The sequence below is a fragment of the Myotis myotis genome, unplaced genomic scaffold, assembly GCF_014108235.1.
Source record: "Myotis myotis isolate mMyoMyo1 unplaced genomic scaffold, mMyoMyo1.p scaffold_m19_p_7, whole genome shotgun sequence".
Lineage (NCBI taxonomy): Eukaryota > Metazoa > Chordata > Mammalia > Chiroptera > Vespertilionidae > Myotis > Myotis myotis.
In genome coordinates this window covers 68481429-68553517 of record NW_023416379.1, presented here as the reverse complement: position 1 = coordinate 68553517, position 72089 = coordinate 68481429, and positions in this window count along the sequence as shown.

Sequence of the window (72089 nt, the reverse complement as noted above, 5' to 3'; positions counted from 1 at the left end):
CTTAGCTTTTTAGATTTAACTAGCAATGTGTGTATTCTTAAATGCAATTCTCTTTCATGAAGAAGAAGTTTAAAAAACACCTAGATATAAAATCTAGGCTAAAATCACTTTGAAGTCATTGCTTTATTTGGGGATAAATACTCTAAACTAATAAACCTCAATTTTAATCTTAGGATAGCAAAGAAGATTTCACAAATAAGCCCTCAGCATGATCCAATTTGATTCATAGAATGGGTGAGAATATGGAAGTTTAAAGGTTTACATGGAAATTGCTTTGGGATAACTTTTGTGAATTCACTAAATTGAGATTCTACTAACTGACTTTTTGGAGTAAATCTGCAATAACAGAATTAAAAACTAACTAACCCCACTAATAGAAACAATGCAAGTATTCAAATCAAAAGTTTAGAAAAGAAAATAATTTAAATATTAAAGTGAAATTTTCTTCTTATAAAAGTTAAGCATGAATTCTTATTTTACAACCATTAATATAGCATTACCGTTGATTCTTAGAAACAAAAGAGGACTTGAAACAAAGGACATCATAGCCATGTTCTTAAGGTAAAACAATCAATAGAAAAGATGTTTTGAGAAAGACAACTAAAGGACAAAATAAAAACTGAATGTAAACTATGTTACCACAAAAGAGAGATTTGTAGGAAATTTAAAAAAAATAGGTCTACAGCCCAGCCAGTGTGACTCAGTGACTAAATGTTGACTTATGATTGAGGAGGTCACAGTTCAATTCCAGGTCAGGGCACATGCCCTGGTTGCAGGCTCAATCCCCAGTGTGGGGCATGCAGGAGGCAGCTGATCAGTAATTCTCTTTCATCATTGATGTTTCAATCTCTCTCTCCCTCTTCCTTCCTCTCTGAAGTCAATAAAAATATATGTACAAATAAATGAGGTCTACAAATATAATAGATAAAAGAAGAAATTTCCTCTTCTTTGTAGATATAAGGGCATATCTCACTCAATTATGTGTAATAATAAAAGATACAGAAGTAGATGAAAAGTAAAAGTTATGCACATGGCATTAAATGGTAGTAAGATATGAAGAATACACAGATTAATAAGTAGAGAGCATAGGTTGTAGAGACATTTTAGTAGAGACAGCAGGAAAGCGAGAGAGGTCTTACAGATATCTAGCAAGCAGCATTTCTAGGCAGAAGAAACAATCTGTGTAAATGCTTTGATATAGCAGACTGAATGGCAGGTAGAAAGAATAGCAAGAAGGCATGTGAGGCTGGTATAAAGTTGGCAAGGAAGACAGGAAATGAGAAAGTCAGTGAGGAAACCAAGAATCATTATTTGGGACTTGAGCAATGATAAGCGTTTTGGATTTTGAATTTAACTCCAAATTTTTATCTACCAGCTTTAAAAAGATCACTATGTCTACCTGCTTTAGTCAATTCCAACTTTTATAACAAAATAAGATAGACTGGGTGGTTTAAACAACAAAGATTTATTTCTCACATTTCTGGAGGTTGAAAGTCTAGGTGACAGGGCCAGCACGATGGGGTTCTCGATTAGGGCTCTCTGGTTACAGACGGCCATCTTCTTCCATGGTAGAGAGAGAGAGAGAGACCTCATCTCTTCCTCTTTTTATATTGACATTGACCTATCAGGAGGGCCCCACCCTATTACTTCATCTAAACCTGATTATCTCCCAAATGCCATCACAATGGGGATTAAGGCTTCAATATGTGGATTTTGGAGGGACACAACATTTTGTTCAGAACACTCCTATAAAAAGAGAATAAACTCATGAGAGTATGAGAAGGGGATCAGTCTCAATGGCAAGGAAACTAGTTAGGAATTATTCTACTTTATAAAATGGTTCAGGCCACCATTGTATTGGTAGACACAGAACGAATTGGCCAGTTTTTGAGACCTATTTGGAATGTCCAGCTGACAGTCTTTACTAAATAATTATATGTGGGGTATGAAAAAAAATAACATCAAGAAATACATAATTATCTTCTCTAGGCTTTAATTTCCTCAAGCACACAATGCATAATTTATTAACTATAATATAGTGCTATTGTGGAAATTTAGTATTGATGTATAAAAGCAATTAATATAATTGTTATATTTATATGACATCAATATATATCATGTAAAATAATCATATTACTAGAGGCCCAGTGCACGACATTCGTGCACTTGTGGGGGGTGAGAGGGCTGGGATCTCTCAGCCCGGCCTGCACCCTCTCTCAGTCCAGGAGCCCTCAGGGATGTCAGAATGCCGGCCCAGGGGAGAACAAGCCTAAGCCATCAGTGAGGCATCCTTAGTGCCGCCACAGAGGCAGGAGAGGCTCCCGCCACCACCGCTGCACTCGCCAGCCTGAGTCCAGCTCAGGGCTTCTGGCTGAGCAGCACTCCCCCTGTGGGAGTACACTGACCACCACTGGGCAGTTACTGCATTGAGCGTCTGCCCCCTGGTGCTCAGTATGCATCATAGTGACCAGTCTTTCTGTTGTTCAGTCGATTTGCATATTACCCTTTTATTATATAGGATTATATTATAGATAATAAGTAGCAGATTAATGTGAGCACTGGCACAAAACTCTAAAACTCCTCCCGCAATAAGCAATCTTAAGTTGCAGAACTTGGTCTTTCTATATCCACATGGAAATTTTCTATCCCAAATGTTTTGTCCATGCTCTACAGGCAGTTCTCTAATAACTATCTTCTATATTAGGTGGGAGCAGTTTTAATTCATACATGTTAACTTATTTTAAAAGTTGTCTAGATTTGTTTCCTCTCTTCCCATGACTTGGGCTGTTTACAAGCCACTAACTTAATGACTGTGCACATATTCATCTTACAGAATCTTTTATTCTTATAGGGAGGGATGTGGTCAAAGGCACAGTTTCAAATAGAACAGGTTGGTGGTATGAAGACTCCCAAGAGTCAGGTCTCATTATTCCCTCATGGGCAGACAGCTAACTCACTCTGGAACCAAAGGGGAGTTGCTGAGAGGTTTGTTCATTGGAGGGACACTCAAATAACAACAGCATTGTATGGTATTTAGAAACATGTGTGTATGTTTTTCCAACTTTTGTAATTATTTGAAAAAAATCGAAAAAACTGTAAAATATTAAATTTGTAAAAACTATTAAATATTGAACTTGAATGTTTATAAAATAATTTCTAAAGATACAGTTGAACTTGCTTTCATGACTAATCTATATTGATATCTCTACCCATATTTTTACATTAATGAGTATTTCTTTTTTTAAAAACATTGTTTTATGCTTGACATGTCTACATGCAATTCCTAATTATGTTTTATTTTCCAAGGAGAATTTCTTATTCTTGATAGAAACCATAAATGAGGACATTTAAAAGTGAGGAAATAGTCTGAAAATAGTCTATTTGGCAGTCTCTATAGGTAAGGATGTGCATCAGAATTATACACATAAATGTATGTGAACATGTGAAACTTATAATTAGAGAAAAGATGATAACATTTCAAAATGTGATGAAAATAAATCAAAGTAATAGATTTTATATATGCAATTTCCTTCATAGATAAAGGGTTAATTGTTCAAATGTTGGTGTGTGTTTTTTTTCAATTAAATTTTTATTCACTCATTTGAATAGCTGCCACTTAAAAATATTTTTTACACTTGCTCTTCTTAAAGTAAATGTTACTTAAAAAAATGGAATTGGTTTCCATCAAGAACTGGAAAATAACAGGCCAGGAGGATAACTTATATTTAGTTTCAATAAAAATTGATTCATAATTATGTAATAGCATATTGTGCTTGAAAGCACCTTTCATCTTTGAAATTTCAAAAGCCACAAGGAGTAGTACAGTGATATAGAACATCCACTGGAGCTAAATCTTTAAAGAAATCAATGTTCTTATGATTAAATACTTTAACAAGAACTCTACAAAAAACGTTTTCTTTCTGTGGTTCATAAACCTCAAAACTTCTTCTTTTAATATAATATGGCTTATTCACAGGAGGCTAATAAATCACTATTATTTTTTTCCTTAAAAATATTTCTTAAATTGAAGTTCTTATTTCTCTACAAAATAGCCATGATTAAAAACAAATAAGACAAATCACAGATATCTACTACAGGATAAAATAATAATTTTATTAAACTAAAGATTAAATGACGTATTATTAGTTATTGGTAACCTGAATGATAACTCTATGTTTGTATATGTGTTAGTATAATAGCTTAAAACCCAGATTTTTTTAGAACCTACAATGGCAAATAGAACAGAAAAAAATTCTAATGGAACTCTTCAAATATATTCATAAAGCCTGTAAATTATCATATTTGTAAATTTTTACAGATCAATGAAAACTTATTTTCTTCCCATTTCTAACTAATCATTTTAGATTAATAACTAGAGGCCTGATTTATGAAATTCATGCAAGGGGCTCAGCTCTCGCAGCCCCACGCAGCCCCGGCTTCGTCCAGAAGGTCGTCCAGAAGGTCATCTGGAAGGTCATTTGACTGCTCATTCAGATGTTTGGTATAATTAGCATATTAGCTCTTTATTATATAGGATGATTAAGAAAGATAGTTTGGCCTTAGCTTGTTTGGCTCAATGGATAGAGCATTGACCTGCAGACTACAGGGTCCCAGGTTTGATTCTGGTCAAGGGCACATGCCCAGGTTTTGGGGCATGTAGGAGGCAGCCAACCAATGATTATCTCTCACCATTGATGTTTCTATCTCTGTCTCTCCCTCTCCCTTCCTCTCTGAAATAAATAAAAATATATTTTTAAAAAAATAAAGACAGTTTTACACCTTACACATAATCTTTATTCTGGGCTTATACAGTTTGTATCTGGTGTTGGGAACCAATTGCTTAGCTTAATTACTTAATCACACATCCACACTAGCTTTAATAAGCCTTTTATTATTCAACATATTCGGTTGGCTATGATGGAATTGAATCCAGCCTTCCTAACTGACAGAACATAGTAAGATACTGAACTAATTCTTAACTAGGACACAAAAGTTACTTTTCAATTTATGTCTTACATTTTTACAATTGAATGTGGCAAAGATGATGGTTTAGGCATTTTTGTTGTTGTTGTTTGTTTGCTTTTAATTCTGCTTTTCACCAGTTTCGGAAACTATTGCTAGAAAAACACATTTTGTGTATATGAGAGCCCTATAGCCATATAAGAATCTTCTCTGCCTTGAGATGTTTTATTCTACAGGATAGCTGTTGTGGCTTCCAGCTATTCAATCATCAGTATATTTATAACAAATAGATATTTCTAAGTATACAAGCCCTACAGCTTTTAGGTAAAGATGTATATAAATACTGGGTAAGTGAAAGATTTATTTAAAGGAAATAGTGCTAGCCCCTATAGCTATGATTTTAAAAGAATCAACTTCACCACAGCATCAGTGAGACGTGTGTTCAGGATGTTTAGCCCAGAGTCACTCTTTTTGTTTCTTCTGCTAATTCTGATGAAGTTAACACCTCAATATAAATTTACATAGGAGTATAAATGATAAACTTTTAACCGACCAAAAATCTACCATAAAATAAAATATTCTATAATTCTTTGTCCAAAACAAATTGTGATAGTTAAGTGATAGTTATAAGCAAAATCAAGCTGCAGCACAGAAATCAGACCTAACTCAATCTTCTTAAGGTTGAGATCAAATTATTCCAAATTATTGGTTATTTGATTGATTTTTCTCAATAAGCTGAGTGTAAATTATTTATTATATAAGTGTAAATTAAGCAATACGTTATTATATTAATTCTCTAATTTACAATTTACACTTTGATTAATATTTATGTTTTATTGCCTTTCAGGCAACTACTTCTTTGTCTTCTTACTTTATTTATTACAGATGATTTTTGCTTTTTTTGTATGGGTAGAAATCTATATTTCACTGAAGGTTTAATAATATGTATTCATTGAGAAGCTAGTATAAGCACTAGAGAATAATCTAGCTTACTCTCTCTTTCTCTTCCTCACTCTCTCATAGTTAAATTATATAGATATAAATATATACATACAAAACATGCCTGTCTATAAATATCATTTCTCCCCTCCCTCGCTCTCTCACAGATATATCAGATAGGTATAAATATCTAATCTAATAAAAGAGAAACATGCAAATAGGCTGCACCATCGCTACGCCCAAGCCACGCCCATCAGCCAATCAGAGTGACTATATGCAAATTAACCCAACCATGATGGCGGCCGGTAGCCACGGAGCTGGAGCAAGCAGGGGACTTGGTTGCCCTGGCGATGGAGGAAGCCAAGCTTCCCTCCTGCCCTGGCTGGCTGTGGCCTCTGCTCAAGGCAACAAAGTTTCAATTATAGAAAATAAATCCCAGATGCCTGCTTCTAGCCAGCCTCCACTGGGAGCTTGGGTGGCTGGGGGCCGTGGCCAGCTTGCAAACAGCTATCAGCCCCTCACCCAGGATTGCCAGGCACCCCAGCAGGACTCCTCCACCCTGAAGGGGCTGTGGCCAGCCTAAAAACGGCCCTCAGCCCCTTACCAAGGCTGGCCAGGCACCCCAGTGGGGACCCTCACCCTGAAGGGGCTGTGGCCAACCTGCAAACAGCCATCAGCCCCTCACCCAGGCTGGCCAGGCACCCCAACAGGACCCCCACCCTAATCAGGGACACCCTCAGGGCAAATCAGCCAGCTCCCACCCATGCACCAGGCCTCTATCCTATATAATAAAAGGGTAATATTCAAATTGACCCTAACTGCAGAAAGACTGGGAATGACTGGTCACTATGACACTCACTGACCACCAGGGGGCATACACTCAATGCAGGAGCTGCCCCCTGGTGTTCAGTGCGCTCCCACAAGGGGAGTTCTGCTCAGCCACAAGCCAGGTTGACGGCTGCCAGTACAGCGGTGGTGGTGGGAGCCTCTCCCGCCTCCTCAGCAGCACTAAGGATGTCTGACTGCAGCTTAGGCCTGCTCCCCGCTGGCAAGTGGACATCCCTTGAGGGCTCCCGGGCTGCCATAGGGATGTCTGACTGCCAGCTTAGGCCCAATCCCCCAGGAAGTGGGCCTAAGCCAGCAGGTGGTCATCCCCCAAGGGGTCCCAGACTGCGAGAGGGCACAGGCCGGACTGAGCGACCCCCCCCGAAGTGCACAAATTTTTGTGCACCGGGCCTCTAGTGTAGCAATAAAAATATATCTGTCTCTGTATATCATCTCACCCTCCCTCTATCTCTCTCATATATATATTTCTATATATACATTTTATACATAAATATTTATGTATATATTTATATTTAGTTCCTTTTTACCATTTAAAATGTAGTGAAAAAAAAAAAAAAAAGCATGAAGCAATGCTCAGTGGATAGAGCGTTGACCTGCAGACCAAAGCGTCCCAGGTTCGGTTCCGGTCAAGGGTACATGCCCAGGTTGCAGGCTCAATCCCCAGTAGGGAGCATGCAGAAGGCAGCCAATAAATGATTCTCTCTCATCATTGATGTTTCTATCTCTCTCTCCCTCTTCCTTCCTCTCTGAAATTAATAAAAATATATTTTAGAAAAAGCATGATGATCAAAATGATAATTAATGAACCCATTTTCCTTAATAATATATTTTTACTCTTGAGGAATTGCCAATTTCAATTTTATTTTTAACTTGCCTATTTAGAAAGTAATAATAACATCTAAAATGGATTGAATATGCTAAAAATCCTAAGTTTTGTTCTTTCTAACATGACTATGAAATAGAGAGATCCAGACCAACAGACAAACAACCATTTATGCAGTTTAGCTAAGCATATTAGAATATAAAATCTGAAAAACCTGAACACTGCCTTAATAGTTGCATTCTAATTTCTTAAATATTAAGTAGGTCAGATGGAAAAGGACAAGAACCACATTATTTCACTTATATGTGGGATATAGATTAGAAATCAACAAATAAACAAACAAACAAAAACCTCTTAAAGGTACAAACAACATTGTGGTGGTTACCAGAGAGCAGGAGGATTGAGGGAAGGTGAAGAGGGTAAAGGAGGTCAAATATATGATGACAGAAGGAGATCTTGGGTGGTTGGAACACACAGAAGTTGCTTTAAGTTTCAGAATATAATGATTTCCTTAATCATTTTATTATATACCACTTACTAACCCTACCAAATTCAGATATTAAAGTTAAAGAATCACTCTATCCTCAACTATCCTGAAGTCATTAAAGACCCCAAAAAATTCAACAAGTGCCTTTGGTCACAAGCAACATATAATAAACACACATTATACAGCATGGATACCTGCCATTATGCCCCATGAAGCTATTATTAGTCAATAGTTCCTAGAGTACATATCTGCTGTTCACCCCAGTGGCAATTTCAAATTGCACACTCTGAGTAGGTACAAGAAGCTACTCAGCTTTGTGGCAGTATAATGTTTACTGAATTGTGGCAAGGAGTGAAAGGAGGTCATTTGGTGAAGACTTAGTTTAGGTTTTATGCCTAAAAGGTTAAATACATCAATTTCAAATATTGTTCAACCACATATAACACACAACCTATAATACAAGTATTTTTTGTTGTTGTTTTACTGTGTCAATCTTTGATTTTTAATTGCGTTTCTTTTCCTTTCCATGGAATTAATAACATCTACCAAACTTGGGGATACTGATTTTGGACACTTGCCTCTTGCTTGGTTAAATCTTGTACAGAATGCAGAGGAATTATTTCCCAATAAATACTAAGAAAGAAAACATGCATAAGTCAAATATTTCTTGGCATATTTGTATGGTTGTTTCTTTGTCTTTACAATGGCATAAACATTTTAAAATTATAACTTTGAATATTATAATTAATAATTACCAAAAACAAAGTACAATGGGATGCATAGAAAAATACTTAAATGAATCTTAAAGATTGATAATGATTTCACATTTTGACCCTCCAGAATATTAACAGTGGTGCTATTGGACATTTATTTAACCTCTACATGTCCAAGTTTTAATAATTAAAAAGGTCAATAATAGTGCCGAAACCGGTTTGGCTCAGTGGATAGAGTGTCAGCCTGCGGACTGGAGGGTCCCAGGTTCGATTCCAGTCAAGGGCATGTACCTGGGTTGCGGGCATATCCTCAGTGGGAGATGTGCAGGAGGCAGCTGATCGATGTTTCTCTCTCATCGATGTTTCTAACTCTCTATCTCTCTCCCTTCCTCTCTGTAAGAAATCAATAAAATATATTTTAAAAAAAAGGTCAATAATAGGAAAGAATAGTTTTAAGTAAAAAAAGAGAGAGAAAAATATAAAATATTTTAGAATAAGGATTGATAAATACTAATTTCTGACTAAAAAATGCCTAATCATATTAATAGTCACATGTTCTTATCAAAATATATTAAGGTTTATGTTCTAGGTTATAATGAATGAATGAGATAGACTAATGGCAAAGTCTATAGGCTGGAGGGATATATTACAAACATTAAACAGAGGAAACTTACAATAGTAAACTAGGAAACTTACAATAGTAAAAAATGCTATTCAGAAAATGCCTCTATGCAATACAAATTAAACTAAAATCAATGTAATTTATGTAGGGTGGTAAAGAAAGTTTTTTCCTAAAATATGTCATAATAATAATGTATTAATATTGATAACATTTATGATAATGACAATTTTAAATAATTGACAAGTATTAAAAGTTTCTTAGTATTTTTCTTAGGAATTTAGTTATTCAATTTATTCTTTTTTAAAATATATTTTTTATTGATGTCAGAGAGGAAGGGAGGTGGAGGGTTAGGAACATCAATGATGAGAGAGAATCATTGATTGGCTGCCTTCTCACAACCCCCCCTGCATATCAAGCCTGCAACCTGGGCTTGTGACCTGCTGGGAATCAAACAATGCATATGTCGAGGCTCAACCACTGAGACTTGCCAGTTGGGCTATTCCATTTATTCTTAATGAAAGCCCAATGAAGAAGTTCATTCATTTTTTATTGAAACTTTATGTAACTTGCTTGAGATGACAGAAATATTAATTGCCAGATTTGGATATTTGAATGTGGACTCGATATTGAAAAAATATAAATCACAGCAAATTCAAAATATTTTAAAAAACACTATGACTTAAAAGAAATTTAAAAATTCCAATGATTCCACAGACACAAAAAATGAGCATAAACCAAAGATCTAACTCAGTGCTGGATACTTAGGTATCATATGAGTAAATTTTATGATGTATTTCTATCCATACTCCACTTACCGATTCACTTTTATTCTCTCTGTCTCCTACTTTTTTTTCTATCATTTTCATAGTACTCTTCACAATTGTTCACCACACACAAGTGGGAAACAGTTTTGGGTTTTATTTCTCTTTTTTATCTTATAGTAAAAATTTTATATTATCAAGTCAATATGTGTATTGAAACCAAAGACAGGTGGAAATGTCTGTGTGTTCTAAGAAAGGATTTAAAAAGATTATTACAGGTGTTGCTCTTAAGGAAAGGGAAGCTAGGAGGTAAGTGTGGAGAAAGACAACTCAATTATCTACAGCATCATCTAGAAATTAATGCCACAATCACAGAGAATTTGACTTAATTGGGAAACAGCATCATGCTTTAAATTCAAGATAGAACAAGAAAATGAGTACCAGGTCAGTGTTTAGCAGAGCATGAGAGGTTAAAATTAAAGGACTGTAGATTTGATACTGGGACGTGAGAAAGTTTCTATGAAATCTTTTTTACATGGTGCCTGGTGCCTGAAAGAAAGTAGGAGAATAATATTTATGAAAGCCACACTAGCCTGAAAAAAATTATCCATTGAACTATGAATTGTGATGTTTGTGTAAACAATATTTTCAATAAATTACAATAGAACTTAAATTTTCATAGTAAACCGTTTTTCCTTATCTTTATTGTTAGCAATTTTCTAAACCATTCTTGTATTGAAACCCTTTCATTTTCCCTGCTGATATTTGCTATCTTAGTGTTTCCTATGGAAGGGAGTTTTTAGGGGTAAAATAGGAAGGTTTAGGAATTTTTAGGAATTATGAGGTGCATGGGGAGAACCACAGGGCTGCAGAGCTGGGAGTTGCAGAAGGTTTACATTCACAGAATAAGGGAGCTGCCAGAAGGCATACATTCATGGAATAAGGAGGCTGGGAGCTGCCAAAAGGTATACATTTACAGAATAAAGGGAAAGGAAGCCACTCATTAAGATAAGGAAGAGGAAGGAAGCCACTCATTTAGAGAAGGAAGAGGAAGGCCAAAGGGAAAAAAAAGGGGGGGAGAAGAAGAGGGGAACCCCAATGTGGGCACTGAGCCCTGAAGCTGATATAGTGACCAATCAGAGGGGATATCAGGACACAAAGAACTTCAGCCTTTATAAACCTTAAGAAAGAGGGATTTGGTGGATCGCTCCCCCTCCCAATGTGGGAGTCTGTGCTTGTTTCCCAATAAATTTCCATCTTTTCCTATACCACCTTTTGTCTGTGGCTTCATTCTTCAAATCTACCTGGACAAGAACCCAGGAAGCCACCTTTTCATCCTGCCCAGGGGAACACCACACGATCCAGTTTAATTTCCGCGTTTCACTATATATTGTTTTGTGAATATGTGATTAGCAGACAACTTTTTCTTACAGTTTTTTAAATCTTTCTCTGTTGACTAAAAAGCAAATGTTACTGCCATCTTGGATATATGTCTGAAACTTTTGCTACCTAGCACAACCAAAGCTAGCATGAGCAAATATCACAAAGTATACCAATGTACCGCATACGCAATTTTCAGCCTCTTTTGTGCTCACTGATTACATATTTGTAATAGAGACAGTGCTTTCTAATTTACATGTAAAGCTTTTAAACTTCATTATTCTTGTTCTTAACATCATGTGATATTTTAAAATCAGAATTTTTTGAAGTTGCATCTCTTTTATTATTATTATTATTACCAGTAGTCATTTGGTAACTCAAACAATTACCCCACTCTAAATTGCTCTTATATACATCCTAGATAACTCAGGGATTTTAGGAAAAGCAGAATTGCAAAAGATGACATACTGTAAACTCTTGATGAAATAAATCAGATAATTAATGTTATATGTTTCCCCTCCCACATACTACACTACAGTTGAGGTGACAGCTGTTAAGTGTAAGTTTCAAATACAAACTCTACACATCTGATGAAGCTAGAGATGTAAACAGTTATGATAGCAAACTGATATGTTCTTATAAAAGCTAGAATTCACAATCTCTTATCCTCTATTTACTCAAAGGATGCTTTACAATGTTGTTAGCCCCATCAACTGAAGTTGATTTAAGCGTCATGATTTTTTTTTGGAGGTATGGCTTCCATAATAATTGGTGCAAGAGAGACCCCTAGCAGCATCTGCACATGCTGCTTAAATCAATGCTGCTGGCTTTATTCCCAACTAACAAGTGTATCTACATTGATTAATCCTTTTTGTCAACAAGAAAGGAAATTATTACAATAAGGGCACTCACCCTGACTTTTCCAAATATTCATAAAATGATGTAATGTTTGCAAAAATATAGGAGTGGTGCTTTACTCATTCACCCAGCCTTGCCTACCCAACCCAAATGGATGGACTCATTAGGTGGCAATGAAACACAATGTGGATGTTAGTTACAATGAAAGAATGCTTGGCAGGAACCACAATCCTGAAACCAAGATCCTTGACCATGTGCCCACTCCTGCTACAGATTTGTAAAAGAGATATGCAAAACAAAAGGTATCTAGGCCAAAATTTTCCCTATTTTGGGGAATAATACATGATATTCCAATTTTGTCAGTAAGCCCTGAGTAGCCACTGAATGACCTTGCAGCAATGGGTTGAGTGGTCTCTGGGTGTCCTGAATCTGGACTCTTTAGAAAGGTAAGTAATCCCAAGGTAAAATAAATCAAGGAGAATGAAAGCAATATTATACACAGTGAAATCACTCAAATCTATATCCTAAACCAGGGGTCCTCAAACTACGGCCTGTGGGCCACATGCAAATACAAATATTGTATTTGTTCCCGTTTTGTTTTTTTACTTCAAAATAAGATATGTGCAGTCTGCATAGGAATTTGTTCATAGTTGTTGTTTTTAAACTATAGTCCAGCCCTCCAATGGTCTGAGGGACAGTGAACTGGCCCCCTGTTTAAAAAGTTTGAGGACCCCTGCTAGTAAACCTTCCATAGGATAAGGTTTCTTCCAAAATGTGAAGGGCAGCCTAGAAACTTCTTAAAAATTGAATTTATTGGGGTAACATTGGTTTATCAAACCATATATATTTTAAGTATACAACTCAATAAAACATCATCTGCACATTGCCTCATGCACCCATCACCCAAAGCAAAGTCTCTTTCCATCCCCATTGTTCTTATCATACTGTCAAAGTAGATGCTGACCTATATTTCCAACAAAGGATGGAAGAATAAATATTATACTCTTTCTAGAAGCCAAAATTTCCTCACGTTTTATTCTTTCTTTTAAATCCACTAGACTTAAAATTCAGACTGTTTTCCACCAGGAATATAGCTATATATGTGAAGGAAGGAGCTCAACACAGTCCAGTGTCAGAAAGATCTAAACCTTCCCCAGTTGTCTTTTCCTTATCCTCATTAAGGTCAATGCATCCCACCTAGAACTATGGTATATACATTTTAGCCAAAGGGGCTTCAGAAATGGAACATGAGAGCACAGAAATTAAGTTTGCTTTAAAAACATAAGTTATAGCCCTGCTGATTTGGTTCAGTGGATAGAACGTCGGCCTACAGACTGTAGCGTCCCAGGTTCTATTCCCAGTCAGGGCACATGCCTGGATTGTAGGCTCAATCCCCAGTGTTGGGCATGCAGGAGGCAGCTGATCAATGATTCTCTCTCAACAATGATGTTTCTATCTCTCTCTCCTCTCCCTTCCTCTCTGAAATTAATAAAAATATATTTAAAAAAAAAAGAATATGTCTACTAACTGCCAGATGCCCACCAGGATTTGGGCCATCCAATGGGAATAACAATTCTTTTCATTAAGCATGTCACTTATGATGACATCCATCCGTAGACCTTTTGATATATTTTGACCAGGTCATTTACTCCTTTTCCTCCAGAATTCAGTGATTTGAACCTATTTACATATATTAATGGAGACATTTGTTTTCACCTATAATTTTCTATGGCCAAGTTCACATTTTCCAAGTGATCCATTTTCATAGATAGTTCATTAAATGGGGACTTCAAATAAACTGCTACTAAGGTTCCAAAAATATTTATTTTCTTATCCTTTGAATCATCATTGACATGGTCAGATTTGTATTTAAATCGATCAGTGTACTTACAAATCTTCTGATATACTATGTTCCTGAGGCAGAGAATTTAGTGTTTGATATTACCATGTTTCAGTTAAAATTTAATGCTATTCCTGCCCAATTGTCTAGATGTTCTTCCATGCTCTACATATTCCAGGTAGCCGGGAAGTTGAATAGAAGTCACCCTTCAGTAAATTAGGTTTTCAATTGGATTGTGGACATAATCATATATCACATATCATGGTACAAATTGCATAGACACTGACTTTTTGAGCACAAAGTTATATAGAGTACATAAGACTAGGGAGCTCTAGCTTCATCCCATATAGTTTTATCTATATGTCAGTACATTAAATTAATTATGGCATTAACTTAGTGTGTCTCTCTGGTCATCATTAGATCAGCTGGCTCACTTTTCAGAAGCATCTGATTACAGAAGCTTGCAGCTACTTTGTGAGCAGTCCTCAACCCAAGTAGTCTGTCTCATTCAATGGTATCTAAAATCAGCAACATTTTTCTGATCATTAAAACAAAAAATCCATGCCAGCACTGATTCAACAGGTGTCTGCTGGCATTTAGTTCTGAGTTGTTTAGTAAAAAGCACTCCACATTCAATAGTCACATGAATTTGGTCTTGGCTATCTATACAGTTTGGATAATCATGGCCTGATTTGCTTTAATTTATATGTGAAGATAAATCAGGTAGCAAAAGAACACTTTTAAATGATAGAAAAATCATCTTTAATATTTATCTTTTACTATTCTCTCTCTCTCCCCTCTCTCTCTCCCCACCCCCCTCTCTCTCCTTTCTCTCTCTCCTTCTCTCCCCCAAAACTTAGGCTTGCTCTATCATACTTACCACTAGCTACATGTGGCTATTGAGCACTAGAAATGTGGCTACTCCAAATAGAGATACACTGTGAGTATAAGATACACTCTGATTTTCAAAACCTTAGTATAAAAAGTTAATATAAAATAATTTATTAATGATTTTATGTTGATTAATGGTGAAATAATATTTTAAATATATTGTGTTTAATAAAACCTATGATCAAAATTAATTTCATTTGTGTGTTTTTTTTTCTTAAATGTGGCTCCTAGAGAATTTGAAATTATAACTATGACTTGAATGTGTGGCTTATAGCTTATTTCTGTTGGACAGGACTGACTCAGATTGTACCGGAGCTGCTATCAATAGCAAATGAATGTAAATTTTGCCATGTTTTCTTAGCCCGTGTTAACTCTCAATCTAACTTCTTAGCTTGTTCATTCTGGTGACATCTATTTGCTCCATATTCTATTGGCTAGGCATATTACCAATAATTTGCTTCACATATGTCAGCAGTCTATATGAAAAATAAGTAGCAACAATCACGTGTTTTATTCTCACATCTATTTTTTTTCCACCCTTCCTTTTTTCTTATGTTTTGATTCATTGGCCTGAAGGGAATTCCATTAGACTGAGTGGAGATATATATATATATATATATATATATATATATATATATATATATATATATATATATATATTTTTTTTTTTTTTTTCAGATTCACCACTCAGAGTTGTTATCCAGTATCAAGCTTTATTCATGAGGCACAGGAAAAGCAGACAGAGGTCAAAGACTTCACATATGGCACATTGGACATGTGTCCTCTGACCCAGAATAGTAGAAGAGATCTCTGATGTACTTAATTAATCGTCTCCTACAGCAATGAGTATTTAGTTGATGAATTATTGGCACTTTATATACTCCACAGCATATTCTGCAACATTCTCCCAAGCACCACATATCATAAATCTATATATGCTAAGTGTGTTTACTATACACATGAGTATGTCTCCTAAACCAGAGACATAGTGTGAGGAGCATTCCATAAGTAAGGACTATCCTCCTAACAGATATCATTAGTCCACTGACCCAGAGGTGTTATTTCCATGTTTAGAAAGAGATTGCACTGTGTCATCACCTCCTGTTCTTTCTCTGAGGATAATTTCTCTGGTAATTAGGGAAGAAAGGATCATGGGCCAAGTTTTTCCTCTACTATAATTAGTTATAAATGTTTAATGCAAAATATTATTTATGAGCTATGATGAAAATTATAACAGGAAAAGGGAAAAGATTATTTGTTTCAGGTTTGTCAGCCATTGGTGTCCATAGTCCAGCATATAACAAGTCATACTTATCTTAGACTTAATTTCTGTTAAGGTTGCTAATAGCTGTTAAAATCCAATAATTAAAAAAAATTGACCCCCTATTCAAACCACTTTCTATGAGATTGCAATCTGAATCACAATTGCAGAGTCGCACAATTTTGAATATATTTGCTAAGACTAGTTTTATTATTTTCCTCTTTCTTAATTTCCATGCACACATATGTATAATGCATATATGTCTGCAATAAACATACATATATATTGGAGACATTAAAGTATGTATATACAGGATATGTAATATATTATATATGCATATACTTTTAATTTCCTTTTTTATTATCTACCTTGCCCCTCATGTCTGCAGCCCTGGAATAAACTGAACATGAAATTTGCCTTGGGACTATCGCCAATTTTGGAGGTTGTTTACATTCATAACAATAAACTCTCCATGGTAACTTCATGTCTCTAAATTTTCTCTACTCCCAATTATCTGCTATTGTTTCAGTATTTCTCTATCTCCAGCAATGTCCCAATATCCCTATGTTGAAATTTATTCTCTGGGATTTGGTGTTCCTTAGACCTTTAAATCCTACTTCCATGGAGACTTGTTCCATGTCCCCACAGTTGACTAAGTCTTGTAATCAGGCTTAAAAGATTTGAAAGAAGTTATTAATCTTACTGATATTTCTCAGTTTGTACTCTCAGGTTCCCATTATATCCCCATACAAGTGATGCTCCCCAAATTATGTATCACCTTCTGAGTGGCAATTACTATTCCAGTGACCAGAGAGACTTTCCTCTTTCTGACCTCATTTAGCAATACCAATATTAGACTAACTTAATTTATTATTTATTTACCTCGGCAGCAAGATTCTATCTTCTTCTTACTCCCCCTTCCTCATAATAACAGGTGTTTTTCTTTCATTTTTGAAAATGATGTAAGCCCTTTCATGATCCCCAAGGCTCAAAAGGCCAAAGAGAAGATGACACCACATAGTGTGGAGTTGGACATGAAGAGCTGGAGTTAAGAGAGGAGCGGCAAGTCAGAGGAAAGGTATCACCCATGTGAAAACACGCGGGGCGGGGGGGAGGGGAGAAAAAGCATTGGATCATCTGCCTAACCAAATAACTAAAATGCTGCATGATAATTACTAGTAAGTGGATGTAGAACTGGTGGGTGGAGGATAAATGCTGGCAAATAGGATTGAGAGTTCTGATTATTGCACAAGACTGGATATTTTAATCTCCTAATTGGGAATGTTTTGTAACTTCACAGTTTCATAAGAGTAAGCGGGCAAGTAGAGAACCCCTGAGACCTGCCCACATTTTATCTGAAGAAAAGATGTTTACAATTAAGGATATTTTTAAATGGGAAATGGAAGACAAAATTTGATTTCATTAAGGTTGCATCAAGAGTAGCTTGTTCAACAAGCTAGTTTCAATGCTAAGGGTACAGATATATTAATTTTCTTAAAAAGATCTTATCTACACTAATAAAAAACAAAGATGCTAATTGACCATACCTTTGCTATGCCCATCAGCCAATCAAAGAGAATGCAAATTAACCCAACAAAGATAGCCATTAAATTTGCATATTGCAGGCAGGGCCAGCAGCGCCCGACGCTGCCTGCGGGATCAGGCCTGCCATGGGCTACCCGGGGAGGTGGGGCAGGCACCGTGGGATAGGACCTGCCATCTGCCACCTGAGGAGCGGGCCTAACCCAGCAGGTGGTTATCTCCTGAGGGGTCCCAAACTGTGAGAGGGTACAGGTCGGGCTGAGGGAGATCCCCCCGCCCCCGCCAGTGCACAAATTTTTGGGCACCGTGCCTCTAGTTAATATATAAATACCATAAAGGTAAACACACTGTATATCAATCATCAATATACTGGTTTAAACATTGCCCTAATAATAACCAAAATTTTTTGGAAGGCATTAAAGGTATATGTAACTAGAAGATCACTTCCCACTTCCTGCCCATTGAAAACACATTACATATAATTGGATGTAGGTCAATATATTTACCAAGGATAATTTTTAGTTTAGTGTTAATTAATCCATTGTATAGAAGAAAGTAAAGCATAATGTGAATGAACTGTTTACTATAATACTTCAAGAGTAATAGGCATAAACTCAAGAAAACCAAATTTCAGGCCATAATCCTAATGAGTAGATAAAGATGTATCAGCATGATCCAGGAACCTCTGGGCATCCAGCAAATTGGCCATATGCTAATTTGTCTGTCAGAGCCATTTCCAGAAACTAAAATGTAGCTCAACTGGGAAATACTTGTGCTGTGCCCCACAAGCCTGGTGTATTTGTACTTTCTAGACATCTGGAGACAGCGAATCAGACCCAACAGGAACTCCTATAACTCCCAGTAAATAATAAGTCCCATTTTTTAAATTACAGATTATTAAGCAGGAAGCTCATCTCTAGGGCCTCTTTTCTTCCTTCATGCTATTCATTTTCACAAATCCCACAGAAATGTTAAGAATATACCAAACACATTAATTTTTATTAACAATTGATATTTACACAGAAACTCCAGCTATATGCTTTGTAAAACACATCTGTGCTTGATTGTTCCAAAAACAATTTTACCTAGGGCATAAGTAGTCATGGTTTTTCACTTGAGCCGAGATACTTCCATTTATATAATGCTTATTGCATAATTTTTAACAAAAAAAAAAAGATGTAAGAAAGAAAAAAAACTTCCATTGACATTATGTTGCCACAGTAAAAATATGCAAACACAACTATAAAAGACACATATCAGTGTCAATAGCAAAGTCTAACAAAACAGTGGTGTATGTAACTCAGAGGATGGTGTGGAGTATAGGAAAAGCTTTTTTATGGAAGACTTTAGGTTAGACCTCAAAAAAATGAAGAATTTTACAGAGAAACAAAGAATGAGGAAAAGAGACACTCCAGACAGAGTGAGCATCACTGTTCGCTATCAAAAGACAACACTTCTCTTATGTACCTTGGAGGACAGATACGCTGATGCAGTGGGAGCCTATAGATCTCCTGGCTTGGATCCTGTTCTTTTTTTATACAACTTCCAGCTTTCTGGGCATCTGGAGGTTTCTAGGCTGGGAGCTATCAAAGGTTGAAAAGAAATTAAGCTCAGTCCCCTGGAGTTCAATTAGCGTCCCCAAGGGTGTCCTTGCAAGAGTCTGGAAAAGTCTCAACATTGAGATTCAATCTTGAGGAGCAGCACTGGGCCTAGAGGACTGCACCCCAGAGTCATCTGTCAATCAGTAACCATCTCCCAGTAGCTAACTGCAGAGGAAGAAAGGAATAGGATGTCCATAGGGGCCACCTTCTGAAATTTCATTATTGATAAGCATCTAATTCTTTGCTGGTAGTAAGGAGAAAAGACTGTCAGACCACAGAGAAAACCCGAGCTGAGAGTCCCTGAATACTCTGGTAAACTTTGTTAGCCATATGTGTCCTATACAAAAAGAGTTACTATTGAGTTCTCTAATTTCATTTTTAAAATATATTTTTACTGATTTCAGAGAGGAAGAGAGAGGGAGAGAGAGAGATAGAAACATCAATGATGAGAGAGAATCATTGATTGGCTACCTCCTGCAAGCCCCCCACTGGGGATCGGGCCCACAATGAGGGCATGTGCCCTGACCAGGAACTGAACCATGACCTGCTTCATAGGTCCATGCTCAACTACGGAACTACCACAGCCTGGCTCTAACTTCATTTTTTATATTCTTTTCTCAGATTATATCTCCTTAGCTTCATTGCACATATGTCTTATAGAATCATCACTTCTTTTGTTTATTTTATTTAAGAAGAAAATAGATTTAGAAATTTTATTTTCCAGAATATATATTTCAATTGACAGTTTTTCTTTCTATTTCTGCTGTTTTTAAAGTTTTTACTTTTTTAAATTATTTTCATGAAAATCAGGAAAAAAGAACAAATGTAAAACTGCTTGTTTTCTTTTCAGAATTAATTTCAATGTACAAAATCTCACCTTGGCTCTATTTTATATAAGAAATATAATAATCTTAGCAAAATAGTAATGCTTAAAATAGGACAGTCTCATTTTATTTCTGTAAATATTATAATATACACTAATAGAAATAAAATTGAGTATTTTATGGTGCTGCTTTTATCTTTGCCATTAAAAAAAAAAGTAAATTTTACTTCTTATACAGTGAAGTGTGGTGTCCTGTGTTCTTTTGTCCTTCTTCTTTTATTCTCTCAAGATTCTCATAAGTAATATTAATTTTTAGCATGGTTTTGTTTGATCACTTGGATGTGATTATAGGATTGCTTAAGATTTTATCTAAAAATTTATTCTTTATCTTAAAACAATGGAATGTAATTTTTTTAAAAAAAGATTTTAGAGTCAGTTCAAATGACTATATGATTGAAATACTGATGAAATTAATATTTTAATTTTCAATATAATCTCTTTTAAAGTCATTTTTTCCCGTTATTGTAATTGTGAAATCAAATGTATCTTTAGCTCTAAGGAAAAATACTTTTCTTCAACAATATAAGTATCTGTTGCCACACACTCAATTTCCTTCCAAGGGCCTAAGATTTAAAATAAGTAAGGTGAATTTAACTTACCTAGGACAAAACAATTTTTCTATAGGGCTAATGTTACATACTACATCAGGTAGAAATTTCACTCAGTTGCTATTCATAGACACCTGAAACAGTGCTTTCAACTGTATTATTATAGGGGTTAATTATTTCTCATACAAAGAAACCCAAAAGTAGACAGTCAGGCTCTTTAAGCTTTGCTATGTTTGTGGTCTGATCCTCATTCTTATTATCTCAAAAAGTCTGTGAGTATTGGATATATCTTCATTTCAAGCTAGATAAAGGAGAAGAGTAAAGCTTTTTTTTTTTTTTAAAGTGTGTGTAAGATGAAAGGTTTCTCTCTATTTTTTTAATTAAATCTAATAGGGTGACATTTATTAATCTTATCACACAGGCTTCGGGTGTGGGTTTTTATGTTACAAGGTTTGTATATTGCACTGTGTGCCCATAGGTTGTTTCTGACTCTTGATCTTCAACAGGCTACAATTATGATTCTGGACAGGTCATGTAACTCCCCCAAGCCTCAGGTTCTTATCTATAAAATGATAGAATATACTTAGATAATCTTTTCTCTTTTTTTCATAATCTTTATTATTCTTTCCAGCTCCAAAAGTCAGTGACATTAATGCTCATGACTGTGTTCCAATAAAATTTTTTTACAAAAATAGGCAAAGGACTGGATTCTGTTCATAGGCCATAGTTGGCTGATCTTTGATCTAGAGCAGTCTCTGTTGGATAGCTGGCACATTTCCCCCTCCACTGTTTAACAGATACTCAGAAAGGATTGAATATGGTAAAATTAAAACTTGCCAATACATTTGAAGTGAGATGAGAAATAATTTTCAAGTTTAGAGGACTTATATACTCATCTGCTCTGAGTTGAGATTTTAAATGTTGAATTATGAATATTTTTTCACCTTGACTCATCATATAAGACAAATAAAATTATAAGTAAAGTATAACTCATGGGAATTTGATATATACATCCTTGTGAAAGGATTTCCTCACCTACTTAACAGATCAGTTACCTCACGTATCTTTCTTTCTTTTTAATATATTTTTATTGATTTCAGAGAGGAAGGGAGAGGAGAGATTGATAGAAACATCAATGATGAGAAAGAATCATTGATCAGTTGCTTCTTGCATGCTTCCTACTGGGGAATGAGTCTGCAACCCTGGCATGTGCCCTTGACTAGAATCAAACCCAGGACCCTTCAATCCATAGGCTGAGGCTCCAAAACTGGCTAGGGCCTTCCTTTCTAACTTCTTTCTTTGAGAATATTTAAGTTCTACTTTCATAACAAATTAATTTTACAAACAATGTTATCAATTATCAACTATAATCATCACTAGAGGCCCGGTGTACAAAAATTTGTGCACTCGGGGGGAGGGGGGGATCCCTCAGCTCGGCCTGTGCCCTCTCGCAGTCTGGGACCCATCGGGAGATAACGATCTGCTGGCTTAGGCCTGCTCCCCGGTGGCAGAGGGCAGGCCCAATCCCGAGGTGCAGCCCCTGGTCGGGCTCAGAGCAGGGCTGATTGGGGAGTTGGGGAGCTGCCCCCTGTGATGCACAGAGCAGGGCGGATCAGGAGGTTGCGATGCCACCCTTAGTCACGCTCAGGGTAGGGCCGATTGGGGGGTTGGGGCACCGCCCCCTATCACACTCAAGGCAGGGGCGATGGGGAGGTTGTGGTGCCACCCCCTGTGACAAACAGAGCAGGGCCAATCAGGGGGTTGGGGCGCTGCCTCCTGTCACTCACAGAGCAGGGCCAATCAGGGTGTTAGAGAGCTCCCCCCTGGTCAGGCTCAGAGCAGGGCTGATTGGGGAGTTGGGGAGCCGCCCCCTGCAATGCCACCCTTAGTCACGCTCAAGGTAGGGACGATTGGGGGGTTGGGGCACCACCCCGTCACACTCAAGGCAGGGTCGCTGGGAGGATGCGGCGCCACCCCCTGTCACGCACAGAGCAGGGCCAATCAGGGGGTTGGGGCGTTGCCCCTTGTCACGCACAGAGCAGGGCCCATCAGGGGGGTTGGGGCTCCGTACCCTGTCACACACAGAGCTGCAGGGCGATACGGGGGATGGGGAGCTCCCCCCTATCAGGCACAGAGCAGTTTTAATCAGGGGGTTGGGGCACCTTCCCCTGTCACGAACAGAGCAGGGCAGATAGGATGGTTGAGGCCCCGCCCCCTGTCACACACAGAGCCGCAGGGCGATCAGGGGGTTTGGATGCTGCTCCCTGTCACACTGATCCCAGTGCTGAGAGGCCTATTACCCTTTTACTATATAGGATAGAGGCCTGGTGCATGGGTGGGGGCCGGCTTGTTTGCCCTGAAGGGTGTCCTGGATCAGGGTGGGGTCCCCACTGGGGTGCCTGGCCAGCCTGGATGAGGGGATGATGGCTGTTTGCAGCTGGTCACACACCCTTCAGGGTGGGGGTCCCACTGGGATGCCTGGCCAGTCTGGGTGAGGGACTGAGGGCTGTTTTCAGGCTGGCGGGTGACTGAAGCTCCCAACCGCTCCTTTTCTTCTATTTTATTTTTTATTCTGGCCCAGCTTTAGCCCTGAGGCTTGGCTCCAGCTCTTAGGCCTTGGCTGCTGAAAGCAGGTATCTGGTTTGTTTGGGTTCTATAATCGAAACACTGTTTCAACTCCAGCTCTGAGATCCTGGCTGGCTGAAAGCAGGTTTCTGGGGTTTTGTTTAGCTTCTATATCTGTAACAATGTTTCAAACTGCAAGCTCAGAGGCCGGCAGCGGCAGACAGGGAACGTTGGCTTCCTCTATCACTGAAGCAAGCAAGCCTCATGTTCGCTTCAAGCTGCCTGGCTTCCGGCCGCCATCTTGGCTGGCAGTTAATTTGCATATCACCCTGATTAGCCAATGGGAAGGGTAGCGGAGGTATGGCTAATTACCATGTTTCTCTTTTATTAGATAGGATGTTTTACAATGAATGGTTTATTATGATTAATACCTAACTGCTTAAGATTAATTAAGTATTGATAAGTATGTCATTGTCCATCTATATTTATCTCTTCCATGAGTAGCAGCAGTCCATTTCCTTAAGGATATTCTGGTACAGCGCATAGTATATGTAACTGTACTAGTGAATTCTTTTAAAGTTTAAGTGACAATTAACATTTTTTCTTTAAATCGAATTAAAATTATTTTTTATTTAACTCTACAAATCATCTAAAATAGATGAACTCCATTCAGAGAATATTGTTGTTTTTGAAAAATATTTGAGAAACATATTAAAAATAATGATACTCAAGTTTTAGTATATAAACAACTGTTACCCTAAAGAGGAGTCAGTTAAGTAAGTAAGAGGCTTAAGAGTCTCTTAGCAAAGGCGCATCCTGTATAATAAATAGATAATATGAAAATGGTCATCACACCCTCACACCATTATGACCTTAACAGCTCAGACACTCAACACTGGGGAGAGAGGAATGGGGACCAGCCAGGCACAAATGAGCTCACGATAGAGGAATGGGGATCAGCCAGGCTGCAGCCCCAGAGAGGGACACGTCAGCCTCCCCGCAGCCCACCCATGACCCCTGTGGCTGCAGCTGGCCCGGGCGAAGCTGGCCCGGGTCCTGGGTGCCTGCGGCTGGCCAGAGTGAGGGAAGCCCAGGTCCTGGGTGCCTGCAACCGGCCAGAGGAGAGATTCCTGGGTCCCGGGTGCAGGGCGAGGCAGAGGCGGTTTGGGGTGATCAAGCCAGCAGGGGAGCAGTTAGGGGCAATCAGGCTGGTAGGGGAGTAGTTAGGGGCAATCAGGCCAGTAGGGGAGCAGTTAGGGGTCATCAGGCAGCAGCCAGAGATGGTTAGGGACCATCAGGCAGGCATAGGTGGTTAGGGGCAATCAGGCAGGCAGGAAGGTGAGCAGTTAGGAGCCAGCAGTCCCGGATTGCGAGAGGCAATCGGACACTCCCTGAGGTGGTCCCAGATTGGAGTGGGTGCTGGTCAGGCTGAAGGGACACCCCCCCCACTCCATGCACAAATTTCGTGCACTGAGTCTCTAGTCTGAAGACAAACTTTGCTTGGAGAGACAGTGACCCCTTCTTGTTGGTGTAGCTACTGATTCCAAGGTTCACACAGGTGCAGTTGATAGCACACAGAGACATTGATAGATGGTGATAAGTTAGAACCAAATAGCTTTATGGAGAGAGAGAGTGGGGGCAGTAGGACCATTCAGGTGGGTGAAAACTAAAATTAGAATGTTTAAATGGAAAACAGAATGTAAAATAGAAGAAGGTGACAGAGTTGATGTGAGAGCTGTGATGAAATTTAGGACAGAGAGCAGAAAGGCTATAGCCTAAAAGGGAAAGCACTGACATTGCTTATGAAAGGGGAAATCAATTACAGCCTTAATGACATGCCAACAAATTAGCAAATGTAATTAATAAACAGTATATCCAACTGTTAGTTATAATGGACCTGGACATGGAAGATTCTAAAGTAGCTTTCAGAAACTCTCTGCTCTGGCATAGGAATTGTTTTGTCAGTAGAAGAATAAAAAGTGTGTTTACATTATAAATAAATGTGACATTTATAAAAATGCTTATATTAAAAACAGAGAGAAGTACTGGAGCTTCCATTGTAAAGTTTGTGCATTTGAAATTTATCACATTGAACAGAAAATCTCTGCAAGTGAAGTTTTTCAAATAAATGCGCTGAAATATTGGTTTCGTTATTCTTCGGTGATATGTGTACACTCCAGTAAAACCCGTTTACCAGTTTAATACCTTTTTTATGATAGCATAACTGTATGCACCTTTGATTTATAAAAGAAAAGCTCAAGTTCTGAACTTCTAGAATAAGCTTTCTTCACAAGGAAAAGTGCCTAAAGTGAAAGAAATAAAAAACTTGTATTAATATAATATGAAAATTAGAACTTGAAACACATCGAAGTATAACCTTCTCACTTTCAGAATATTTTATAAGTTCTAATTTTCATATCTTTTTTTGTATGTGAATGACTCATCATTCTTCCTGCGCCCATCCCATACTGTTTGCATGTTTCTTCTGCTTTGTTGATATACTGAATTGGTATTTATAGTTAGACTTCTGGTCTTGCTGATGACATTCAAAGGCTAATAACACTCAAAGTGACACTGAATGTTATGGGATGTACAGATGACACATATCTTAATTTTCTTGATTCTAGTCTAGGCAACTCTTGATTCAGAAAATTAACATACTATTATCCATACACATAAGTACTTGGATACAAGTAACTTTTAGTTATTTGTCCAAAGTCAATGACAAACACAGATCTCTAGTTTTTATTCCTAAACTAGAGGCCTGGGGCACAAATTCATGCACTAGTGGGGTCCCTCAGCCTGGCCTGCAGGATCAGGCCAAAACTGGCTCACTGACATCCCCCAAGGGCCTCTGAATTGCGAGAGGGTGCAGGCCAGGCCGAGGAACCCCACTGGTGCATGACTGGGGCCAGGGAGAGATGTGGGAGGTTGGCCAGCTGGGGAGGGACTGTGGGAGGGCTCTAGGGCATATCCAGCCATCTCACTCAGTCCTGATCAGCCAGACCCCAGCAGCAAGCTAAGCTACTGGTCAGAGCATCTGGTGGTCAGTGCACGTTATAGCGACTGATCAACCAGTTTATGTCTGCCCCCTGGCGGTCAGTGCACAGCATAGCAAGCGGTTGTGCAGCCTTAGCATATCATTAGCATATTATGCTTTTATTGGTTGAACAGCCGACCAGTCAACCAGACACTTGGCATATTAGGCTTTTATTATATAGAATGTCTCATTTTTCAGTAATATTGAGTTCAATATGTGAAAATAAAATAAGTAAAAATATCTTTAGTTCTACAGTCATTTTAAAAAAATTTTATTGTTGAAAGTATCTTGTCCCCTCCCCCGCCATTGACCCCTTCTAGCCCCTGCTCACTCACAACCCCAGGCTTGCACCACCCTATTGTATGTGTCCATGGGTTATGCATATATGCATACAAGTTCTTTGGTTGATCACTTCCTACCCTCCCCAGCCTTCCTTCTGAGATTCTGCATTATGTTCTGTGCTTCTATGTCTATGGATCTATTTTGTTCACCAGTTAATTTTGTTCATTGGATTCCACATATGAATGAGATCATGGGATACTCGTTTTTCACTGGCTGGCTTATTTCACTTAGTATACTACTCTCCAGTTCTACAGTCTTTCCCCTTGATGAAATGGAACCTCCCTAGGTACTCTGAACCCATGAATATTGAAATAGGAACTTTTCTGTGGCCTTTCAAATGTGATGAGTGTGTTCCAGGATCAAGAAGGGATTTGGTAAGACTAGACTGCAGGATCCCCCTCACTTCCATGTTCTGAACACATTCTTTACACCTTCCATACCTCGTGGGCCATGTGTACTCCTCACCCAGTACTTACTTTACATTCAAGCATTGAACAATAATTGGTTGAATCACATCCACATGTTCCAACATACTTCTATTACATGGAGAGGGAATTGTGAAACAGGTTTTTATTCTGCCATAATTTAAAATAGACCGGTAGGTATTATAGCACTCAAGGCGTCACTTAATTTTTAAACATCATCATTAATATTCAAAATAGTTAAAATGCTAAGTTAAAATAGTAACACACATACATGCCATTTTCAATCATTAAATAGTGTTTTCTGACTGCCGTTTTAATAGAGCTCTTGCAAATCCACAAGACTTCTGGAATTACAGGAGAAAAATAGTATGAGAGCATTTCTGTAATTTTCCTAAAGCAGGGACTTATATTTTCCAGGAGGGTACCATCCCTGAAGTTTTACATAACTCAGAATTTGCCAATTTCTTAATCATACTGTTATATAATGGCAAAGCTGTGTTTATGCCAGGCACTGTACTGACATTTGCCACAGTTTAACTTATGTAAAGCTTATAAAATCTTACATAGTAGCCAAACTATTATCACAGATTGCAGACAAGAAACTGAGATGACAAGTTAAAGAACCTGTCCAGGTTCCAGTTTATAAGTGATAATGTCAGGAATGAAACTCAAGTCTGGTTGACCCAAGTTCCAAGTTTTGCTCCTATAATGCAACTTATAAGATGTTATATAATTATTTAAATTTATTCTTTTGAATATCCTTTTAGAGTGGCCATTCAAGCCAAATTTCTTCTCACACTGTATAACTCAACTCTGAATTATCAATTTAGGGGCAAGTCTAGTATATCAGGGGTGAAAACACATTGATTAATTATCTATCTAATATATATTCACTCACTGCTTATTAATATACTTTTTTTAAGGATGGCAATGTGTCTACCTAAAAAAAACTGTAAAAAACATTTTCCAGTATTCCTTATGCTTCTCTGTGGTAAAATGAAACAATTCTAAACAATGGGGTGTAAGCAGAAGTACTTGGATGGAATCTGGAGTGGCTTTTTAAAGTGGGGTGAGGATAAAGGGGGTCCTAATATATGTTGATGGGAAGACATTTGACTTTGGGTGGTGGGCACACAGTGCAATATACAGATTTTGTAAACCCAGAAATCAGTTGCATTTTTATAAACCAATAATGAACTATCAGAAAGGGAAACTAAGAAAACAATCCCATTTACAATTGCACAAAGATATAAAATAAAGTACATAGGAATAAATTTAACCAAGGATGTAAAATACATAAACTCAGAAAATTATAAGTTACTGAAGAAATAAATTGAAGAAGATACAAATAAGTGGGAGTATATACTGTACTCATGGATTGGAAGAATTAACATCAGTAAGTGTTCATTTTACTCAAAGCAATCTATAGATTCAACACAATACCTACCAAGATACATATTTCACAGAACTAGATCAAATATTCCAAAAATGCATGTGGAAACCACAGAATACCCCAAATAGCCAGAGCAATCTTGAGAAAAAAGAATAAAGTTGGTGGAATCATGCTACCTGATATAAAACTATACTACAAGGCCCTAGTATCCAAACAGCATTGTACTATCATAAAAACAGACATATAGCCCCAACCAGGTGGGTAGGGCCTACCACTTTGGGGCGATGGATCGGCCCCAAAGAGGGAGGCCCAGGCTACCCAGTTGGTGGTCCTGTGGTGGTTAGCTTGGGCCTCCTCTTTGGGGCAATCTATCATGGGGCTCCCCGGACTGTGAGAGAGCACAGGCCAGGCTGAGGGACCTCCCCCTCCCTCTCCACCCCCACCCCCAAGTGCTTGAATTCCGTGTACCAGGCCTCTAGTATAACAAATATGAGATTGTTTGATATTACTCTTATTGGAGATGTTCATATTATGTGCACAGGTTCTTTTAGAAATAACAAAAAAGAACATGGAGTAGCTAGGACTTGGAGGTTGACCTGAGGTGAAAATGAATGCGAAGGAGTCTCTGTGTACTTCCTGCTTTATGGATGGAGCTGATCTGATTTGGATCACTGATATGCAATTTTTTTTTTTAATATATTTTATTGATTTTTTTACAGAGAGGAAGGGAGAAAGATAGAGAGTTAGAAACATCGATGAGAGAGAAACATCGATCAGCTGCCTCCTGCACATCTCCCACTGGGGATATGCCCGCAACCCAGGTACATGCCCTTGACCGGAATCGAACCCGGGACCTTTCAGTCCGCAGGCCGACGCTCTATCCACTGAGCCAAACTGGTTTCGGCTGATATGCAATTTTTTAAGTAACTGCATATCAACATATTTTACCCATTACCAAACAATCTCAATTGTCCTTTATTATTATCCATTAAAGAAAACCATATTAGATAAAATTTTAAAGACATTAGGTAACATCTATAATTGAACTATGCTAATAATCACTTTATTTTACTGTAGTATTTTCAGTTAGAAACAAATTTTAAAGTAATTTACTTGATGCAGTGAATGCTGAGAGCTGTCATTCATTAATCAACTGAGAGCCATTTCTGTCCATATCAGAATATATAAGTTCCACCATTACGGTATTTCATTCTCAGTGATCCAATGCTCAATGAATGCAGTGCCTATATTTTCACAATTTTGTGTTTAAGGTATGTTTAGCTGTGGATAAGATAGCAACAGATGCTAATGAAAATTTTAATCTGTTAGGGTATTTAAATTCTCATAACTCTGCTTGTTGATGAATATCATTTGGTTATTATTCTCTAATATATCTAGATATCTAGTCATTTGATAACTAATAGATTGAAAAGCAATTGAAACATTTTCATAACTATCATATATCTTTTCAATTCTGAGTACATGGAGTTAATTTTACACAGGGAATATTAAAGAATATAGATAATTTTTACTTGTCTGTTTGACTTCTACATTTATAGACCTCAATGATATAGGGCAGTGGTCAGAAAACTGCGGCTCTCAAGCCACATGCGGCTCTTTGGCCCCTTGAGTGTGGCTCTTCCACAAAATACCACGTGCGGGCACACATGTACAGTGCGATTGAAACTTCATGGCCCATGTGCAGAAGTCAGTATTTTGTGTAAGAGCCACATGTGGCTCGCAAGCCACAGTTTGCCAACCACTGGTATAGGGACATTTTAATGAGCTTTAGTAATCTAGGATATTGAAATAACATGTTTGAATACAGATCCAGTATTATACACTCTCTCCTTTTAGTATTGCTTTTTTGTTTTGTTTTGGCATTTGGGGGTAACAAAAGACATTTACTTCAAAATGTTTTTCACTGTAGACTCAATTACATATGCAACTATTTTTATTAGGTTCAAAAATAACTTTTTGTTTTATTTTTTGAAAGAAATGAAATTAAAAATCAACTTAGCTCTGTCAAATGCATTTCACTATAATGAAAAAATACTTTCATATTTATGAATATTGAATAAAAAATAAGAAGAGCAATTCCCAAGTGAATTTTTTTAACTACAACTTGTGCAGAAAAAAATGAATAAAATAAATGTTACTATAGTGAACCAAAACTCTTTGAAAAATAGAGCAAGTCATTTGACAAATGAAAAATATGGCTGGGTTCATCCATCCTTATAAAAAAGGTAAATTGAGTTGAATTCTGTAATAAAATAAATTTATATATTGTTTGTGCCCATCAATACAAAAATGCTAAAAATGCAGAGAAAAATTCTGTGATAAAAGTATGCTTGAACAGTTTGACCTATTCAGTTTTAATAGGCTATTTTGAACAAATGTGCACTAAAACAATAAAGCAGGTAGTGCAAGAAGTGTGAAGATTAAAATTCAAAGTTTAAAAGATAGTTGAAATATGAATGCTTTGTTTTTCTTGAATAAACAAAAGAAACATTTATTATAAATACTGAATGTTTCAAGAAATATGAGTGCAAACATGAATGCACTTGCATACCATGTGATATGAAACCAGCGTGCAAGAAACATCACCAAGGGGTTTGACTTTGGGAGAATAGGGAAGGCTTTTGTATTATTTGTGCATTCCCATAGAAAGACTTTTTAAAATTATTTTTTATTGGATACAGATAGAAATTGAAATGAAATTTGAGAACTACTCATAAATATGTAGCAAACACTTTCACTCTGAAGATTCTTTGTTGGTGGAAGCTTATTATAAGACTAGAGGCCCAGTGCACAAAAATTTGTGCACTCGATGGGGTCCCTCAGCGCAGCCTGTGCCCTGTCGCAGTCTGGGACCCCTCAGGGGATGTCCACCTGCTGGCTTAGGCCTGCTCCCCAGGGAATCGGGCCTAAGCTGGCAATCAGACATCCCTCTGGCAGCCCGGGAGCCCTCGAGGAATGTCCACTTGCCAGCGGGGAGCAGGCCTAAGCAGCAGTCGGACATCCTTAGTAATGCTGAGGAGGCGGGAGAGGCTCTCGCCACCACCACTGCTGTACTGGCAGCCATCAGCCTGGCTTGTGGCTGAGCAGAGCTCCCACTGTGGGAGTGCACTGACCACCAGGGGGCAGCTCCTGCATTGAGCGTCTGCCCCCTGGTGGTCAGTGTGTGTCATAATGACCAGGCATTCCCAGTCGTTCTGCTATTAGGGTCAATTTGCATATTACCCTTTTATTATATAGGCTACAGGCCTGGTGCATGGGTGGGGGCCGGCTGGTTTTCCCTGAAGGGTGTCCTGGATCAGGGTTGGGGTCCCATTGGGGTGTCTGGTCAGCCTCTGTGAGGGACTGATGGCCATTTTCAGGCTGGCCACACACCCCGGTGACCCAATCTCCCAGCCTCTCCTTTTTTTTTTTTTTTTTTTCGGAAGGAGGTATCTGGGATTTATTTATCTTCTATAACTGAAACTTTGTAGCCTTGAGCAGAGTCCAGGGCCGGCCAGGGCAGGCTGGAAGCTTGACTTCCTCCATCGACAGGGGCAACCCAAGCCCCCTACTCACTCCAGCTCCATGGCTGCCGCCATCTTAGTTGGCTTAATTTGCATACTCGCTTCTGATTGGCTGGTGGGTTTAGCGGAGTGTAGAGGAGTGGCAGAGTGATGGAGTGATGGTTAATTTACATGTTTATCTTTTATTAGTGTAGATGACTATGTCTTCATGTTTTTAGAAAGAGACATTTACTATAATATGTATTTAAAACATGTTTTCCATGTTGCTTATAGATATAATATCTAAAGAAGGAACATCTTTAGTATAAAAAAATGAAATGTGAAGGCAAGTAATTGGTTAAAACTGCAAGAGTATTTGGGGATGTTAATGACCACTACATTCTTCTTATACAACATACAACATAATATCTTCTTCCCTCAGATTAAGAGAATTACGGATGTAAACAAGTTACCTAAAAATGCACAATAAAAATTTATAAGGCAAAATAGTTTGAATTAAAGTTGAATTGCTTATAGTCTCATAATACAGCTTATAGCTGTATTAAACGACAAAATTTAATTTTTTAATCTGTATTTTCTATGAGGTTAAAACCTTAGGAAATTTGATATATTCATAAGTAAATTTATTCAAAGATAAAAATTTGTTCAATAACTAAAATTTCTACATGTACAATCATTTTGTATTCACTTCAAATAATAAGTAATTATGCTATTTTACTTATTTTTAGATTATCTATATAAGGACTCATAAATTTATCCACAAATAAATTAGACAAAGAATAGGTGGTTAAGGTTAGCAATAAATAATTTTACTATTTTAGTCATTTTAAAAACTGAATTAAATTGATTATGAGAATATCTAGTTAGATTTTATAACATTGGTTGTTACTGAAGTTTAACTAATGATATATTAAAAATTGACTAAAATATTAAGCTGCAGTAATAGCCAGTAGCTAATGTTTTAGTAAAGTCATGAAGAAAGTGAAAAAAGAAAACATACAAGCAATTGTCTGGGAACTAGAGGCCCAGTGCACAAATTCATGCACCTGTGGGGTCCCTCGGCCTGACCTGTGGGATTGGGCCAAAACAGGCTCTCTGACATCACCCAAGGAGTCCTGGATTGTAAGAGGGCTCAGGCCTGGCAGAGGGACCCCACCAGTGCACAATCAGGGCCAAGGAGGGATGTGGGAGGTTAGCAAGCCAGGAAGGGACTGAGGGAGGGCTCCAGGGCATGTCTGGCCCATCTTACTCAGTCCAGATAGGCCGGACCCCAGAAGCAGGCTAACCTACCTGTTGGAACATCTGCCCCCTGGTGGTCAGTGCACGTCATAGCAACTGTTCGACCGGTCAACTATCTCCTCACCAGTGGGCAGTGCACATCATAGCAAGAGTTTAGGTGGACTTAGCATATCATTACATTAGCATATTATGCTTTGATTGGTTGAATGGACAATCGGACAACCAGACACTTAGCATATTAGACTTTTATTACATAAGACATAGTATCACAGGTAAAAGAAACATGTTTCAAAGGTCGTGAGGAAGGAACTTTCCTTGCCCATTGCAGTATCCTATGGCTGGAGTGAGGGCAGCCAAATTATAGGTGGGAAGAGATGAGGCTAGAAATGTGACAAGGACTTTGGCTTCCACCCTATGTGATATGGGAGGCAACATTTTACACTTGGACTTGCATTTTTAAGGCCACTTTGTCCCTGAGATTTTGAAAATAGACTGTAGGAGCATGAGACTGGATGAAGAAATAGTAGTTCAGAAGATACTGCAATCATCTAAGTTACTGGGACATCTAAGTTCCTGAGTGGCAATGGTGGAAGTGGTAAGATGTGGTCAGATCCTGGATAGAGTTGAAAAGTGGGGCCAAGAAAATTTACTGAGGGATTGGATGTATTGAGTTCATTATATTTATAAAAACAATGCTTTCAATACAGCAAGCCTACTGATTTTAGGTCCATCTTCCTTGACATGGATTTTCATGAAAACTATTTTTTAAAGCTTTTGTGCTAAAATGATATGATCGTTATGATTCAATAACTGTGAAAAACAGCTTCAGTTTCACATGACAGCTGTCTCCCAAATAAGAAATGTGAAGATTATCCACAGAAGGGTTATAACCATAAGAGGAATAAAATTAGACTAAATAAATTGAAAATTGTATATATGGAGTATAACTTTAAAACTAATTATTGTTAGTAAGGCATCTAATTTTCTATACTTTCCCTTTCCCTAGCCATTCTAGTTAATTTTACGGTGCATTCTATTTTAGCTTTACACCAGGGTCTCTCCATATTCCTTCTGGGAAAGATATAAAGATATTTATTTCTTGAATTTACTTACTTAATGAGTTTTCTCCTTTTTTATGGGTTATACCTGTTTTACCTATCAGACAAAACTATTTTAAAATCCCCATAATTTTTTCTCATAAAAGGGTCTACAAAACAGCATTTATTTATTCAACTAATTGAAAATATCATTGTAAATTGTTTGTTTTTGTTTGATATTTAAGAAATCTTTTTTGCTGTGACATGTTAAACTTTATGCAATATTTCCTAATAATTCCAATTGGACTAGATATCTCTAAGGTCCCCTTTACACTAATTTAATAATTTCATGACTTCAACTGCCTAAATTTTAATTTTTCATTGCCACTTAAGATAAAAAACAGAGCAAAATTGAACAGACAATATCTGTATAAGAAATGCATCTGGTCAGATTACTGAATACTATGCTCTGCTGATGTCAGGCCATTTGCCACAGAGAACATTTCTGAGGCTGCTAAAATCAAACGTTGATCCTCACAGAGAAACTCGATATTGTGTTTGTCCTGACTGCCTCAGTAGATACTCACAGGCTCTTCATTGTCCCCATGATACTGTACCCATTAAATCTCCCAGATGTGTGCTTATCTGTTTGATTTGTGTAGGCCTCAAATACAGTTTCCAAATTCCCTTTGTCTTGTGTGTATTTGTAGCATTTGTTCAATGAATGGTTGTTAAGTGGTCAAAGAGACATTACTGAAGTAGGGATGTGAGGCAGCAGGACACCTCACATTGCACACAAGAAGGACACCATCTAACAGTAGCAATTTTCCCATCTTCCCTCTGTCCAGCTTTGACCATACTTTTCAGCTGCATCTTGCGATTTTCCTCTTATTAATTAACTAGAGGCCTGGTGCATGAAATTAGTGCACTGGGGGTAGGAGGGGGGCCCTCAGTCTGGCCTGTGCCCTCTCGCAGTCCAGGATCCCTCAGTTCTTACCCCCCGTATACTTGCTGCTCCCTACCGCTCAGCTCATTGCTCCTCACTGCTGCCGCTGAGGCTCCCGCCACTGCCGCTGCAATCACCAACCATGAGCCTGGGTGGGGGTCCTGCTAGGATGCCTGGCCAGCCTGGGTGAAGGCCTGATGGCTATTTTCAGGCTGGCCAAGCTCCTTCGGGGACCCTCACCCCATGGGGGTGTGGCCAGCCTCGGTGAGGGGCTGAGGGCTGTTTTCAGGCTGGCCACACCCCCTTCAGGGTGGGGTTCCCTACTGGGGTGCCTGGCCAGAATGGGTGAGGGGCTGATGTCTGTTTGCAGCCTGGCCACAGCCCCTTCAGTGTGGGGGTCCCCATTGGGGTGCCTGGCCAGCCTGAGTGAGGGGCTGAGGGCCGTTTTCAGGCTGGCCATGCCTTCAGGCTAGAAACAGGTATCTGGGATTTATTTAACTTCTATAATGGAAACTTTGTAGCCTTAAGCGGAGCCCTCAGCTGGCCATGGCAGGCAGTAAGCTTGGCTTCCTCCATTGCCAGGGCAACATAAGCCTCCTGCTCACTCCAGCTCCATAGCCACTGCCATCTTTATGATGGACTGAGGGTTAATTTGCATATTACTCTTTTATTAGATAGGATGTGTGTGTGTGTGTGTGTGTGTATATATCTATATCTATATCTATATATATATAGATAGATATAGATATAGATATATATACACATATATGTGTGTGTGTGTAAACAAATATTCCTTTTTATGACCAAAAACTTGTAACACATAACCTAAACTCATAAAGAGAATTGTTGACACTTTGAAAGGCATTTTTAAACATGCAAATCTTTAAAAAAGCATGCAACGATTTTACACAAAGAAAGAAGTGAGGGAAGCAGACAATTTTTTGGGGGGCCAGAGAATCTCTTGAAAACTAGCATATGGTTAGTCTTTACATGTGGATTTATTTCAGCTACGTGATTTTAAATTATAAAAATTACCACAGAAGCGGTAATGGGTTTTAGTTTTCATAAGCTAAAATCCATTCATATAGTGTCACAATAACCAGGGCAGCATTTCAAGGGTGTGTGTGGGTGTAATGACTGAAGACCTTACCCCCAAAGTTTTAAGAACAGATGGGGATTACCAGAGGGAAAGAGGGATGGGGGAAGTAGAAGAAGATATACAGGGAATAAATGGTGATGGAAGGAGACTTAACTTGTGGTGGTGAACACACAATACAATATACAGATAAAGTATCATATTTTCCATAAAAGTATCACTTTTCCAACCCAAAATTAAGAAATCAATATTTCAACATAAAATAGAACACATTTTTATTTAGTAATTACCACAGGTAATGTTTATATACCAGTATTATGATATTATGCAGCATATCACCTTATTCAGCCTCTGTTGCATCACTGCTCTCTTCTTTGTCACTATTATTTCGAGACATATCAATTTCTTCAACTTCTATGGTATCACTGCTGTCTTCTGAGACACTGTCTATATATGTGAGATCATCCTATAAACCAGTGGCATTTTCTGAGCTTTGTTCGCATTCTCAATTACTGAAATTGAAGCACCATTTTGCCTTTCCTGTAAAATCAGGAATGTTCATTTCGCTTGCAAACATTCTTGCCTGACATTGAATAAGCTTGGTTGACACACATAAGGCACTCTGGCGCTGCTCCATAATCCAAGTTTTAAACCTCTGCTCCAAGTTTGCCCATTTTGCTGGCTTTCCTCTGAAGGCCTTCTTATTTTTTGGCACCTTAAGGAGGTGTTCTTCCTGTTTTCTCCACTGTCTGATCATACACTCAGTGGGAGGAGGTCCAAATTGTCTTTCTGCAGCTCTATTTCCATGGTCTTTTGCACAGCTGATTACATTCAGTTTGAATTTTGCAGAGTAAGATAATCGCTTACCGGTAATTAGTATCTTTTTATTTTTTGACATCTTTATGGGCTCAGAATGCTTCGGTCCCTGTTACATCTGCACACTCTCCACCTCCACCTCCAATTATGGCATCAGCTGATGTCAGTAACAATAAGGCTTGTGATTGGAGGAAGCCTGTTTGACAAGGCATGGGCAGCTATACCACTGCAGGGCTCCCTCCTCAGCTGATTTCCATGTATAAGATACCCTTCAATTTTCGGTCTAATGGTTTTAGAAAAAAACAAAAAAAAACAGCATCTTATACATAGAAAAACAGGATATTATAGAATTGCACACCTGAAACCTATATAATTATAGTGGCCAATTTTACCCCAATCTTACCTAATAATAGACAAACATGGTAATTGACCATACCTTCGCTATGCCTCCCATTGGCTAATCAGCGAGATATGCAAATTAACCGCCAAACAAGATGGCGGCCAGCAGCCAGGGAGCTGCAGCGAGCAGGAGGCTTGCTTGCTGCAGTGATGGAGGAAGCCAAGGTTCCCTGCCTGCCACAGCTTGCTCTAAGCTACACTGAAAGAAACAAAGTTTCAATTATAGAAGGTAAATAAACCCCAGATACCTGCTTTCAGCAGGCAGTGGCCATAGAGCTGGATCCTTGGGTTGCCCCTGGCGATGGAGGAAGCCAAGCCGTGGCCGACTCTGAGCTCCACTCCAGGTTACAAAGTTTCAATTATAAAAGGTAAATAAATCCCAGAAAAAAAAACAAAAGAAAAAAAGGAGAGGCTGGGAGCTTCCATCGCCAGGGAGGCTTGGCTATCCTGAAAACAGCCCTCAGCCCCTCACCCAGACTGGCCAGGCACCCAGTGGGGACACCCACCCTACAGGGGGTGTGGCCAGCCTGAAAATAGCCATCAGCCCCTCACCCAGGATGGCCAAACCTCCATCGGGTGAGGGTCCCCACTTGGGGGAGGTTGACCAGCCTGCAAACAGCTATCAGCCCCTCACGCAAGCTGGCCAGGCACCACAGTGGGGACCCCCACCCTGAAGGGGTGTGACCAGCTGCAAACATCCATCAGCACCTCACCCAGGCTGGCCAGGCACCCCAGTGGGACCCCCAAACTGAAGGGCAAACCAGTCGGCCCCCACCCATGCACCAGGCCTCTATCCTATATAATAAAAGGGTACTATGCAGCCAAAACCGGTTTGGCTCAGTGGATAGAGCGTCGGCTTGTGGACTGAAAGGTCCCAGGTTCGATTCCGGTCAGGGGCATGTACCTGGGTTGCGGGCACATCCCCAGTAGGAGATGTGCAGGAGGCAGCTAATCGATGTTCCTCTCTCATCGATGTTTCTAACTCTCTATCTCTCTCCCTTCCTCTATGTAAAAAATCAATAAAATATATTAAAAAAAAAAAGGTAATATGCAAACTGACCCTAACATCAGAAAGACTGGGAATGACTGGTGATTATGACACACACTGACTCCAGGGGGCAGATGCTCAATTCAGGAGCTGCCCCCTGGTGGTCCGTGCGCTCCCACAGGGGGAGCTCTGCTCAGCCACAAGCCAGGCTGATGGCTGCCAGTACAGTGGTGGTGGTGGGAGCCTCTCCTGCCTCCTCAGCAGCACTAAGGATGTCAGACTGCAGCTTAGGCCTGCTCCCCACTGGCAAGTGGACATCCCTTGAGGGCTCCCGGGCTGCCAGAGGGATGTCTGATTGCCAGCTTAGGCCCAATCCCCCGGGGAGCGGGCCTAAGCCAGCAGGTGGTCATCCCCCAAGGGGTCCCAGACTATGAGAGGGCACAGGCCAAGCTGTGGGAACCCGCCCAAGTGCACAAATTTTTGTGCTTTGGGACTCTAGTAATTTAATAAAAAAGAATCACATTTCAAATTATACTTTCAGTTTTCATTAAACTTGATGGGACAAAAAGCAACAGGATTTATTTATTTGTCTTTTAATGTTTGTACTTGTTTGTGTCTCTTTAAGTGGACACCCTCTCTACTTTTCTACTTTTTAGTCAATACAGCATCGTGTCACTAAATGATGTGCCGGGATATCTCTATGCATGAAAGAACCAACCCTGTTCATGGTAATGCAGCTTATTTAAGTTTGGCCACAATTAATATGTGTGGTAAAAAGGGAGCAAGATAAATTGAGAAAGAAAATATGTGGAAAACTGAGGAGAAAGGTAAGAAAATAAAATGATGGCGGTGGGGGGCAAATAATAATTTATTTAAAGCTAAAAAATGAATGACACTAAAGGTAATGTATATGTCTAATTCTGAGGTCCTAAGTCATTTTCCAATAAACGTGATGGACTGCACAGAGTAAGTAAATCACCAAGGAGAAATTTAGGTAGGTTTCAAAGACAAAAAATAGTTCTGAATGTTTCTGAATCTGGAATTGGAATTCTAGGCTAATAGTCAACATTATGTCTAGATTGACATTGCTAATCATGATAACTGCATGGTTCTAATGTGTGATTTTGCAATCATATAGAATCATTCATTTTAAAAGGGGTAGTATATTTTTAAATCCTCTAGATCAGTGGTTCTCAATCTTGGCTGCACATTAGAATAACCTGGGAATCTTTTTTAAATCCTGATTTCTGGGCCTCATCCTCCGGAAATTCCGTTTCTTTGTTACTAATGTTGTGGCCCCACCCCATAACAAAGAAAAAGAATTTCCGGAGGATGATGAGGCCCAGAAATCAGGATTTTAAAAAGATTCTCAGGTGATTCTAGTGTGCAGCCAAGGTTGAGAACCACTGCTCTAGATCAATAAACAACATTTAGAGTTATATAATTTCTTGATTTTAATTCTATGTGGCTTCCACAGGTTCTGCAATTAGCATTTTGTTAATGATCAACAACCTTCCTTCAAAAGGAACAAATGTATATCTTTATTTATAAATCTATTCACTCTCCCCTTTCTGCTTACTATCTTATCTATATTATTAGCTAAGACCCCCCCCAAAAAAAAATGCATTAATCATATTTCTACCACTTTAATTTTACCAAACTTATTATGGGGAAACATCCTAACAGCAGATATAATGGTGTTTGCAGAGTTACTGTGAAAAAAATTAGTTTTCTGTCCTTTCTGGACTGTACCAAAAGCATTTAAAAATATGCAGGGCTTCAATACCACTATAGCAAACTCAAATTTCTTTGATTCAAAATGTCATCATCAAGAAGAAAGTCAGAATTCATAATCCATGGGGCCGATGCACATACAGGCTAATCACATTCAGTACTTTTGAGGTCAGGATTCATCTCTGAGTCTGAATCAATATTAATATTCCTTCTCGGCACTTGGTAGATGAAAAATGTTTTCTGCAAAGGAAGAGCTTCTATTACTTTTATTAAATAGTAGTTAGTTGGCTGCACTTTCCTTGGATTTAAAAAAGATAGTGTAGAAATGGCTGTGCTTAAGTTTCATAGTTTGCAAGAAGTGCTTTTGAGAAATGATATTTTAACTTTATGGGATTCTATGACTTCACAATAATAGTATTTTAACTTAGTTCAATATGCTTCTTTCTTAAAAATCTAAAAGTGTTAAAGTATACTATCTCACTGGTCTTCATAACAGTCCCATTAGATCTGAATAGATTCCTATTTAATAAATCTTTGAAAAACCTGCCTTGATGAAGCATCCTTACTGTTCTCAAAGCACAGATGAATTCAATCCTGGGCCAATCTCCTTTGTGAGAATGGGAGCACATGAATCACTTTTTCTAAATCTAAGATCAGAGATAGAGCTTCTTTCTTAACTGACAGGGATTATCCCTCCTAAGGAATGATCATCACAGGGTCCTGAGGCAGCCAGCGTAAATTGCACAGGGAACAGTCCTGCCAGTTTCATCATCTTCTTCCCCAATTCACCCATCACATTTCTTACCCTCTTTAAAGAGTCTTCTGTTTTGCCAATAAAAGGAGAGAAAACAGAGAATTGGAGACATGTCAGGGAAGTATTTTTCTTTCACCCTCTGGAGCTAAAGATTATTGTGAGCTAAGATAATTTTAGAAGCATTAAAAACATTTCAGTGTATGAAGAAAAATATCCAAGAAGCATATTAGAACAATCACCTCTGGTTGCTCATCAGGCAATATGGTATATTCATTTCCTTGAAAAACCTCTCCAGTCGTGTCTTGTTGAGAGCACACAGTTATGTCCAAATTATTTATGTTGCCTGAACGTTCACAGCTGTCACCCCCAGTATCCCCCTGGCATATAAAGTAGCTGATCCTTTTATACTTGACTCAGCCACTGCAGTCTCTAAGACTATGTGAAGAAGATAAGACTGCTTCACAAATAAGGGGAACCCATAGAGTTGAGTGACAGATCTGACTAGCACAGTTCAAATGTCACATATAAATGGCTTACTTTTTCAAAACATAAAGTCAAATATTATTTTTCACTCTTTCTAAAAAAAATAAGCAAGTACAACAAAATAATAGTAGGTTATATAATTATTAGGAATTGCAGCACAAAATCTCATATTCTTCTTTTGGACGTTTTAAAGCTATAGCTTAAATTCCAAGGGCAACAAAACCAAAAAATAGAATGTTGTTTTTAATCTCTTGGTAAAATTTTGATTATTCATTAGCCAAATGGCCTTAAATGCCAAAGAATCTTGTGTCCTCCTTCACTTTGCCTCCTACTGCACCCCTCAGGAAAGGTTTATAGCAAGAAGAAAAAGAGTCACAAGGCCTTTGAGAGTTAGTCTATGCTATTGCTTGGGGCTCAGTTTTTGCCATATTTAGTGTTTGTTCCCATGGCCTAAAGTTCTACCCCCTGCCCTAGTTTTCCAATTCTTATCCAGTCCCATAAGAATAGATCCCTACTGTTCAAAGTAAGACAGTGTCTTTTTATTTTTTATCATTAAAGCAACCCCTTTATGTTTCACATCAGCAATCTGTATCCAGGCCTTAGGATGCATTTCCTACCACATAGAAACAATACTTATAATCCTGAAGTAAATCATTTGGAACAACGTACCTGGGAATCATACCATATATACTTTTCAGCACATATATTTTCTTTGGGATTTATTTATGTAATGCAAGAGCAGAAACAAAGTAAGTCTATTTAATAGAGACTCTCAACACTCTGTCTTGCTATCATTGAAGACAAGAGCTGTCAAGAAGCAAACACTGAAAAGATGCATGCTGTTCTCTGCTCAGTGATGTAAGTAGAACAATCTTGGACAGAGGGGCCAATATCAGACAATAGAGGAGCTAGCGCAGTGTGGTGAAGCGATTAATTTCCTCAATGCTTACTAGATGTCACAAAGAAGAACAGAAGGGAAACAATAGAGCCACAACAATCTTGTAAACGTTATGTAGATAATAGATTAATAAACAGTAAGAAAAGTGAAAAAAAACAGCAACATTGAAATCACCTCATGCTAACTCCGATGGGAAATAGCATAGCATTACAACATTGCTTTAATTTTTATTTCGTTTATTTTTGTAATGGGAGGGAAAGTTGGTATTTCTACTCTGCTATCTGGAGTCAATCCTTCATCTTCTTTCCCAGGCAACATGCTGAAATAAAATGTATATTGCAGGAATAAAGATTGTTTGATACTTACATTTTCTTACAAGATAAATCAGGAGCTATTTAAATGTTTCTAATTCAATAATATAAGGGGGGGGGGAAGGTAAATTAAATTTTAAAAAAATAATGGGCCTGTAATGTGTCTCTGAGAGCAGTGACTTGGGAAGAGAGAATCATTTTTCAAGGTCAACCACCTTGCTCTTTCACAGCACAGACAAGCACCACATGGCTGGTTTGAAATTCATCACGTCTTTCCTGTCAAGGTCCTTTGGCCATCCACATTTGGGGAGGTTATCCAACTAATTTCATCATTTTTGTTTCATTATAAAACAGAAGTATTTTAAAAACTCTATTTTCATATTCCAAATTAGAAATGCAAATTGTCTTAAGAGCACAGCCATTAAGTCTGAAAAGAAGAGATAATCATGTCCTTTGGAATCGAACCACCTGCTCATTCCCTCTGAGTGGTGCCATGTTTAAATCCAGCTGCTGGGACAGCTTTCATTGCCTCCACTGTTAAAGTTTAGGTTGTCTTGAGGCCATACTCTTCAATGGTACAATTGCATTGTCAAGTTGAGGTTAGCTACAAAGTTCTAAGGGAGTATTTTTAAAGGAGGCAAATAAACACATATTAAGATTATTTAACTGAAGTGAAAGGCTTGATAAGAGCTATTGTTGTCAATAGCAAGTTCAATATGCTTAAGTAGAATTACTTTCATATCCTTTAGCTTACCGATATGTCATAAAGTGGAAGAAAATACAAAACCTACAATATTACAGATGTATACTGTCTGTTTCAATTATATAAGAGGAGGACAGAACACATCATGCTGATAGTTCATTTTAACAATATGAAGAAAAGCATAACATTATTACTTGATTTTATTTTAGTTCCCTTTTAATATCCACTTAGGCAACTAAAACACTTCGGTCCTAGCTTCATGCACCATCACACAGCAAAGGGTTTTACGAATAGGCAACGTAAATACCCATGGCATGGTTTTCTTAAGAATCTATTTGCAATATACTATATGTGTGCTTGTCTCTGACAAGTAGTCACTTTGGGAAGAGCAATTAATTAAATTGGTCATAAATAACCCAAATGCTGCTACAAGAAATATAATAGGTGAGAGCATTTTTCTTCAAATGATATATCTGCTCTTGATCTGTTTATTTCTTCTAGTACCACTAGGCTCATTGTTTTGACTATATGTCTCTGTAGTCAATGTCAACTTAGTGTACCTCCCAGACACTTATTCTTACCAACATTCAACAATTTCTTTTTTAATAATTTAATGTTATAGTTACAAATGTTAATATTTTCCTTTGGTATTGGTAACTTTATAATGTAGAACAATCTTATTCTAATACAAATTACTACTATGTAAATTAAAATTACATCATAAATTAAATATTACCTAACAGCACTACGATATACTTTTATCCTAGTTTAAAATGATATGATTAGTTTTTGTCTATCATTAAACATATTGACATAACACCATTTAAAAAATGAATTGTAGTTTATCTATGGGATTTTGTACAATTTTTCCTCTACTTTCAACTGCATTTATATAAAGTAGTGAAATTTATGTCATAATTTCTAGAAAGGACTCAGTGGTATTAATGGGGAATAACTGTTTATGTGTTATATTGATTTTAGCTTGTGCAAACTATCAACTCAATAGCGGTTATTTTGGTAAGATGGTATATAATGGAATATGTCCTCCCTAAGAATTAATTAAACTCAAAAGTAAGTAAACTTATATCATTTCACTCTTTAATTATAAAAATGTCTCTGTTTTTAAGACTATCTTTCCCTATTGCCTATGTGCTGAATATATTGTAAAAATGGATTCATGTAAATCTATTAATTTAAAAACCCCATAGGCAAGGGACTGAATGTGGGGCTAGTATGATTGCCAATTATATCAATTCTAATTATAATTAAAGGGGATGGAAAAAACAACATCCTATCTCTGACACTGATTCAGAATATATATAGCCTACTGGAGAACCTGACCCAAGTACTGCAAAGTATTGTCACTTACCCAGCATTAGTGTCATCAAAAAGCCATTTCACTATTCCATGAAGTCAGCTGCTTCTGAATGGTGGGTAACATAGTAAAAGCAGTAAGTTCCATGAGCATAGGCTTATTGCTGCACTTATTTTGCTATGAAGTGAATTCCTTGATCAGGAGCAGTGGTGTGTGGAATACATAATAGTGGATAAGGCATTATATAGGTCTATTCCAATGCTACCGTCAATGTACTGGGCCAGTGTGATGCCTTGTGGAAGAGCAAGATGATCAAGATTTCTGAAAAGTAAATTATGACCTAGGGCCAGAGAGTTGATATACTCATGAGGTAGGACAGTGACGTTGTAATGCTAGGCTTGCCAGCTGAAAGTGAACTACTTCTGATGGACATTATTGACAGGGATGGAGGAAAGGCATCTGCCAGGTCAATAGCTGTCGGTATACCTGGTACTAGAGGATGTGTGAAGTTGCTCAAGCAATGAAACCACACGTGGAATAGTAGCAGTTGGAGCTACTCTAATTCTCTAAAAAGCGTCTGTTTTCTACTTAGGCCAAATAAACAAGTTGAGTGGGGATGCTATTTTCTTATCACCATTCCTGCATCCTCCAAGTCCTTTATGGTGGTCCTACGCTCCACAATAGCTCTAGGAGTGCAATACTATTTTTGGTTTACAGTTTTCCTAGGTAAGAAGCAGTTCTAGTGGCTTCCACTAGGCCTTTCCCATAATAATAGCCCTTATTCCCAGGTCAGGGAACCATTGAGGGGAAGCTGCGAGCTACTAAGTATATATATTATTTCAATTATACATTTGGAACGGGGGCTATAACCACAGATGAATTTGGGGACCCACTAGGTCCACAATGATGTAGATTTAAATGAAAACTCATTGATCACCTGATCTCCATAAGCCTCTACTCTCACTGGTGGGTCTCAGTGGTGTTTTGTGTCTCCTGGAATCAGTATTAGCTCAAAGTCAGTGTCCAGTAGATCCTGACAGATCTGATTATTTCCTTTTCTCCAATGCAGCTACCCTGCTAAAAGGTCAGAGGTCCCTTTGGAGAAGGCTAGAAGAAAAATTAACATTATGAATTTTTAGTGGTGTACTGAGACTTTTCCTCAAGGGGACTAAACCTTCCTCCATTTTAAAGGTTCTGGGTCTATGAACTGGCTCGAGTCTAAGAATTGATTGAGACACTCAGTCATTGTTTTTATAATTTAGGTACTCCTATTACCAAACTTGGCATTAGTCACAGTTCTCCAGACAACAGAACCAATAAAATATGAGATCTATTATAAGAGATTGGCTCACACATGATTATGAGATCTGCCATCTGCAAGTTGGAGACTCAAGAACCGGTAGAGTAGCTAGAAGACCTGAGAGAAAGCCAGAGGTGTCGATTTCAGTCTAAGTCTGAGGCCTGAGAACCAGGACCTCTCAGGGCAGAAGAAGATTGCGATTCCTGCTCAATTGGGTAGAGAGTTAATTCAACCTTCTCTTTTTATTTAATCTAGGCCTTCAATAAACTCTCTGATGCCTACCTACACCGGGAAGGGCCACTAATTTACTTGTTTCACCCCTTTAAATACTAATGTCTTCCAGAAACACCCTAAAAACACATCGGGAACTAATGTGTAACCATATATCTATTCCTTGACCTAGTCAAGTTGACACATAAAACTGACCATCAAATCATCTCCTCCAGATTTCAAAGCACTGCCAAGCATGATAACAAGTTATCTCCATCCTCTGGTAACTTTTCCAGAATGCAACATTTCATATTCTGAAAAAGTGTCCCCATATCAATGAATTCTGACATTCAATCCTCCTTGATGAAGAAATCTCAAAATTCACTCTCAGTGGTACTCTCTTGTCTCTTGTTTGTACATGCTATCAAATTCTTGTAATTCTTTTAGCATATAATCTCTTTCCCACTCATAATACCCCCAGTCATGTTTTGCTGAGATTTAGCTTGACAGACAAGAGAAGAAGTGATAAGGGAAGACGCCTGTTTCTTGCTGGTCCTTTTGTAGTGTCAACACAACAAATATATTAACTTTTACAAGGAAAGATGTATTCACCTCGGCACACTCAGAAGCATCCATTTATATGACTCCTTCCAAATTTTAGGGTTCCAGGATTTTCATGCAAGGTCACTGACCTTAGCATTGGCTGAGCATTTGAACATCTATCTCTTCAGGTTCCAAATCTATTAAATTTTTACCCTGATGCATAGTATTGTCAACTCTTCTTCTGCAGGAGATAAGGTCTTGTATGCTACTCAACATTTTGCTATTAACTGCTTGTTAATAACCCTCAGTTGTCATTATCCCTCTTCAGGAAGTTAATACAAGTTAGTAATCAGCTGACTCCACTCTCCTTGTAAACATTGCCTACACTATTATCTTTCAAATGCCGATATAAGCACACCTGCAGAAGCATTCCTCCATGGGAGCATTTCCAAGACAACACTAGTCAAATTTTCAGCAATTTTAGGCAAGAGATTTTCCTGCCTCATCTACCAAGTGGTTGATCTCTTTGCTTACTGGGTAGAGTAAGCCAGACCCAAATTCCCATCCTAACATCTGTTTTCTCAGTAACACATATGTTAGTCTGGGTCCTGCCCAAAGCAGATGCCAAGACAGGATTAGATGTGCAAGGTCTACTGGGGGAAATTCGAGTGAGAAAAAAGGGGGAGGGGTGTAGAGGACTGACAGTCACTGCACTCTAATACAGGTCTGATCACTGTCAAAGGGAGAGGAAAGGAAAAAAGGTTGAGTGGAAGACTTTAGACTGCAGTGCCGTTTTAAGAAATTTCAGCAAGGCTGAGTCTGCAAGCCAAAGTCACCCATCAGAGGAATCCTCAGTCTCACAGAAATTGAACTATTGAAGTATGCCTTCTATATTTCATCACTGGCTAGGAGCAACTGTTGAGAAGCATGGAAGTTGTGTGGTGATGGATTTCTGAGTGGACCACCTGGGGTCTTCATTCAATTATGCAATCCTTCTGAGAGATTCAAGAGGTGTATTTTCATGTCTGCCACATATTTACACCACTTACATTGAAACATTGTTTTACAACAATGCAGAGGTTTTGTTTTCTGTGTAACAGAGAAAAGTTTTCTGAAATTATACTGGTCTACTGACACAGCTATGTTTAACTCTATTGGTTTAAACATAACTAAAGTAAACTGCATTTCTAATGGTCATCACTGATGAAAGAATAATATGGGATACACAATAAGAGGAGAAAAATCCAATAATAAACATTTTATTCCTGAGCTTAAAAGGACAGAAGTGGGAGATCTGTATGTAAATGTATCATTGAATAATGTAAATAAATAATAAATTTTGGCAATAAGGTCACTGACCATTCAACTATATATTTTTCTCCTTCATTCATCAGGTCATAACATTCAAATAGATGGTTAAAAGGACTAAAATAATTATGAATACTATCCTCATGGTTTAGTTAATCTCTATTATGAGTTAACTCTAAACATCTAAATAACCATAACCAAAGTAAGTCACCACTCTCTAAAAAGTTTGTAGTTTTCAAAATTATCCCTACTTAATCAGAGAAACATTTTAGTGTATCAATGTTATAATCAAAGAGTCTTGTGTCAACTAGTTATATAAAATGTATTTGGCCTTAGAATTATTTCATTTGTAAACAGAAGACAGAGTTTATCCTGCTCAAAATTCATTTTCAACTATCTATCCTGTATGTCTCTGCCAAGACACTAATATCCTGCCCAAGTTTTTTGGGGAGGTGTTTTTTTTTTTTTTTTTTTTGTAATGAATGATGAAGAGCCAATAATCCCATCTGGCATCTAGGAAACAAAAATAAAAATAAATAGATGCCTCAGTAATCAATATAGAATGAATAAACACATATTTGGTTAGAAACTCAGACATCTCTGAAAACATGTCAAAACTGACTTTCACAAATTAATACCAAACTAATTTTAATTATCTGAAATTCAATGGAAATTGTTTATATGAAAATACTATATTCTAAAGGTGCTAGTAAAAGGATATGGTTTTATTCTACATTTAGGCACAATATATTCACTATTGTGTAAAGACAAGAATTTTGTTGCCTCATAAGGCATTTAAACAATGATATATATAGCTATGTGATTTGTGTATTTCAACAGTATACCACAGAAGGCTTATGACCACAGAGAACTTGTGAATGAATTTAAATCCAAGTCATCCATATCATAGGGAAAATACGAGCTGGATACTGTATATGAAATTTCTCTATGATGTTTTGATGTTATGTGTATAAACACTCAATAACCACTTGAGCTCACTATCTTATATTTCAGAGTCACCACTGGAAGGACACTTTCTCTGTTGCCATTGATATTTACCATTGTAGAAAGAAACGAAATGGGTTACATTACAGTAATGTGAAATTTAAAAGTATAAAATTGAAAGCAAATACTCTATTATTCTAATCCTCATATACATTGCTATGATAATAGCAGAAATGATTACAGTTCCTTAACAGAGGGTGAATTGTTTCTGTGCCTTAAATTATTCTACAACTATAAGAGAGAAAATATTCAGAGGTAGAATAAAAGTGCATTTATAACATTAAAAATATCATTATAAATTTTTGTATATTAAATTACAACTAAAGGTATATTAATCAATATATAGATAAATATAAAATTGAATATAGCTAAATATCCATGAATTTTTTTTTAAGTTACATTCTTATGGTAAAATTTGCCCTGTACTAAAACCTGCTGGTAGGCTTTTAGTCCAGAGGGAAATACATTTTTTAATTATATATAAAAAATCAAACATTCATTAGAAAAGAGTTGAAAATGAAAGATGTTTGTAATTTTAGGCTGCTTCTTTTAATTTCGTTTGAAGGTGATTCACCATCTTAACATCTTAGTTCTTAATTCAGAAAGTGGTTTCTCTCTGTGCAAATTTGAATGGAGCGAGGAACAATTATTCAGGTAATGAAGATAAATAAACTTGTTCTAAATGAAAGTGGTTTTATTGGTTCAAATTATCCAGAGTGGATACATAAATTAATTAAATTAGCTAGAAAATTGCTCAGCACTTTACTTTGCATGTGAGGATACAACCTTAATAATATAATAAAAATATTTAAAATGGTAAACCACACAAATATGTGTGCCTCCCTACAAAGAAACTTTTTATACCATAGTACTGCACAATACTTTCTTTAAAAAATAAATAAAATAAAATATATATATATATATATATATATATATATATATATATATATTATTCATTTCAGAGAGGAAAGGAGAGGGAGAGAGAGATTGAAACATCAATGATGAGAGGGAATCATTGATCAGCTGCCTCCTACACTCTCCATGCTGGGGATCAGGCCCACAGCTCAGGCATGTGTCCTGACCTGGAATCAAACCATGACCTCCTGGTTTATAGGTCATGCTCAACCACTGAGTAACATTGGCCGGGTGATGCTTTGTGATTTTAATACATAATTACAAATAAATTTTACCATGGGTTTTCCTTTTCTTTAACCCCAAATAAAAGAACATGAATATATCCAAGTAATAAATAAATATGCCTTCAACATTAGAGAATTGCAAGAATAACAAGCTCCATCCAGATGATACCATTGTAATTAACTAGTTATTAAAAATAGGAAAAGAGCAAAGGGAAGGTCAGACATTATAGGCATGTTCCCTTCAAAGCACAAAGCACTGGGAAAGCGGTCCAACAAAGGGAAGGTAGACACATGCCCAGTGAGGTTGGGATGACATAGGGACCCCCGACAGCATTGGCTTAATGAACTGCAGCGAGCTTAATACTGTATTGAACCCGGTTGCAACATGGAATGGAAGCTCTGGACGTTGGCTCTAATTTTAGCTCTACTGAAATGCTAGCCACACTTCTATGACTGAGTGAAACGGGACTTGGGACTCTCAGGGATGTAATTGTATGAAAATAAAACTTCCTACTATATCTCCTCCTCCCGTGCGACTCACGGAAAAGTCCTTGTCTCGAGATATTGCAAGGACCCCACTCCTGCTACCAATGGGGGAAGATGAGACACATGCTTCTGCAGTAACACAGGTAATAGTTCTAAATATAAATTTTAATTTTTTGTGTGATTTTGGAAACTATGCTCATACCAATATTTTAAAAGGCAGACTCAGCCAATTCTCCTGGTTCATTCTATTCTCCATCAGGCTGCAGACCTTGACAACTCTTTTTATTTTGTATGTATGTATGTGTGTATGTGTGTATGTGTGTATGTATGCATGTATGTATGTATTCAAATGTTATTTCATGCAATAATTAAATGTCAGTAGTTTCTGTACTTGATAGTGTATCTTTTGTCAATATATTTTTTTTAATACACTCGAGAAGAGGCATTGTGTGCTCATTGATTTCAACTCTTTTTAACACATTGTATGCAGGAAACGTATTTATACGTTTTACGTTGACTGGTAGTAGAGTGCGGGACACGTATTAATACGTTTTTTATAGACTAGCGGTAGAATGCGGGTAACGTATAAATACGTTTATTTTTGTACTTTTTTATTGCTCTAAAGCAGGGGCGGGCAAACTTTTTGACTCGAGGGCCACAATGGGTTCTTAAACTGGACCGGAGGGCCGGAATAAAAGCATGGATGGAGTGTTTGTGTGAACTAATATAAATTCAAAGTAAACATCATTACATAAAAGGGTATGTCCTTTTTTTTTTTTTTTTTTAGTTTTATTCATTTCAAACTGGCCAGATCCGGCCCGGGGGCCGTAGTTTGCCCACCGCTGCTCTAAAGGGATGCTAACATGCAGATATACGAATTCCAAAGGACAAAATTTGGGTCTCTAACACATACAATGGTGAATTATGTATGTACTTCCAGGTATAATGGTAATCAATCTATTCAACTGCAAAAATGGCCCGCGCCACCTGTTCGTGCGCGATAAAAACTACCCGCAAACAATGTTAAACCACTGAGATATCAAGGGAGAAGAGAGCTGCATGCTAAGTTTGAGTTCCTGTTCTGCTATGAAGGCAATTCAGGGTGGCAACCTAGGCCTGTGCCCAGTCAAACCTGTATTCTAGCGTGTGTGTGTACAAGCCTATAACTAAGCCCCACCCCCTTTCCACTTGTGGCCTAGCCTTGAAAAACCTGCCTTACAGGGGCCATAAAACTAGAAAACCCCACAAGGGTGGCCGGCTCCGGGTGTCAGAGGGAGTCTTGGTCAAAATCTCACTACCCCCCTTACAACCATCACAGGGGCTGCAAAAGCCCGTGAAAAGTCCAGAAGCCTAGTCCATATCTGGGGGACAAAGAATCGAGGGGGATAAAAGGGAAAACCCCACCATATTCGGTGCTCAGATTTGGGAACCAATTCCCCTGAGCCATTCAGCACAGGTGCTCCTGCAATAAAGTCCATTTCCTGATCTTCCGAGGGCCTGGGTGTTTTGTTTTCCTGCCGCCTGGAAATTTGCTTTAACACTGCTACTTACTGATACGTAAAATTAAGCAAGCCTTCGTGAACTTTACTTTTGAATATTAAATGAGATTATGTATGAACAATGAGTGGTTTTTAAAACTATATTCTTACTAATTTCAGAGAGGAAGAGAGAGGGAGAGAGAGATAGAAACATCAATGATGAGAGATAATCATTGATTGGCTGCCTCCTGCATGACCCACTCTGGGGATTGAGTCCGCAAACCAGGCATGTGCCCTGACTAGTAATCGAACCGTGACCTCCAGGTTCATAGCTTGCTGCTCAACCACTGAGCCACATTGGCTGGGCTGGACAAGTAATTTTAAACGATACTATTTTTTAAAACTAATATTATTAAGATAACAACAGTAATCATTTTAAAGAAAACAGAACAAATCTCAGTTGGAAACAGTAACTGTTTAAGAAATTTAAAAACTATTTTTTTTTCAATTCCGTATGATTTAAATTTAAAATATTCTTGTTGAAGACAGTAGTAATTAAATATATAGACATTTAATTCTGAAATCATACAACTATTGATAAAATCTATAGTTATATAAGACTAATGATGAACAATTACTAGTTGTTTGGTTTTTATCTATCTGTAAATAGAGAATACTGCCTCATTGTAAGGAAAACAACCTAACAAGAAGAGGAAATAAAATATTAGAAATATACTAGTAACTCCACAATAATGAGAAATAAGAATTTGATTCAACAAATTATTATTGAGTATGTACTAAGAGCGTCAACGATAGTCCATCTAAAGGGTGGGGCAAAAATAGGTTTACAGTTGTGAGTATACAAAACACAGAGTTTATTCTTATATTATAATTCATTAATTATTGTATTATTTTCCATACAGACAAATGTAAGCCTACTTTTGCCCTTCCCTGTAGTTATCCAGAAACCTAAAGTTAAATTATGTACTTGAATAGAAATAAGGTTCACATTCAGGATTTCAGCCAAATGTGAAATCCTTTGCATCCCTTACATTAAGTCCTTTTAGTCATTCTCAGTATTATCAAGATGTCTCAGTTAGTGTAGGTTCAGTTTACATGAGTTTGGCTTTGGATATGAATAAAGCACATTCATGATACTTTAAAGTGTCATCGTGGCCATTGCATTGAGGCAAGATATATAATCTTGAATACATATATAAAAGAAGAAAAGGAGGGGGTGGGGGAAAGGAGGGTTCAGGAGTGGTCCGGTATTGCCTGGTGACTAGAAGAGCCTTAATGTTGCCCCTTACTTTATTAAACTTCAGTTTTCTTCCTAATTCCAGGAGCCTTGACACCCCTTTCTTAGAAAATTTACTTTAGAAAACTTGCACTTATAATTTATTTATCTACCAATGTGAGATGCATATATTCTACAACCCAGGAACTTCTTTCTCAGGGATCTGGGAACCATCTCTTTGAAATGTAATCATCAAGAAGATGGTGCTTTGTCTCTATAGGAGGATAGGAGCCTAACTTAGATGCCAATGAACAAACACAGATGAACTAATCACTGACCAACCCTATCATTTTCCAGTACTTTTCCACTAACTCACAGAGCCTTTAAAAACTCTCCAGCCTTTGTTTCAGAAATTTAATCTATCTCCCTTACTGCAAATCTTGAATCAAGTCTCTCTTGCCTGTTTAACTGGTCTGGTGCAAATTTTTTTTTTTTAACCTTGGGTAAAGACTGCCATAAAAACAACCACTTTCTTTTCCTCTGTCTCTTAGTCAATAAAATAAGTTTAAATTAGTTCATTAAAACCGAGGATGTAGAGAAAACACATGCAACATTCTTGGATCTCAACAAATGATTTTTTTTTTTTTTGCTTTGCAATTCAGTGTAACTCAGCAGCCTCTTGTAGGTAGAGGATTATTGAGAAACTAAGTATTGAGTCTAAAGTTTCTTTCTTTTTTCTTGTATATACATATATATTTAAATAACCCACACAAACAACACCCAATGGGGAGATTGGGGAAGACTGCAAGTGTGGAATAGTTCACAACAGGTTTAAGAGAGAGCTCTCAGTGCTTGATGGCTGACTTTTAAGTAGTCTTTAAATACTCACTTGGAGCTATGCATACAAATGTGCCCTGCATCTAATTATTTGGTAAATAGACTACCACTGAGAGAAATTTACCAATGTTAACAACTTCAATTCAAATCTTTGCAAAAAAACACCCTGTTGTCTTTGCTGGAAATGTTACAGGTTAAAAGGAACATCAGCATCTAAGAAGATAAGAATAGATAAGATGAGGAATGAAATATAAAGCTTTTTAAAAGAAGGGGATAACATCAGAGAAAATAGCAAATGAGAAAGGATATAGTTCTAAAAAAGTTCTAATTATGTTATTATATTTTTATTATAAAATAGATTTTCCCTATGCTCTTTGTAGAAGATTTGGAATATGCATAAAACTCTAAAGAAAAAAACACACATCATTGACATTAATTCAACAGACAGGTATTAAAACTAGTTTTGATTTGAAAATTTTCATGTAAGACTTTTTTATTTTCTTTCTCAGTATTTCTTTATCTTCCTCCCTCCCTCCCTTTCTTTTTCTTCCCCCTTCTCTTTTTTAAGGTGCCTACAAGACTGTAGGCTATTCCCAAAACAGAATAGGGACTTTATAAATTTAACTACAATTCCATAGCATGTACTAGTGTTTGGACATGCTCAGGGGGAAGGTTAAATTTAATTTGCACACTTAAATTACAACTTAAAATTCCACAAGGACTTATTTATGAAAATGTACTTATTTATGAAAATCTTCCTTATTAAGGACATTCTCTGTTCTGTTCATATGCATGTGGCAAAGAGCTCTTGACTTATTTCTTATATAATTATTGTATCTCATTCTTCCAGGATCCTTGTAGACACCATAAATATTAGCTGAAGCAGAATAATTAGATGCAATTAAATTGACATACTTTCCCCAAGGCCAAACTAGTTAGATAAAGATTAATTCTCTGGACTGAATAATTATGAAAATGCTGTATTCTCTTTAGACTAAGCTAACATGGAGATATGGTCATGCTTAGGCCGATTTCTGGCTGGACTTATCTTTAGGTTAGAATCATTTGTTCAAACATACAGCACAGCATCACTGCCTTTCCAGTTACAATTCTCAAAAAATTCTGCCTGGGAGCCACAAAAGGAGTTAATTGGATTATAACTGGACTAGAGGCCCAGTGCACGAATTTGTGCATGGGTGGGGTCTGGCTGGGCCTGTCAGGAGGAAGAAATGGCAGGAGGTTTGCAGGCCAGCCCGCCCCATCTGCTCGATCAGGGTGGGCTGGCTGGGGGGAGGAGCCATGGGCAATTGGCTGGCAGGCTCCACCCCAAATTGGGGTGAGAGGGCAATGGGGGCAGGGCTGGCCATGGGGAGGGGCTACAGGCCAATCAGGGTGGTGTGGGCCCATTGGGGGTGGGGTGGGCCAGAGGGAGGGGCTGCAGGAGGTTGGCCGGCTGGCCCCACCCCCAGATTGGCCAGTTCACTAGCTGCAGTGGGCATCATACCAACCGGTCATTCTGATCCTATGGTGTTCCCATCCCTGGTTTTTTATATATATATTAGAGGCCCGGTGCACAAAAATTTGTGCACTCTGGGAGAAAAGGGATCCCTCAGCCTGGTCTGTGCCCTCTTGCAGTCTGGGACCCCTCGGGAGATAACGACCTGCTGGCTTAGGCCTGCTCCTGGGTGGCAGAGGGCAGGGCCAATCCCTAGGTGCAGCCCCTGGTCGGGCTCAGAGCAGGGCCGATAGGAGAGTTGGGGCGCCGCTCCATGTCATGCACAGAGCAGGGCGGATCGGGAGGTTGCTATGCCACCCTCAGTCACGCTCAGGGTAGGGACGATTGGGGGGTTGGGGCACCACCCCGTCACACTCAAGGCAGGGTCGCTGGGAGGTTGCGGCACCACCCCCTGTCACGCACAGAGCAGGGCCAATCAGGGGGTTGGGGCACTGCCCCCTGTCACGCACAGAGCAGGGCCCAACAGGGGTGTTGGGGCTCCGTACCCTGTCACGCACAGAGCAGGGCCAATCAGGGGGTTAGAGAGCTCCCCCCTGTCATGCACAGAGCAGGGCCCAACAGGGGGTTGGGGAGCTCCCCCCTGTCACTCGCAGAGTAGGGCCGATAGGGGAGTTGGGGCACCACCCCCTGTCACACACAGAGCAGGGCAGATCAGGGGGTTGGGGCGCCACTCTCTATCACCCACAGAGCAAGGCTGATCAGGGGGTTGGGGCGCCACCACTGTCACACTCAGGGCAGGGCCGATGGGGAGGTTATGGCTCTACCCCGTCACACACAGAGCATGGCCCGTGGGGAAGGGGTTGGGGCGCCTTCCCCCTGTCACGAACAGAGCCACAGGGCGATCAGGGGGTTTAGGCGCTGCCCCCTGTCATGCTGATCCCGGTGCCGGGAGGCCTCGCGGCTCTGCTGATTCCGGTGCTGGGAGGCATATTACCCTTTTACTATATAGGATAGAGGCCTGGTGCATGGGTGGCGGCTGGCTGGTTTTCCCTGAAGGGTGTCCTCGATCAGGGTGGGGGTCCCCACTGGGGTGCCTGGCCAGCCTGGATGAGGGGATGATGGCTGTTTGCAGCTGGTCACACACCCTTCAGGTTGGGGGTCCCCACTGGGGTACCTGGCCAGTCTGGGTGAGGGGCTGAGGGCTGTTTTCAGGCTGGCGGGTGACTGAAGCTCCCAACTGCACCTTTTTTTCTTTTTCTTTTTTTATTCTGGGCCAGCTTTAGCTCTGACTCCAGCTCTGAGGCCTCTGCTGCTGAAAGCAGGTATCTGGTTTGTTTGTGTTCTATAATTGAAACACTGTATCAACTCCAGCTCTGAGATCCCGGCTGGCTGAAAGCAGGTTTCTTGGGTTTTGTTTAGCTTCTATATTTGTAACTATGTTTCAAACTGCAAGCTCAGAGGCCAGCAAGGCAGGCGGGGAACATTGGAGTCCTCTGTCACTGAAGCAAGCAAACCTCATGTTAGCTTCAAGCTGCCTGGCTGCTGGTCGCCATCTTGGCTGGCAGTTAATTTGCATATCGCCCTGATTAGCCAATGGGAAGGGTAATGGATGTACGCTAATTACCATGTTTCTCTTTTATTAGATAGGATAGATGATAAAATTGTTTGATGCATTCAACAAAGTTTCTATATATTTCCCACCTAATTGGACCTATTTATTTCTTTGAATGCCATTACACAGAAACTCATAAATATATATATTTGGTATAGACTTAATTTTTAAGATTTCCAAAATTATCAATTTCAACTTGAATTTATACAAATTGTCTTGAAAATGTTGAAGACTGATCCTTCACTCAAACAGTTTGAATATTTTACCCCACTATAGAAAAGCTAATGAATATTTATTTTTATTGTTGCTAATTTTGTTAAACTGATGTATCAGTTTTTATTTTTCTTCAAAAATTAAAAATCAGAAAAACCTTTTTGGAAAACATTGAGTTAATAAGTTGGCGAGGGAGAGGACAAGGAAAATGGGTATATTGGGTTAATATATACCTATACATCTTTTGATATTTTTTTTTGTGATTTGGTAAAATAAACTGGCATTTTAACATCAGGCTATAATCCATTCAATGAACAAACAAACATGTCACAATTAATATAGCAAATATGGGATAATATTTTATCCATAAATAAATTAAATTAATTTCATGGCACTGAGATTAATAAAAAGTCTTTTGGGTAGTATCTTTATGACTTTCCACATGTTAGAAACATTTTCGAGAGAGACAACTTTGTTCTACTATGTTGTTTTGGCAATTGGATTTTTACAAAATTGGTCTCTGAGGTTTAGTGTGATGCACTTATTATTTTACCATTTTAGTGAAAATATGTATCTCCATGATGATAGTTCACATATAAGTCACCCAGATAAGACTGTAGATACAAATGAAGTAAGTGCTAATGAAAATGCAATCTTGAAATGTTAACCAACAGGAAATATATAAACATTTGAGTTATGGAGCTCCAAAATAGACCTCTGTCCATGAAAAGTAACGCAGTCTAGACTCTGGAATTCTTAACTGGAATGTTGTAACCATTGTATGACCTTTCTTCTGATTTACAATTAGTAATAGATAGACTTATAGAGTTGGAGAGACTGAAGTTTGGCTTGGTTAACCATGTGAAAAATGGATATCCACCAGTTGCCACTCTGAATTATCCTGACATTTGAAACATTTGTTCCAAACAAAATTCTTTTTAAGCAGGTGCAGACATCCTTATTTACCAGGTGAATAATATCTTCTTTTTTCCTTGTCTTTTATTATCCATTAGCATGTCTTTTGGATGTTACCTATCCTGCCAATCAGAGGCTTGACAAAAGAAGAAATTCAGGAGATCTGTTTAGTATTGGCATTGCTAAAGGCTAACGTCTCTGTTTGTTACAGAAGGATTGCTTCTATATTTCTAGCAGAGAGCGTGAAAGTCTGGCATGAGAAAAACTTTTAGTGAAAGGTCTTATATCATGAAGAAATTGGCTTTAGCTTTGTTCGGAATTTTTACATAGAATCTCCCTAATATTCTAAGCTCTGTGAGGACAGTGATATTGCCTTTTTCTGAATATTGTTGTTTACTCACGTACCCTCGGTGCCTTTACACAGTTAAATATAGTGGATTCTCAATAAACATATGTAACTGAATGAATATATGCCTTCTTTATATTTGTTTACAAAAGCTGAGTGCTGCTGCAGAATTAGATTCAGATTTCAGTCTTCTTTATCCAGACTCTTCTATGCATCATGCAATTTTTGGTGCAGTCACATACACATACTCTTTAGGTCTCCCTGAAATACTTCCAAGAAGGATACTTTTTAGTTTTAGATTAAAAAATTGAGGTATAACTGTACTGTGATGACCTCAAGTAATTATCATCAGGATACAAACCCTGGTCTTCTAAATCAGTGACCCATACTCAAACCATAAGGGATCCTAATAGGAGTTTGAGAGTCTAGAACAGGCATAGACCCATTATTTTATTTAATCCTATTAAGGAAGTAATGAGGTAGTAAGATTATGTTCACACAAAGACTAGACCTTAATGGGGTTAAGCTTTGAAATGAATGCAGAGAAGGAAATTTAGTTCTAACTCATGTGTTAGATTCCATGCTATGTAAGAAATCTTACCACCTAATTCTCCTTGGTAACTTTCAGATTTCAAGTTATGATTTTGTTATTGCCTAAGGATTTAAATAAGACACTAGAGAATCTGACTGGCACAAATAATCTTCTATTATAGTCCCAGCTACCTAACTTCCAGACAAAATAAAATGAGTACCATGAGCATTTCCAACTCCAACAGGGCCTTAGCTTGGCTACCATGTGGTTGCTTAGCTGGAGTGCTATAGTCTAATGTAGGAGAAGGTCACAGCACTCCATGAACAAATCAGGCACAGGTGCATGATAGGCATACTAATATTGGAAGCAAATAAATTCAAGGAGTCAGTAGTACCATAAAAAGAGTAAGGTGGTAACATATATCCAGGATATCTACTTTTATTGTGGTCATCTAGAACATTATGTAGAATCTTCTCACAAATGCCTCTCCATTCATTTCAGGATCTGGATACACTTCAGACAAAATAAATACATAAGTATACCCAGAAGAATTGGCTGACAAACACTTTGCTGTTTTTACATATTTAGCTTTTCGCACAAACAGAAGAATGTACATGCTGCAAATGGGCTGCCAAGCTCCATTTTAAAACTCTTGTCTTGTTACCAATCAACTTTCGAATTTGTTACTTATATTTTGTGTTTTACAAACTACTTTTATTTAATAGTAATGGTTGAGTTTTGTAAAATTCCACTTCATACTTGCAACTTCTGCCATGATCTTATCTAGTTATTTATGATGCTTATATACTGAACAAAGTTCTTAATTTGAGAACTGGTCAAAACAGAAAGATATACGGAAATTATTATTTCACCTTTTCTAGCCCTTTCTAGACAACATACCTAATATCTCTCTTTCAAAAATGGCATGGAAAAGTCCTACTCACAAAATGGTTTGTGTTCAGATGTGAGTAGCTTAGTACAGCTAAATGCTTCCATTATCTGGGCTGGTGGGGAACGGATTTTATGCTGTGGCCACTGCAGGGACTAAGCTGTACCAACCAGGGAGGGCATGGCCCTTGCCTTGGCCTTGAAATGCATGAAGCCACCAGGCCTACAGTTAAGGGGTCAGGGCAATCCATGAAGAATTATAGGTTAGGTGTATGCAGAATATATGTGGAAAATGGGGCTTCAGTCATCCTGTTTTAGAAGCTCTAATATCCCGAATTCTGCTGCCTCAGGGCTTTTGTCTTTTACTGAATGGTATAAGACTATTTATTTTTACTGATAATAATACTTTTTAAAAATGTTACCATGAATCTTTTAGGTGGTAATATACTAAAAAATATGAACATGGAAGTTTAGTGAAAAATAACACTCTGAATTTCTTAAATATTAGAAATAACTGATTTTCTATTTAACTGTATGATAATATGGATATACTAGAGGCTCAGTGCACAAAATCATGCATGCATAGGATCCATAGGCCTAGCCTGCGATCAGGGCCATCTTCCGTCCACTTGCCAGTCACCAGTCCCACCCCGGTTCCCTGTGGTTCCCCGTTCGCCATCCAGCGATTGGTGCCTGCAGACTGGGGAGAGGGACCAAGAGGTCTGCCTTCTGCCCACTCGCCAGTCCCCAGTCCTGCTCTGCCACCACCCACCCAGTTCCCTGTGGTTCCCATTCACCATCCTGTGATCAGAGCCTGCGGGCCAGGGTGGGAGAGGAGGGAAGGGACCAAGAGGTGGTCAATGCATCTCATAGCGACTGGTTGATCAGTCGTGCTGGTCATTATGCCATTATGGTCGCTGACCTTTTATTATATAGGATATGACATTGTTTAACTATTTGCCAAAATATCCTTATGCTCATGATGCTAATAGTTTAATAGCCATCACTTGTCATCTTGCATATTCATAAACGAACTTTACTCAAAATAGGCTGAAATTATTTAGAGGAAAAGTTATTTGATCTCAATGAAAAGTCATGCTTTATGAATATACAACTTCTATAGCTGCATGTGTTAAATCCTGTCTTTGAGCACAATCATCTTAAAATAATGTTTGACATGAATTAAATGCTAATGTCTTAATTTAATATTTTTGTTTTTTGTGATCTTTATGCAATTAGGAATATCACCTTGGTGCTCATAATGAATAATAAATGTCAGCATACATTTGGAGAAGTTACTCATTTATCTTTAACATTCGTTATTGCCCAAAGATTTAAATAAGACACTAGAGAATCTGACTGGCACAAATAATATTATTGCAAAACAGTTGAAATCAGCATTAAAGATATCTGTCTCTATAATTATTACATAAATATACATTTTTGTAAAGCATGTTGTCATGGTAAAAATAATCATTTTACGGCCGAAACCGGTTTGGCTCAGTGGATAGAGCGCCGGCCTGCGGACTGAAAGGTCCCAGGTTCGATTCCGGTTAAGGGCATGTACCTGGGTTGCGGGCACATCCCCAGTAGGAGGTGTGCAGGAGGCAGCTGATCGATGTTTCTAACTCTCTATCCCTCTCCCTTCCTCTCTGTGGAAAATTAATAAAATAAATTTAAAAAAAAAATAATCATTTTACTAAGTTAAGAAACTTCCAGAGCAGAAAATAGGGACTTCTAAGTATAAATAAATATATAAATGAATAATTAGTAAGATAGTATAGCATATGTAGCTTCACAACCATCTCTCAGATTATAGAACAGTATGAGCATTTGAGAAACTACTTTGTAATTTCACCTAAATATCATACAGAGGTATTAATCCCCTTTTGGACCTATCTAGGTCCCTGTGGAGCTTCAATATTTTGATCAACTGGGTACCTTATATTCAGATATTAGATTTAACCATTGATAATTTTAGTCCTGGATTCCTTTACTTTTGAATACTGAGATATCAAGGTGTTTGATTACAGGGATGCTAATATATTCTCATCTAATTGCACTCCCATAGACTTCCAGCCAAGACTCTTGGGCCTGTATAGGCTCCAATTATATCATAAATAGAAATTATTTAAGAGATTGCTATAAAATCACAGAAAGGATATTTATGTATCTCTTCTTTTCTCAGAAGAGTCTTCCATATTTTCATATTTTAATTACTCTCCTCTTCCCTTAGTAAAATAGTTTTTAAGCATAGATTAATTCTTTTTACACACTCACTCCAGTCCTCTCATCAAAGGAAACTTTGTTCATAATCATGTAAGCAAATATCCATGTCTTGGCTGGTGAACTAGATTTCCTCAACTAATTCCTCAATGACTGAGTGATTTTCTAATATGACCCCCTCCATGACCAGAACACACCAACATATGCACACTGCCCTGAAGACCCTCGAGGACCCTCAATTATAAATACCTGAGGGTGATCCAACCAAAGTATCTGTCACCCGCCTATCTATATGCTCCTTGTGTGTCCACAGGAGCTACTCTCCCCAGTCAGTGAAGGCTGGACTATAATTAATAACATGTGAATCACAGTGTTTTTCTTCTGGAAACCCTAACTAAGATGGAAAACACACCCAGACTCAATAGAAGCCCTGATTATCCACACCTGCAATTCTCATGCTGAGCTGCACAAGGGATATTCCCCTTATGCAGAGTGTTCTCTTGCTGTCTCCGAGACAGCGAATAATGATATTAAAGAATAAACGCAACAGAAGTTTCCTCTTTTATTTATTCACTTACTCATCCTGTCAAACAAATGTTTATAAAGCACCTGAAGATGTCATTCAGTGTGCTAGAGCTAAGGATGCCGTAGTATATTGAATAAGACATACTTAGTTTGTACCTTCTTTACTTAGTAAATAGAGTAAATGAACAATTAACGTCCTATAAGAGAAAAGCTCAATGAGTTATAATAGAGATTATGAGCATGTGGGTGTACATTTGTATGTGGGGTGGTGGTCTACCTGACAGGTGATCTATCTGACAGAAGGACTCTCTGACAAGGTGATATTCAAACTGAGAATGTGGTGGAACCAGGCATGCCATAGCAGAAAGTATGTTCCTCCAGAATAATTGATCTGGGCAAAGGCCCCGAGACTGAAACGAGTTTGGAATTTTTAAAGAACTAAAAAAAATTTCAGTGAGAATGAGACATGATGAGAAGGTGAGTTTTTGACATAAGGCTAGAGAATTAGGCAAAAGCCATATGAAGTAGGACCCTATAAGTAAACGTGAGGATACTGTGATGTGTAAGCAGGGGAGTTTATGAAACTGTTTGCATTTTTAAAACATTCCTTTTTACTGTGTGAGTTAATTGGGGGAGAGCACAGATAAGGGAGCGTGATAAAGGCTTAAAAGCATATGCCCATCAGAGTGGCAAATTCCATTAATCTAAGAATGAAAAAGGAATCTAATCTCTCTATTTAAAACAAAGCTGAGAATCTTTCTTTGGTATATTTATTTGCATTCTTACTCTATTTGGAGATATGAGTGATCAGCTATATAGTTATACATCAGGTAATATGTAGAAATTGAAAGTAATTCACCTTTCAAATTTTTACTTATTTGTAAAAAGAAATCTATGTCCCAATATTGAACACTGAAAATGCAAGCTGTAATGTTTTCTATTAGAAAAGCTTTGTAATTCAAACACATCTGATTTATATTGATTTTGAGTTTAGCACTGAGAGAAAACACTTACATGTTCTATAATATTGTTAAGCATCACAAATAAAATTAGAAGATGAATTGTTATTGTTGTTTTAGTTGTAAATTAGATGACTCACCATGTAGGAAAATGACTCCATGATGATGGGGTAGTTTATAATTTGAATTGTAAGTTAGGCATTATGATGTGTTTCCTGTCTCAAAATTTGCGGTCTAGCATTAGATTATGTATTCTTAGATTGAGCTCAATTAAGCAACAAAGTGCTGAGTTCATTTGGTGAATAAACTTTAAGAAACAGAAGCTGGCTTTCTCCCAAACTGTGCTGGTTTTGTACTGTGCCGTATTTTTAGCCTCTACAAAACCTTCCTTTTCATAGCCTGCTCATTACAAACCATGTAGCTCCAAAGTTATCCCATTTTTACATTCATACACTCCTTTGAATTGTATTTTTAAAGTTATATTTTATTATAAAACAGGATGCTGATAATAGACAGAAGCAGTCATGAAAACTTTCTTTGCTGAAGACAATGAGGTTCAGAGGAAACAGTCAGAGAGCTTTAATTAAAAGCAGTTCTATCTATTGAGTCCTAAATCTTTGAGTCAGGGTGACATGAAAATATCTAGGGCTTATTTATATACTGTTGATTTTGGAAGAAGGTATTGTTTTCTCAGAAAATTGTATGTGTATATATCTGCCCCATTGTTTTATAGGCAAAAATGTCTTCTTTCTTGGACGGTCACCAATATTTGTCTCACTCTCACTGGATGCTAAAGGCAGTAGCTAGAGAGCTCTTGGGACATCTCCAAAACAACGGACCTGGCCCATGACCTCAAATACTTTTACTTTGGGGAGAAATGGCAGCTCTTTGCACTGTGATCACTTATTTACTGTTTTTCCTCACTAGATTACAAACTCCATGAAAGCAGTGCCAGGACTCCTTCTACAGACCACTGGAAATCCAGATCCAAGATTACGCTCAACACATAATGGACATCCCAAAATTGGTTTGGATGCTTAAGCAAAGGAATATGGAGAATGTGAAGTGAGAGAATATATTCAAAGATTATATTTTATTGTGTATATTTTTAAATAAAAATAATGCATTAACAGAACATTAAACATCTCAATCATAGCAGGATAAGATTATATAGATTTTCAGTGAAGAGAAAGGAAAAATTACTACTAACACTCCAATGTAAGGCATATGTGTTGAGGTCAGAAATGTGTGTAGTATACCACTAAATTAAGAAATTAATCTTTTTTTTGAATGCAAGTGTCTCTACTTAAGAACTCTCACCAATTATTGTTCAGATAGATATTTAGAAGGTTGCCACTAACATTCTCGGACATACAGTATTAGTACATGCTCTCAGCATCATTAGCAACATTCGAGACTTCAATGAAGAGTGACCTTCAACCACAGAGACTCGTGATAGTGCTGTTGATGGCCTGGCTGTTGGAAACCTGGGCTATGAGATACACAGAAGTGCACTGTGTGTCCATGGAGTTCTGTGTGCCTTACAGCTGGCAAAGAGCAGGGAGGTGATGAGAGAAGCAACTTCACTGTATCAACAAGAGAAGAAGTAATAATTACTCTGGATTAGATTAGCTTTGAGTTGATACTGTACAGTCAGATACATTCTTCACTAGTTTGATTATTTGGGAAAACAACATAAGAAGAATAAACTGTATAATGGCCCCTCCATGTCCTAATGTCTCCTAAAATCTGTGAATTTGTTATTTAACATTGCAAAAGAACTTTGCAGATGTGATTAAGTTAAGGATTTTTCAATTGGGAGGTTATTCAGGATTGTCTGGTGGGCCCAATGTAATCACTAAGGTACTTATAAGAGGGGGCTAGGAGGGTCATAATTAGAATCGGAAAAGGTATGCAATGACAAAAACAGAGATCAGAGAGTGATTTTAAGTTGTTATACTGTGGGCTGTGAGGATGGAAGAAGGGAGCAAAAGTTAAGGATCATGGGTGGTTACTATAAACTGGAAAAATCAAGAACAGATTCTCCTTCTGAGCTTCCTGAAGGAGTGAAGCTATGCAGACCCATTTTGTACTTCAGAACAGGGTAAGCCAGTTGTCCAAAGTCACAAAGTGGCATTCTTCTGACTCAAAATAGAAGAATATTTCTTACATACCAGAACTCTAAAACAATTTTAAATTTTTATAATTCAAACATATTCTGCAAATATGTAGCATTAAAGGGATATTAAATAAATGATCGCAGCATTAGCTGGAAACAGTATCTGGTGGGAGATGAGTTTTGAATTACTAGCAAGTAGAATACAAAGAGAATGCACTTGGTTCTACTTTGAGTGATACTATTATGTTTACTTAGAAGTATTCAGGCTAGGATATTTTTTATCTGTTTAAATTTTCTAAGCTTTAATTGTGTCAAAATTGTCTCAGTCTAGGAGTGTTCCTTACACTGTAGCTCTGCTATCCCCCAGTCCATTTCTGTTTATCTCCTGGTACTTCACTGAAGGTCTGAATCAGTCTGGATGACACCCAACCTCTCTGCTCAGAGTTTAACATGCCACAGCCCTCTGAATTGGCACCAGGATGCGAGGGTCTGTGTGGCTTGTCAACTTATAGGCAGGAGAAAGGGACCAAATCATATTATTTTCGGGGATGCAAGAAGAGTTAACATGTAATAAGTTTATGTCAACATCTGGAACTAAAAAAACACACACAACTATATTTATTCATTTAATCAATGAATATGTATTGGCCTATATGGAATGCCTGTACAATATGATAAACAAAACAGACATGATACCTGACCTCCTGTAGTTTTAAGTCTCAGCTGGGAGATAGTTAATCACCAGGTAAGTAAACACATAAATACATAGTGAAAACTTAGAAAAACAACTGAGAAGATTACTAGAAGAGAACAGATGGCTGTTAGGGAACTACTTTATCTTGGATAGTCAGAAAGAACTGCTTTAAGAGACAGACATTGGACTTGATTCCTAAGATGGAAAGAAGAAACATGTAGAATGTCAGGGGCTTTCCCACAAAGGGGCTAGCGTGGGCAAGGGCCTGGAGAGTAAAGAGCTTGGCCTGGTAAAGAAGCTGTGTGCCTGGAGCACATGAGAAAGAGTGAAACAATGTGAGAACGGATCAGAGAGTCGGTAAGGTATGCACATCCCTAAGGTAATACTGGAGCTAAAGAAAATCAACTGAGTTCTTTCAAAATTCAACATTGGCCTAAGGAGTGCAAATGAATGTCATTATGACTATCAAGAAGGGACTGAAAGTAGTTCTAGATGGAGAGGGGGGAAATGAGCAACAAAGGAAAGATCTGGGAGATGGAATGTTAGAAGTAGGTCTTATAAGCCATGTTCATATTTTTCTTTTAACCCACAGTAAGGACAAAAACTAGTAAAGTACTTAAAAAGTGAAATGACACATTAATATATGTATTTTTAAAACTTAACTTTGTCTCTGGGGAATGTAGTATTGAAATTCTAGGTGAAGGAGTAAGATACTGATGCTTTGAACTGGGGTGGTGGCCATGGGAACAGATGCAAGTTAGAGGAGCAAGGGAAGCAGGACAGTCAGGGTTTCTTGCTTGAGCAATTGAGAGAATACTGTTGCAGGAAAACAAGTTAAATGACATTTAAATATATTTGGGTTAAGATGTCTGCGAGCTATCTATGAGGATGTATCAAGTTAAATACACATGTCTAGAACTCAGGATTATGTCGGAGTGCAAATATAATTTAGTCATGTCTCAATAGTGAGAGAAAGAGAAAAAAAAATAAGTTGAAGTCACACTTTGGATTAGATCTGGCACAAAGGAAATAGAGAATTAAAAGAATATCAGCTCTTAGATGTGGGCCTTGAGATACAACAGTATTTAACATTTTCTTAGATAAAATATTAGAATAGGTGGAACCACAAAAGGATACTGGAAAGAGCTGCTATTGCAGTATGAGAAAATGCCACAGTATAAATTTTTGAAAATCCATATGAAAAAGAAATGTAAGCAGAGATCTGTATTCAACCAAGTTCACTGCTACTGAGAAAAAGATAAAAATTTTAACTGAATGGCAGAAGTTAGGGGAAATGAGGGAAAAATACTACTAGAATTTCAGATGAACAAAATAGCATGTACAAAAGCATAATGATGCTTAATGACTGCAGTTTCCATAAGGTTATAACATAAGGGGTGGTAAAGTAGGACCAGAGGGAAGAAAGGCTGGAAAATTAGCTGGAGATACAGTTAGGAGCCTGTGGGCTCTCCAAGTGGCCTTTCTAAATTTCAAATTTGATAAAACTGTTAAAGTAGGGATGTGTAACAATTATATTTGTATTTTAGAAAGCTCATTCTGATTATTCTGACAGTATTTTGGAAAATTGCCTGCAGTGAGAAATGGAGTTCTAAACCGATTTCAGTATATCAGTGAGTAGTTAAAAGGGCACAAAATAAAACAAACACATCAGAATGGGAGAGGAGGGGTCAGATTAGAGAGTTGACCCTTCTGGACTTGGTGAAGGGCTGGATGAGAAGAATAAGGCATAGGAAACAGGGCTGACATGGATGTATCTTGAATTTTTAACTTGGTGTAAGTGAGGATAGACCATCACCACTCACCAAGACAGGAAAGCAGAGGAGAATGCTGTTCACTGGTTTATTCAACTGCCACTATGTTTATGGAGCTGCCAGAATATTCCAGGCACTGGGGATACAACAGTGAATGAAGCAGTTAAAATTACTAACCTCATATTTACATATACTAAGCAAGAAGAGAAGCACCATGTTACTTGCCTCAAATTGGCAAAATAACATCTATGCTTTGGTAAAATCTCAAAAAAATGGCTCTTTGGGAAAAATTTTACAGATAGAAGATTACCCTTTCACAGTTCAAAATTTTAGTGTTGTTTCATGTGGAATAATTGTAAGGAAATCAACTTTAAACAAGTTGTTAATAAGCAAAAAAAAAATGGCAGTTATTATATAAAACTAGAGGCCTAGTGCATGGAATTCATGCACTTCAGGGGGGTCCTCAGCCTGGCCTGCACCCCTTTGCAGTCTGGGAGCCATTGGAGGATGTCCGACTGATGGCTTAGGCCCGCTCCCCCTGGAGAGCGGGCCTAAGCCATCAGTTGGACATTCTTAGCTCTGCCACAGACCTGCCACCGCTTCTGAGCTCACCAGCCCTGAGCCTGGCTTCTGGCTGAGTAGTGCTCCCTCTGTGGGAGTGCACTGACCACTAGGGGGCAGCTCCTGCATTGAGTGTCTGCCCCCTGGTGGTCAGTGCACGCCATAGTGAGCGGTTGAGTGGCCTTAGCATATCATTAGCATATTACACTTTGATTGGTTGAATGGATGACTGGACACTTAGCATATTAAGCTTTTACTATATAGGATAATCCAAATATTCTAAAGCTACAACTGAAATAATATATGCCTTAAATGTACATTGGATTCAGTCAGCCTTACCCTATACAAAAAGGCAACTGGCCAATAATGATGAATCAGAGATATGCCACCTCCTTCATATGATTTATGAAGGAACTCATTGCTTAAATTACAGCCTTGTTCTCATTGCAGTCTACTCTCTTCCTGATTTTCGATATTTAACTTAATCTCTCATTTTATTTCTGATTCTGCCCATAGGGCACTTGCTTCTATGGATTTTCTTCTCAATTCATTGCCTCCTACATAGTTTGAAGCAGTTTCACTATTCCTAGCTCTTACTATAGTTACAGTACCCTAATGTTTTTATCTTAAGGCCAAAGCTCAAGAATTTCAAGTTCCACTATCCTTAATCCTTAGCTAAGAAGACATCAGGCACGTAGTGTCTGTATAAATCACTACAGGCATTTTCTTCTTAACTCCAGTGCTGGTCAAATATTTATTAGCTTAGTGGGTTTCATTTGACATCGCTAACTGAGTCATGATAAAGAGAATTTGGAAAGAAACCAAAGAGGAGTAATAAAGATGATTAACAAATAAGACCTAGGAGAAAAGGTAAAGAAACAGGGTTAGTAAGGCATAGAGACATGGATGTTAGATGCAGAGACTTAAGCACTATAAATAGTGAAGAGGCTCTTGATGGTGAAGAACAAGTGTTCTTTCTAGGAAAGAACAGTGGGGTTATAGTTTATAGCAAGTGTTTGGTCTCAGAAAGAAAATCTTTTTTTTTTTCTTAAATATGCTTTTATTAATTTCAGAGAGGAAGGGAGAGGGAGAGAGAGAGAGAAATATCAATGATGACAGAATCATTGATCATCTGCCTCCTTCATGCCCCCTACTGGGGCTCAAGCCACAACCTGGGCATGTGCCTGACCAGGAATTGAACCACTGAGCAACACAGGCCAGACAAAGCATCTTAATTTAATGGATTGTGAGGGTTAGATCTCTTCTCTGTAGTTTCTTAAAGAGGCTATGATCTTTTCTCTTCAAGGCCATACATATGTATTTACTAAGAACTTTCCCACATGTGGAAGGAAGTAAAGGCAAAGAGGAATATCTAGAATATGTAGAATCTCTGAGAACACATTAGAAAACACATTCACAGCCTAGATATCTATAAATATCCACAATATTTCACTGAATAGATGTAGTTTGACAACTGGTATGGGGAGGAAAATATTCTCTCAATAAGTAAATAATGTTTTTAGGTTATAACAGGGAATATAGTTAATAATATTGTGATAAATATGCATGGGGCCAGGTAGGTAGTTGGAGCAGCAGGGGGGACAAGTAAATAATTTTCTAACCACTTTGCTGTACATCTGAAACTAATAACAAGTAATACTGGATGTAAACTGTATTGGAAAATAAAAATAATTTAAATAAAAAAGAAATACATTTCTATCAAACAGAATCTTATATCAGTTTATTTCTTTTCATAGTATGTCACTAAAATATTTTTCTTTCCTGTTTTTGCATATTAGAGTATGGTTATTAACAATCGCGGTATGTTTCATACAATTACCCTATTTGTAGCCTTTTTTCCTGATTAAAAAACAAACACTTTGAGTAACAAAAACATGATGTTTGGCCATTTTTATTTAAATATGTTGGGTTTTAAATCATTTTGAAGCTATTATTATGTGACTAAAGCCATAAACTTCATAACTTTAAAAATGTTTCTCATGCATTCTTGCCGAAACCAGTTTGGCTCAGTGGATAGAGCGTCGGCCTGCGGACTGAGGGGTCCCAGGTTCGATTCCGGTCAAGGGCATGTGCCTAGGTTGCGGGCACATCCCCAGTGGGAGTTGTGCAGGAGGCAGCTGATCGATGTTTCTCTCTCATCGATGTTTCTAACTCTCTATCTCTCTCCCTTCCTCTCTATGAAAAATCAATAAAATATATAAAAAAAATAAAAATAAAATAATAATGTTTCTCATGCATTCTTAACCTTAGTGGGGAATGTAGTTGGTATTAAATGGTAGAATGATTGAAAGAAGGTAACAAAAGATACCTTAAACCCTAAAAGTATATTTTCTCCTTTATGAAACAATATTCGGCCTTTTTTTTTTGTCTTGACCCCTGGTTTTAAATGTGGGAGTCTTACGGTATTCTACAATTCTATAGTCCTCAAATGACTGGATGGATTGACATGGGATTTCTTAAGGAAGCGGGAGCCAAACTTATTCTTGAAGGGTGGGGAGTATTAAGACTAACTGAGGCAAAATCATGGTATTTCTGTGTGGCTTAAAGGAAAAAAAAAAAAAAGATTCAACTTCAACAGCCAGAATAAGGCAGGGAAGAGGTGCATGTAATCAGCATGTATTTGTTGGAGCAGAAGCGGATATAGTTAGCTAGTTATGTGCAGTCACAGTTAGGAAATCTTTGAAAGCAAGGATGAGGAGTCCTAAGATCAAACAAAAAATATGAATAACATGTTTGACATTC